General features: G+C 40.0%; 1 long non-coding RNA gene across 1 annotated transcript; it reads left to right on the top strand.

The window, feature by feature from the left end:
• The first annotated feature begins 32,984 nt into the window (after window positions 1-32,984).
• On the top strand, window positions 32,985-57,876 carry LOC118707382. Its single transcript, XR_004984251.1, has 3 exons — window positions 32,985-33,087; window positions 44,624-44,630; window positions 57,865-57,876. It is a non-coding gene; the product is annotated as an uncharacterized LOC118707382 (long non-coding RNA).
• Window positions 57,877-62,471: the final 4,595 nt, after the last annotated feature.

Genomic DNA, 62,471 nt, shown 5'->3' on the forward strand with positions numbered 1-62,471 from the left:
CAGAGCCCTGACTTTACTTAAGGAACTCCAGAGGGCATCTTGATTTATTTTTAAGTCAATAAATGCATTGCATTTCCTGATGACTGTTATTGGTCAGTGGTAGGAATGTAACCGAAGTTGGTGCAATCATGCTGAAGAAAACAGCTCGTATGTTTGAAGGGGGCGGGGGGGGGGGGGGGAAGAGTGTCCCTTTCTCTTTATTTTGTTAAGCATGAATCAAAAAAATACATGGCTCTGATTGACTCTGGCAGCACATTAAATTGCCTGGGGAACGTTTTAAAAATATGAATGTCCAGACTTCACCCTAGATCAATTAGGTCAGAATATCTGTGGTGGTTTTTTTTAAAAGCTCCCCAAGGTGTTCTAATTTGAATCAAGAAAAGATGGTCTCTAAAGTCCCTTTCAATCTGACATTCATTTCAGAAATACATTGCATATTTTCCTATTTGCCTACTCACCTTAAAAGTAAAAATTGAGAAAAAATATTTCATTCTCAGTAACTCTGCATACCAGTATATGCATTTGTTATGCTTTGACTAAACGCCTGTTCCTTTCAGCAGAGTTTCCTGTAAACAAAATGCACTTAGCCAAGGCAAACTTAAGGGATAAATGAAAGAAGCCACACCCTATGTTTTATTTTCTGAAACCAGAAAGCACAACTCACCCTCATTCCTTTTTCCCTACATTGCTGCATCCCATCCTCCTACTTTCTGAATTCTGAATCCCTGCCCCCAACTTCCTTTCTGGGATCCTCGGGGCCCCTATGACTCTTCCAACCTCAAAAGAAAAACAAACTACAATCGAACTGCTTCCACCCTCAGCTCCTGTCCTACAGACAAAAATGTTTAAGCTCAAACTATGAAATGTTAGAACAGGAAATCCTAAACTCAAGCACTATATTCCAATAATTTTCACCTTGAACAGATTTTCCTAACACTTTTCAGATATCAAGAATATACTGAAGGAAAGAAGTGGCCTGTTGGGGGGGAGTGAGGGGTTGGGGGGGAAGGAAATGCCAGCAACATACTTTAAGATGCATCAAACCTGAATTGATGGGTGGGTAAATAGTGTGGCAAAGTGATAACAATGTATACAGATTCTGAGGGTTAGTATGTGTGTTCTCAATTGCACATTTTTTTCAATGACTTAGTATGTTTAAATTTTTTAATGAAATATTAGGGGGGAATTTATTGGGGGAATTTGAATGATTCTCATCTATATAATGATAAATGAAATAAGTCATACAGCAAAAGAGTAGATATCTTATTACTCCAATTACATAAAGGTCAGGATTAGACCTATGGGGACAAAAGTTCAAATAGTGGAAAACTTGGAGTAGGGAAATATTGGTTGGGAAAGGTCATGAGGTAGCTTTCTACAGCACCAGAAATGTTCTGTCTTGATTTATTTTTTGTTCTGTTTCTTCATATCTGGAGATAATAGATGATAGATAGATGATAGATAGATAGATAATAGGTAGATAGATAGATGATAGATGATAGCTAGCTAGCTAGCTAGATACAGACAGATAGATAGATAGATAGATAGATAGATAGATAGATAGATAGATAGATTATAGATACTAACTGAGCTCAAGAAAGACTTTTAAGAATTTACTAAGGAAAAGTAGTCATATGAGTTTGCTATGTTACTTTTAATAGCTCCGTGTTATTCATGTGGTATTAACTTGCACTCCAGAGCAAAGAACCACTTAACCATATATACAATTTTAACTCCTACAGATTCTGCCCAGAATCCTTCTTTTCTGCTCTCATGGCCTAGATGGGAGAAACCTTTTTAAAGACTGCTGATCTGCCTCTCTTGAGACCCCAAATTTTTTTTATTACAACTATTTCTTCTCCTCTTAGCTCTTTAAAATAAAGAGGACCCCAAAGCTAAAGGTAATCCAGTTTAAAACATCTAAATGCAGGATAGGAAAGAAAAGATGAAAGGAGCAACAAATACTAGCCAAAGCCATAGTTCTGGTTTGTGACTCTTCTTTCCATTACATTACTCTGTTTTGCCTTTGTGCAGAGAGTACCACAAACAGAGTCAGTGTTTTCCTCTGTTTTTCACCTCAATGCTTGCCCCGCTCCTCCCTAGTGAAGCGATGGAACAAAATGAAACAGCTCTCGGTTCATAAGGCAAGTCTCTGAACAGCTGCAGAAGTGGGTAGCAAAAGCAGAGCACTCTTTTCCATCAGAATGTCTTCACCTAAATCTTTTAGTGATTCTCTATGAAATCCTGAATAATAGACTAACCAGATCATTTTTTACTGAGCTATTTACCACTCTGAGACTTTATGATGATAAATCAAAGATAAAAACAAAACAAAAGGGTAGCAGAAAAGTATACATGAGGTTCATAACCATCAATTTAGAGATATATGTCTTGAAAAATCTAAGACCAGTTATACTATACAAAACATCTGAAACATATAAACACTGTAAAGGAGAGTAATCAAATATTTCTCTTGATATCTTCAAAACTCTGGTGGCCTCAAACTTATTTCAAGTAAATCTTAAGCAGTTTGATAACGAAGACATTATTCCATTTAAAGCAAAACTCCAAAGCAATATGCAGGGGGGAATTTTTTTTTTTTTTTTTTTTTTTACTTTCCCATTCCTTAGAGGAAAGGGAAAGTTAATGAAAACTCTTAATCCTTTGTCTGAAAGCTAAAGAATTCTGAGAATATTTTGATTCAAAGGGAAAAATACTCTGGAGGAAAATTTGAGGTTTGCACCAAAGAAATAAGATGAATGTTGTCAATCTCCACCAAATTCTTCTTTATTCAGCTTCTTACTTTTCAACAAGCAAAGTATGATATCTCCCACACCTTCTACCTTTCCCCCTCCTTCCTGCTCTCTCAAAAAAGCAATGGAAAAAAAATATCCTTAAGTGAGAATTAACAACAGCAAAACAAAAATATACAAAAGATCAATGAACCAAAGAACTGATAATCAAGATTGAAAAGATAATCAAGAGTGACAAACCTTGAACCAAACTCATCAAGAAAAAAAGAGAGAGGACCCAAATGAATAAAAGCAGAAAAGAAAGAGAAGTAACACCAAGGAAATAGAAAGGATTGTAAGAAAATACTATGGAAAATTATTTGCTAACAAGTTGAATAATCTGGAAGAAATTGATAAATTCCTGGAAACAGTCACTCTTCTAAAACTGAATCAGGAAGAATCAGAGCATCTGAATAGACAGACTACAACTAGTGTATTTGAAGGAGTAATAAAAATATTTCCAACAAATAAATGTGTTGGATTGGATGGCTTCAGAGACAAATTTTATCAAACAGTCAAAGAAGAACTAACATCTATCCTTTTCAAACTATTCCAAAAGAAATATTAGCAAAGTGGATCCAGTAATACATTAAAAAGATCACACACAATGATGAAGTGGGATTTATTCCAGGGATGCAAGATTGGTACAATATCTGCAAATCAATAAATGTGATATACAACATAAACAAAATGAGGAATACAAACCTCATATCAATAGATGCAGAAAAAACATTTAATAAAATCTATTTCCCATTTATAATGAAAACTCTCAGCAAAGTAGAAAAGAGGGAATATACCTCAACATAATAAAGCCCATACATGAAAAACCCACAGCTAACATCTCGTTCAAAGGGTAAAAATTACAATCATTTCCCATAAACAAGCTATTTTCACCACTGTTATTCAGCAAAGTGATGGAAGTCCTAGCCACAGCAATCAGATAGGAAGAAGAAATAAATTAAAAAGGAAGAAGTACAACTATCATTATTTGCAGATGATGTGATGCTGTATATAGAGAACCCTAAGAATATCACCAAAAAAACCTACTAGAACTGATAAATGAATTCAGTAAAGTAGCAGGACACAAAATAAATATCCAGAAATCAGTTGCATTTTATACACTAAAAATGAACTATTAGAAAGGGAAACTAATGAAGCAATCCCATTCATAATTGCTTCAAAAACAATAAGCTACCTGGAATAAAGTTAACCAAGGATATAAAAGATTTAACTCATAAAATTATAAGACTGAAGAAAGAAATTAAAGAAGATAAAAATAAGTGGGAGCATATACTATGTTCGTGGATAGAAAGAATTAACATCATTAAAATTTTTATACTACCCAATACAATTCCCATAAAGATACCAAAGGAATATTTCTCAGAACTAGAAAAAAAAATATTCTAAAAATGTGTATAAAGCCACAAAAGACTTCAAATAGCCACAGCAATCTTGAGAAAGAAAAAGTTGGAGGAATCACACTACCTGATATCAAAATGTACTACAAGGCCATAATAATGAAAACATTGTGTTACTAGCATAAAAATAGACATACAGATCAATTGAACAGAATAGGAAGCCCAGAAATAAATCCATGCTTTTATGGTCAATTAATATTTGACAAAGAAGGCAAAACCATACAATGGGGTAAGATAGCCTATTCAATACATGGTGTTGGAAAAATTGGACAAATACATGGGAAAAATGAAACTAGATCACCCACTTACACCATACACAAGAATAAACTCAAAATGGATTAAAAATTTAAATGCTATACTCGAGACCACTAAAATCCAAGAAGAAAACAGTAAAATTTCATACACTTCTCATAGCAATATTTTTTCTGATATAATATATCTCCTCGGACAAAGGAAACAAATGAAAAAAAAAAAAAAAACAAATGAGACCACATCCAACTAAAATGTTTTGCACAGCAAATGAAACTATCAACAAAATGAAAAGACACCCACTGAACAGAACATATTCACCAATTAAGGGATCCAAAATGTACAAAGAACTTACAACACTCAGCACCAAAAAAGAAAAAAAAATCCAATTAATAAATGAGCAAAGGACCTGAACTGATACTTTTCCAAAGAGGTCATATAGACAGATAGCCAATAGATCTATGAAAAGATGTCCAACGTCAATAATCATTAGAGAAATTGCTAACTAAAGCCACAAAAGAGATATCACCTCACACCGGTCAGAATGGCTATCATCAATAAGTCAACCAACAAGTGTTGATGAGGATGTGCAGAAAAGGGAACCCTCATGCACTGTTGGTGGGAATGCAGATTGGTGCAGCCACTGTGGAGAACAGTATGCAGTTACCTCAAAAAAATTAAAAATAAGCCCTGGCCAATGTGGCCCAGTGTCTGCCCACACACCAAAGGGTCTTGGGTTTGATTCCCTGTCAAGGGCACAAACTTGGTTGCAGGCCTGTGCAGGAGGCAACCAATGAATGTGTCTCTCTCATATCAATGTTTCTCTCTATGTCTCTCCCCCTCCCTTTCTCTCTTTCACTCTCTCTAAACATCAATGAGGGGAAAGAAAATACTTGGGTGAGGATTAACCAAAAAAATGTAAAATGAAACTATCTTATGACCCAGAAATTCCACTTTTGGAAATATATTTGAGAAACCCAAAACACTAATTTGAAAGAATATATGTACCCCCATGTTCATGGCAGTGTTAGTTACAATAGCCAAGATTTGGAAACAGCCCAAGTATTTATCAGTAGATGAGTGGATAAAAAAGCTGTGGTACATTTACACAATGGAATACTATTTGGCCATGAAGTAAAAAATGATCTGGCCCTTTGTTACAGCATGGATGAACCTGGATAGCATTATGCTAAATGAAATAAACCAGTCAGATAAGTACCATACGATTTCACTAATATATGGAATCTAATGAACAAAATAAATGAACAAAATAGAAACAGACTCACAGAGAACAGACTGACAACTGTTAGAGGGGAAGACAGTTGTGGAGCTGGATTAAAAAGGTGAAAGAATTCAGGGGGGAAGAAATACTCATAAACTCGGAAAATATCATGATGATTATCAAAGAGGAAGAATGGTGGGGGGCAGTAGAAGAGGGTATAGGGGGGTAAATGTGATGAAAGGAAACTTGATTTGGGGGTGGTAAACACACAATACAATATATAGATGATGTATTATAGAACTGTACACCTGAAACATATAATTTTAATATTGGAAACAATTTGAATGCACACCAATACATAAATGGGTAAACAAATTGTATTATTATATCCATACAATGGAATAGTGCTCAACAATAGAAAGGGACAGACTTCTACTGGTATTCACTGTAATGTGAATTAATCTCAAAAACATTGAGTGAAAAAAAAATTAAAAATACACCATCTTATTCTATAACAGATAAAACTAATCTGTATTAACAGAAATCAAATTCAAAGTTACCTAATGCTGGGGATGGGGCTAACTGCAAAGGAGCAAGAGGAAACTTTTGAAGTGATTAAAATCTATGTCTTGGCCCAGCTGACATGGCTCAGTGGTTGAGCATCTACCTATGAACCAGGAGGTCACAATTCAATTCCCAGTCAGGGCATATGCCCAGGTTGCAGGCTCAATCCCCAGCGTTGGGGCATGCAGGAGGCAGCTGATCAATGATTCTCTCTCATCTTTAATATTCCTCTCTTTCTCTCTCTCTCTCTCTCTCTCTCTCTCTCTCTCTCTCTCTCTCTCTCTCTCTCTCTTTATTCCTCTTTGAAATCAATAAAAATATATTTCTAAAAAATAGTAATAGTTGTCTTGATTATGTTGACAGTTACATATAGAAACAAATAAGGGAGGAAATGTTTCAACTGTCATGGGTATAACATTTTGAAAGCTTGACATTTGGGAAATATAGCATTTTTCATATATCTTCTGAATTTACCCATTACCCAACTGCTTATTTTGGCTAGGCATATTTATGAAGGTAGGTCATGCTAGGTTATTATTCCAAATTAAGAAATTAATTTAAACCCTGACAAACTGAAATATTAATGTAAGCACAGATAAGCTGAAAAAGGCAATCTGCTTGTTCTGACCATTCAAGTGTCTTAACCACAAGATTGAAAGTAGTGGAGAAAGGAATACATTTACCCAACATTTTATTACCTAACATTACTTTTGGTGAAATACAGAGTAAGGTCCAAATTAAAGGCCTAATGAGAAGTTTCCAAATAAGAAACAGAATGTAGACTTAAAAATAAAACTGCTGCTCTAACAAGTTTTTGGCAGAGATTTTTTTTATATTGTGTGTTCAGTCTTGTGAATGATGCACAGAACATAACATTCTGAAGGACACATTGCACGCAACAATAAGAGAATATACTCCTAGCCTAATGTGTCTATCTTTATCACAGCAATCAGCTCACTCTTCTCTAGACAACCTCACCCATCAGGCTGTGAGTGTTTTGAGCCAGATGTCTTGTTCATTATTAGATTGCAAATATATTGAGTGCCAATGTGGAGTAGACATTCAATATATTTGCTAAATGAGCATTCCATGAATGAAATGAAATCAATGAGTGACAGATCCTTCCAGCTCTAACTTGAAAAGCCTTTGGTGTGAGTCTCTATGCAATCTTATCCTAATGAAGACTTGTTTCCAGAAAGTTAGTTTGTTTACCATTCTCCAATTAGGGCAATAAGGTTGATTATGCACATGGCAAGCCAGTTAATTGTGCCAAGTCCCATGGTCAAAGATTGCAACCTCTGCTGACACCGGTTTGGCTCAGTGGAAAGAGCGTCGGCCTGCAGACTGAAAGGTCCCGGGTTCGATTCCTGTCAAAGGCATGTACCTTGGTTGTGGGCACATCCCCAGTAGGGGGTGTGCAGGAGGCAGCTGATCGATGACTCTCTCTCATCGATGTTTCTAACTCTCTATTCCTCTCCCTTCCTCTTTGTAAAAGATCAATAAAATATATATTTTTTTTAAAACAAAAGATTGCAACCTCAATTGACCAGTTCAACACAGATGCACATTTAGGATCATTAAGTTGCCCTAACTTACTAAAATAAAATAAGCATCTGTTGTGAAAATTCACAATTGAGTGTAGATTTTTGAGTGCATGAATCAGGTCCAGGACAAGAGAATGTTTAAAAATAAGACAACAGACCCAAAATGGAGTCACTTATGTTAAGCCCCAGGCCACCAAAATAAGACTTACTTACAGTTTAGGCTCTCCCAGCAAAGAAATGTTAAACCAGTCACTTAGGAATCACCTACGCAGCACTAGTTAGGCAACCTGCCTGATAAACCTCTGCCATTCCCTAGGGGAAGTGATTTTGCATTAACCAACCTGCTTTTTTCCAGTGTAATTGCCATGCTCCCACGCTCTTCTGCCTATAAAAGTCTTCCATGTTGTACAGCTCCTCGGAGCTAGATTAGATGCTGTACAATTCAAATCAATCTTTGCTCAAACTCTTAAAATTTTTAATAAAGCTCTGTTTGTCTTTTAACAAGTGCAAGGGCAGGCCCATAATATTTTTAACAATCTGCTGTAGGTCAGTGACCAAGAAAATGTATGATGAAAAAATGCATTTGTTTATAAAAACTATCTTCATTATCTGTTACTTCCTAATTTTCTTTTTTTTAATTTTTTTTAATATATTTTATTGATTTTGTACAGAGAGGAAGGGAGAGAGATAGAGAGTTAGAAACATCGATGAGAGAGAGTCATTGATCAGCTGCCTCTTGCACACCCCCTACTGGGGATATGCCCGCAACCAAGGTACATGCCCTTGACCGGAATCGGACCTGGGACCCTTCAGTCCCCAAGCCGACGCTCTATCCATTGAGCCAAACCAGTTTCAGCGACTTCCTAATTTTCCATGGACCTTTTGAACATTCCATCTTCTAAAAATGTAAGAATGCAATAAGCTTCGAGTTTAATATGTAAATGTTATGCTAAAAGTTAACTCTGGAAAAAAAGTCAGAGGGAGACAAATACTGTATGATCTCACTTATATGTGAAATCTAAAAAGAAGTATGATTTGTGGTTGTTAGAGGCAGGGAGTGCATTGGGGTGTGAGAGAATTAGATGAGGGTAGTCAAAAGGTACAAACTTTCAGTTATAAAGTGAATAATTCCTGGGGATTTAATATACAAAATGATGACTATATTTTAAAATCCCATATGATATATTTGAAAATTGCTAAGATAGTAGGCACTAAAAGTTTTCATCACAAGAAAAAAATGTTTTGTAATTATATGAGGTAATAGATGTTAACTAAACGTATTATGTTACTATTTTACAATGTGTATGTATATCAAGTTATGCTATATACCTTAAATGTATACAAATGTTGTATGTCAATTATATCTCAATAAAACTAGAAGGAAAATAAGTAAATAAACACTTCCAGTTTGACTCTGATCCAAATCAAAATAAACCCTTAAAATTTTTAAAAAGTTAATTCATTTTCCAATGTCTCATTTTATAGGATTTTCAAGGAGCAGCTAGCAATTTTCTTCAAGAATATCAATTCTGTCATTTATTAAGAGCACATTACAAAATAAAAGTGGAAATACTTATTTAAGACTATCAAATACATTCTAAAAGAAAAATAGCAACTATACCAGATAAAATAGAGAAGTAGATTCCAAGTCAGTTCATCTCAAGGACTCTGCAATTACTGGGACAATTATCATATATGGAACATCGGTTCAAAGATGCCCCCTACTAGCTTGACAATTGTTTTTCAGACCAAGTGCCAATTTACAATGTGTAACAGGACAGCTTCCTTCCTACATGGTACATTTCCATATTTTACTCCTGTAACCAAAGCTGCTTTTAGGATTCCTGAGTTCAATAAGAAAAAATAGAACCAACACCGGATCCAGCCGGCATCACAGGTCCTGGAGGTAGGGCTAGGAGATTTTAAGAGAAATAAAGACAAGAGAAAGTGGGACTTCAGGAGGACTGCTAGTCCATGATGAGACTGCAGCAACTTTATTAGTTGCAAGCGTACATTTATGAGGCTTTTCTGGGCATTTCTACAAGTGCCCCTTTCCCAGGACAAGGCCGCTCGTCAGCTCCTCAAGACATTCTTGGAAAAGATACATAGAGCAAGCGTCTGGTTAGATATCATTGAGAACAGCCTAGCTGAGAACATCCAGATAAGTCGTGCACCACGCGCACTCTCTAACAATGGGGCTATGGTCTGCCCTGTCCTTGATTGACCCTGAAGGCTTAGGGGAGAGCAAGTACGCGACCCTACCCTGCGCTCAATCCCCTGTAGGAGAGCAGGTAGGCGTCCCTACCCTATGCTCCATCCTTGCCCTCGGGCCCCACGGAACATGGCTTCCCACAACCAACTCTTTTAAAGCTTCAGATTGAAATATAAAATCACATACAGGTAATGCACAGGCCATAAGTGTAAAGTGCAATGAATTTACACAAACTACCTTGCACCCAGATTTAAAAAAACAAACAAGTAAATAATCATCATCCCAGGAATGCCACCCTGTGCTCCCTTCTAAGAATTGGTCCCAGAAAGAGTAGTCATTATCCTGACTCCTAACACATAGTTGGTTTCGCCTGTTATGTATTTTATCCACAGTGAAAGTCATCCCATATTATAGTTTGTTGTAAATTATTCTCGTTGCTCTATAGTATTTCAGTGTATGAATACAACACAAACTTATCAAGTCTACTATTGATGGTCATTTGGGTAGTTTCCAATTTGGAGCTACAACAAATAATGCAGCTATGAAAATTCTCATGCATATCTTTTGGTGAACATACGGACACACTTCTGTTAGGTGTATAGCTAAATATGAAAATGCAGCATCATAAAAATGCAAATGCTCAAATTTAGTAGGCAATTCCAGTTTTCAAGAAAGTTGTACCAATTTATATTGGGTCGGCAGCTAAGTAATTGCGGATTTTTAAAAGAAAATCAAAGACAATTTTTTCATGGAACTAAATAACTTTATTCTGTAATGTATTGCCCATTTTGATCAATGACCTTTTGCCATCTTTCAGGCAGCATCATAATCCCACGTTCAAAAAACTTCTGGTTTTTATTAGCAAAAAACTGAATCAGGTACGATTTGACATCATCATCATTATTGAAATTTTTACCATTCAAGGAGTTTTGTAAAGATCGAAACAAAAAGTAATCAGATGGTGCAAGGTCAGGACTATATGGTGGATGTGGCAAAACATCCCAACCAAGCTCCATTAATTTTTGCCGAGTGACCAAAGATGTGTGTGGCCTTGCATTGTCATGATGGAATACAACACCTTTTCGATTTGTCAATTCGGGCCGCTTTTCTTCAACTGCATTGTTTAATTTCGTTAGTTGTTCAATGTAGACATCAGAATTGATCGTTCGGTTGGGTGGTAAGAGTTCAAAGTAGACAATTCCTTTGTAATCCCACCAAACTGATAACAAAACCTTCTTTTGATGAATATCAGCTTTTGATGTTGTTTGAGTTGGTTCACCTGGCCTGCTCCACGATCTTTTCCGCTTGATATTGTTGTAAACAACCCATTTTTCATCGCCAGTTATCAGTCGTTTTAAAAATGGATCATTTTCATTACGTTTCTTTAGCAAATCGCAGCTGCTAATGCGTTGCGTTAACTGTGATTCTTTCAGTTCGTGAGGAACCCATGTATCGAGTTTTTGAACATAGCCAAGTTGTTTTAAGTGATTTTCAATGCATGTATGTGATACATGAAGCTTCTCTGCAATCTCACGTGTTGTACTGTGACAGTCCGAATTGATTATTGCTTTGATTAGGGCGTCATCAACTTCAACTGGACAACCAGAGCGTTTTTAATCTTTGAGTGAAAAATCACCAGAACGAAATTTGGCAAACCAATTTTGACACTGCCGTTCTTTTAAGGCTTCGTCACCATAAACAGCACATAACTTTTTATGAGCTTGCGATGCGTTTTTCCCTTTGCGGAAATAAAAAAGCAAAATATGACGAAAATGTTCCTTTTGATTTTCCATTTTTCAACGAACGCCAAACAAAAACTACAAAACAGATCAAAAAACTTTTTTTACTGATTAACAGCTGAATAGCCAACTATCAAATAACAAAATGTGTTTTACATTTGTACTACGTCTGCAAACCTAAAAATTCAACTGAAGCCATATATGTGTGAAACCCGCAACTACTTCGTTGCCGACCCAATATTTCTATTGCAGCACATGCAAGTTCCCCATTATATTACTTATCTCATATATTGAAATGATTAAAGTATGTGTGCATCTCCTTATGTGGTTGATGCAAAAAATAAGGGAATAATAGGAAGATACCATCAGACACAGTTAAAGGATAAAAATTAGTCTAGTCCTGTCCATATAGCTCAGTGGTTGGGTATCGACCCATGAACCAAGAGGTCACAGTTTGATTCCTAATTGAGACACACGCCCAGGTTGTGGGCTTGATCCCCAGTAGGTAGCATGCAGGAGGCAGCCAATTGCTGATTCTCTGTCATCACTGATGTCTCTATCTCTCTCTCTTTCTCTCCCTTCCTCTCTCTGAAATCAATAAAAACATTTTTTTTTAAATTAGTCCAATTATGTGAAGGAAAGCAATCATGTGCACATAGACTACATAGGACAGGAGCACAGTTCTGTTCTAGGTGGGGGGAGAGAAGGAAGCAAACAGGTTTCTATGCCCATGAGTTCCCAAACAAAGACTCCTGGGGCCAATGATACAACTTGGGATTCTTCCAAGAATTTCATCCACCAACCCTATCATCAGGGGAACTTTATACTTTTCTGGGTCACAACTATCCTGGAAGCTCTGGCTACATCCCTGTCTCTTTACCTGGGTCAAGAAACTAGAAATAATCTGAATCCCAATGCATTCCTGAATGTTTATTATTACTATGATAATGGGAAAAATCAAGTCAGTTCCTTAGAAAACCATATTCCTAACCAAAATTCCACCTAAGATATTTTCTTGTACTTCTCTAATAAACTATAAACTCCTCAAGTATAGTATATGTTATTCATCTTTTAGCCCAAATATTAATGCGCTGTAAGGAACACAATTTGTGCTAAACAAATACTTTTTAAATTGAATAGGGTAAAGCAATTGTTATTCCTACTTTACATACAAGCTTGGTGTCAAGCACAAAGTAAGTCCCCAATTATGGTAGCTTCAACTAAATCTTACTCCAAAGCAATGCTCTCTCTACTACACTAGTCTACATTTCACAACACCACACTGGAAATCAATTTACTTTGTATAACCCCAAGGAACAAAAGTAGGAAAAGATATTTCACTTCAATATAAAGAAACATTTCTAATAGTTGGAGATGAATAAAAATAATTTGCTTCAGGAGTTATTACTAATAAAAGTTACTACTTATGGCCGAAACCAGTTTAGCTAAGTAGATAGAGCGTCAGCCTGCGGACTGAAAGGTCCAGGGTTCGATTCCGGTCAAGGGCATGTACCTTGGTTGCAGGCACATCCCCAGTAGGGGGTGTGCGAGAGGCAGCTGATCGATGATTCTCTTTCATCATCTATGTTTCTAACTCTCTATCCCTCTCTCTTCCTCTCTGTAAAAAATCAATAAAATATATATTTTTTTAAAAGTTACTACTTATGAATTATTTATTATGCTTACTCCATTGATGATATTTATTGAACACAACACAGTTGTTGAGTACAGAGGAAAAAACAGAAACACTTCTAGTCTGTGTTTTCATCCAAATGTCAGCAAATGTATAACCACAAAAATGAATGTAAAATTTTAACTCTGATAGAGATGCATAATCTCTTATTCTAGAAGGATGAGGAGACTTAATCTAAGTACCATTTAAAGTGATACTTAAATTGCAATCTATTGACCAGTTAAAATTAACTCAGAGAAAAATAAAGGCCCCTAACCAAGGGGAAGAGTGATGTGTTTGATCAACTACAAGAAGGCCATCATGACTGAAACAGAAGCCTAAGAGCAGGGTAAAGGGACACTACACTGAGCCAGCTCACAAAAGGTCCTGTAGACCTTATCAGGGATTTGGGTCTTTCTCCTAATGTAAATAAGTGTAGATTTTTCTCACTGTAACATTCTGACTTTCTCTGGCAATTTTCGTAAGCATCAAGAAAAAACAAGGACACAGAGGTTGGTAAAGTGAGCTGAGGAATTTTAAGAGTCTGATGAGGACTTGGTTTTAATGATTAACCACAGGATCAAGGCCAGTGGGAAAACAAAGTCTGAAGGAATAGTTAATGAGGGGTAGATAAAAACATTGGACTGTTATAATGAGCAGAAATAACTCAATCAATAGGAGTAAGCAAAGGTTAGTGCAAAAGTAAGGAAACTATTACCATAAAAAAAATTTCAAACTTTACCCACGTTCAGAGTAATTCTTATCAAGAAGCTCAAAGTGGTTATAAAGGTGACTAGACTTCAGATCATCAAGAAAGTAGTATGAAGCCATAGTCAGAGGAGAACTGACACCATAAAAGATGGAAGAAGACCAAGGAAAAAATGAAGTGGATCATTTTCAAGCAGATGGTGAAATCACAAAGTAAAGTGATGAGATATCTTGAAGAACAGAAGATTTGAATGGTAAAGGATGGAAAGGGAAATGAGATTTATCAAACATCATCTATGATATTGATCACACTGTCAAATCAAGTGTTAGCCAATCTAGTCACAATGGCAAACAACCCCTCCTACTAGAAGAATTTTTAAATATTAATTTTAAAAGATTATGATTGTGTTACCAATGGGGAGAGATCCGTCCCACCTGTGGCTCCTAGGGGTGGATTTCTTGTGATATTCTGAGAAAAAGAATTTTCTGAGACTCGCAGGGGAAAACAAATGATTTTTATTTGCATGAAATTAAATCCCTGAGTTTCTGAAGTTCCATTTCCTTTTGTCTCTTAGTACCATTTTCCTTTAGCAGGGATAAAATTAAAGCCAGTGTTCAAAAGTTTCCACTCCACATTAGGGCCTAGTCCAATCCAGCATCAGACTAGTTCAGTGTGTGTTTCTAGCTATAGTCCATCAGTCCATTGCATGTGGCGCCTGTAGGGCCACATGGTTATGGGGAAACACAGGCAAATTGCTAAAGAGAAAAATGCAAGGAAGCAGAGAAAAATCCAAGGGAACTGGAGAGTCAAAAGAGAGAGAGCTCCTTTGTTTAGATTGAGAATCGCTGCTGTAAAGCCTACGACCATCGGAAAACACAGATATTTACGTTACGATTCATTAACAGGAGCAAAATTACAGTTATGAAGTAGCAATGAAAATAGTTTTACAGTTGAGGGTCACCACAACCTAAGGAACTGTATTAAAGGGTCAAGGTATTAGGAAGGTTGAGAACCACTGGCTTAGGGGATTATGTATTCCCAAATTTTGACAGGCTTGCAGTGGCTTTGCTCACTCTGGCCAGTCCATGGTTCCCCAAACTAGATTGACAGATAAGTACATATCCTACTCATCCCAATTTCTCTACACATATATCCAGCCTCCCCTTTGTTGGATCCCTTCCCCTAGTGTTTTACAGGGAATGGGCGGGTGGTTCCTGAGGCAGTGTGAAGTTGCATCTTCCTGGTGAAGCTGCCCAAATGACATCCTATAATGTCTACTTCCCCCTTTGCTCCTTTCCTATCATATAAAACTTTAATATGCAAATCAACTGACTAGTGCTGTGATGCGCACTGACCCCCAGGGGGCAGACGCTCAACACAGAAGCTGCCCCCAGGCCTCAGTCCCTGACTGTGGTGGTGGGGAGTGCGGCCAACAAGCTGGTCAAGGCAGTTGCCAGCAGAGGCCCCAATCACCCTGCCCGTCACCCCACAGATCAGAGCTGATTGTCTGCCAAGCCTAGGGACCCTACCATGCATTAATTTCATGCACCAGGTCTCTGGTTATTAATAACTAGCTAATTACAACAGTATCAACTGTAATTTGGGGAGCTTTGTTTTCTTCAAATTCTTATTCAAGGTCATAGAAATACAAGATCAACAAGCTTTTTATTTCTTTTTGTCCTGGGTAGGGTGAAAATATCTAACTTTAAAATTTTATGGAGATTAAAATACACAACCCTCAAGTGACCCAAAGAAACTCCACTGAGTATACTTCAAGAAAACTCTACCTCTTGTGCATTACAGGCCACTACAACTTTTAGGCCAGAGGAATTGTGACATTTTCTCTACAATATATTGCAACATTACTAAGAATGAAGGGAGAGATGAAGGTGAAAACTCCATTTTAAAATGAGACCATTTTAATACATCAGTTTGATAAGTAAAATTTTAAGAAATTACATCAAAATATGAAATTTTTTTAAAGGAGATTTTTTTAAAAAAATAATCAGATGCATATATGCTTTCTTGGCCAAGAAAGAAAGGGTATGTCTATGTAACTCCAAAATAGAAGTCTATAATGGAAAGTAAATGTCGTAGTCAGGCTGTCAAGTAAATGATCATCTGCCCATGACTTAAACATGGACACATTCCAAAACACATCTTGGAAACTGCTCAAAATGCAGGAAGTGTCTGCTTCCAGCCTGGCACATTTGATCCGTAGCTTCAACTATAAACATTCCGTATTTCCTCTGAGGCCACGACTTAGAAATTAGATGAGATTGGTCATCTTGCAACAAGATGGATTTTTAAAATGTTATTTTTTTTAAGAGATTGGAAAGTATAATACAACAGGTTTTTCAGTTGGCAGTGCTCAGGAATGATTATTTTATTGACAACTCTATTGAGAATGTGATACTCCTCCAGAAGGATGTAAACCTATAGAATTTCCAGGAGCCATATCATTAGGTTTTATTCCAGGGACTAAATGGTCAGATACCAATTACGTGCTTTATTTCAAAGGATAAAATAACCATGACTTTAGGGCTCTAGTCATTGCTTTTATTCCTGAGTTAATCATGTTTGAGAAATCCGCAAAGGAAAGCCTTAATGATGAATTCCAGTGGAATTTTAAATATTCCAAGATAGGCATATGGTTAATTACAGTATAGATGTGCGGTTCACACTTTTAATATCTCAAATGCTAAAGGGAAAAATACAAATAAATACGTTTCAAAATGGTTGTATGTTTGCATTTATAAAAACAATATTGTTTAGCCTTCAAAATACACAAGATAAGGAATATTTTAAAGTCAATAGCGTGCTTAATTAATTCATTACTGCCTCTCTGAATATCCAAGCTCTGGATGGCTTTTCACCTCCCCCCCCCCCCTTCCACTGCAGAGAATACCCATCCTCCCCACATCCCCTCACCCCTTGGCTTGCATTTAATGACCAGAATTCATGCAAACTGGCTGCTCTCGCAGGATCATAAGGAGATGGTAAAATCTGGAACCAGGTGGATGATGGCCAGTTAATTGGCTATTTCTTCTCCAAACACCAGGGGACAGCTGCTTTGCATTGTTGTTCTAATGAGCTCCTCTGAAACTAAAGGCGGGGACATTAGTTGGAGCTCTTTCTGGTGTGATGTAGTCTTGGAAATCATGCTTCTCACTGCCAGGAGCTTTTATAGTGAAAAAGAATAAAGTTTCTATACTTCAAAAATATGCGATCTGATATTAGGGGAAAGCTGCAGTGTTTCTGGGTTGCCCATTTCAGCCCTCACATTTCTAAACGGTCATTTGTTCCTAGGCCTGGGCATATATATCTAATGTGAGTGCATGTGTCTGTGCACACATGCACAGACTTCGCTGGGAGAAGGGGCGGCATGGGTTTCATGGAGGCAGAATGAGTTTAAGTTTGTAGGCCTGGTAGCCAGACCCAAAGGCCAAAAGCTATTTTAAAAATAAAGTACAACGTGAAATAGGTTTGTATATCATACTCTTTTGGGGGGCATTACCAACATCTTTCTTAAACATTTTGGAATAAAAAAAAGAGGAATGGGGAATTTCCCACTTCAACTGTAAGATCTAGGAATGTTACAGTAAATTGACAAAATCCAGAATCATGGGATTCTTTCTCCTCCCAACAATCAAGACCCTGAGGTCATTCACTGGTGACATAGGTATAGGCCTGTATTGTGAGGCTCCCAAATGTCCCTCATTTGGCTAAAACCAGAGTAATTGTGTCTCTGTTTTCATTTTAATTTTGCAGAGAGACATGGGATGCCCTTTCTTTTTCAACATAAAGTATTAAGATGAGTCCAAAATGGTGTCAAAATATAAAGGATTTGATAAAACATTTCATCTTTGAAGGCTTTTCTTTTTCCATCAGGACAGTCGGAAGGCACACAAAGAATGATGAAGGCTTAGCAACCATGAAAACATTGATGAAACTGAAAGTTTTCTGGCGATAAATTATACCAGATCTCTGGCTCTCGTTTTCACAAATTTTCTCTTTTACTGTGAAATTGAAGATCTTTACACTTTCACCTGGAGCATTTAAGTCTTCCTGTAAGCTCCTGAGAACTATGAGGTGTTATCCAGCATTGAAATGTGTCATGCTGTAACCATTCCTTTATAGGAGACTAATCTAAATGATAATGAGCATGAAAAATTTATTACCTCCTAGATTGAACTGGTCTTTGTGTTTTTCATCTGGTGAATCCAATAGTGCTGGAATAGGTCTCACACATACACATGCCAGCAGTTCTAGTAACAGAATAATTAGAGGCAAATCTACCGGATGTTACCTATCTTGGGCAAAACGCTTCTCAGATAGTGATTAATATTATTGGTTTCAACAGAAAAAAAAAAAGTCAAAGTGTTTTTTTAATTTCCAATTTAAACTTCTGTGTGGATGGTTTGTTTTCAAATCCTCTAATCCAGATAGATTATAGACTTTCCAGGCACACCTGGAAAGAATATTAATTGCAATGCCCTAATCCTCTAATAAATAAATAACCAGTCAAAAATATTTTATTAGAAATCAGTTCTTATATGAGTTTGTATGTCAGGACTTTCTGGATCTGTGTCTTTATCTAATTTTCTGTCCTCAATTTATTATATTCTCCCCTTTAAGAAATGTATCCCCTCCAAGATTTCAACTTTTTTCTCTCTATGGCATCTCCCAAACTATAGGTCTATCCTTAGTCTTTCTACAGATCTGTAGGTCCAAGTGTCCATAGGAAGTATCTACCTGTGTGGAATACTACCTCTAGGATGTTAGGTCAAACTCCTTTTTGAAATGGTTTCATTTATATTATTTTTTTTTTTTACATCTAAATCAGATATATATCCTTCCAAGTTCTCAAGTAAACGATGGTGAGGATTTGAGGGGAAAATATATAAAATTTACTTCAAGATGCAAAGTTATTGTTGTCTGTAGATTTTTTTTTTTTTACCTTCAATGGAGTTTTCAGGTTTAGATCATAATTTTTGAGGTTGAATTTGTCAACTTGCAGGTTTTAACACAGCATATTTGACAATAGTCCTGGCTGTCAAATCAGGCACATATTCAAAAAATATGTAAGATGTAAGGTATAGATGGTATAAGCAAGCCATCTTTTTGTTTTATTATTGCATTTAACCATTCAAATACCCTCTGGAATCCTGACTGTTTGGGGGTTTGGATTCTCAGGTATTTACTCTATTAGAATAGAAATCACACAGCCCTTCCCACAGTGCGTACCTCCCCTCACACACACAGCCTCCTGGTGACTGGTCTTTGATCATTACTGCATTACAACCACTGGGTTTTTATTACATAGACTAGAGGCCCAGTGCACGAATTCATGCACCAGTGGGGTCCTTTGGTCTGTCCTGGGGGATCAAGCTGAAACTAACTCTCTGACACCCCCAGAAGGGTCCTGGATTGTGAGGTGGTGCAGACTGCCAAGGGACCCCACTGGTGCAAGGAGTACTCAAGGAGAGTGCCCTCGGCTGCCATCCCTGACACTGGCCTGGAACTCATGTTCATATACAGAAACATTGGAAAGAAACAGGAGGGATTCCTAAATCACTGCTTGAGATTGAGCTGCCACACAGAGTATCAGGGCCTGCAAAATACTATGCATGGTCAAGAATAATTCTCAGTTCGTGAAGCCATGAGGTGGCAATGTTAATGCATTAGCCTGTTCTGACTCATTTCCTCCTCTATGCTATCTACCTAGAGATAGTTGAAAATTTTTAAGACACGAAGACTCCTTTAACTTAATCTGTGGGTCAAATAAAATATAGAATATAAAAGAGACAAAGGTCCTGGTGAAATCCCAACATTAATATTCTGGATTCAGGATCTGAAGCAAGAATGACCGTCAAAAGAAATGCATAGTTCACACACAGAGTAGAGGCTTCAGGCTGCTCCAAATCAGCCCAGGTCCTCAGGTCTTTTCAAAATCCTTAATTTTATAGCAGGTACATAACTAATATCAGCTAAGTCTCTCCCTTCTGAGGATGAACGACTTCCAGCTACTTCCCTGTGCAAAGGTAAACTGCCAGACCCATGCAACCACAGAAGTGGCCTTCACGGGAATTAGAAAATAGGCATTAGATATGTTGATCTCCTTATAAAGCTATCCCAAAAGGTGACCTTCTGGGCAGCCTACGGCACGTGCTATTTAACAGAACCTGAAAAAAAATGTGGATAACATGCCTGCAATAGCTGTACAGCCAAGTGAAGGTTGATATGAGCAAGAAAAACATGCTGAGCGGAGCTCTAAGCACCCCAACATAACTGTGACCTGACAAAAACAGCCAAAGCAGTGGTCCCACCTAGAGGGGGCCCAAGACGTGTGTAGGAAAGACCTTGGTGAAGGTTGAATCACAAGCAGTGGCAAATCTCAGGGAAAGAGGTCACATCGGGGGTTTTTGCCACTCACAGACAACATGGATGCCAACCATGACTCTGACATGTTGCTGACTGTTGTTGGGAAACAACCAGGAACTGGTTTGTTCTGCCTTGCAATGTGATCTGTGTTATTAAAATGCTAACCAAAATGCCACTGCAGGGGAAAGAAGGCAGCAACTCAGAATGCCAAGTGGGGGCCCAGGCATCACATCAGGTCTCAAATCAAGCCTAGAGGGTGCATTGCCTGGTGGACAGTCCATTCTCATGTGACAAAGATTTTGGCCCTAAGGCCAGGTTCAGCCACAGTCCCTATGCCCAGGAACATCCCTGTAATTTCTTTCTCTTCAAGGAAGCTCAAAGCTTAATGCAATAACTAACATCTCAACTACCCCTAAGCAAAGGGGGTAGAGAGGACTCTGGGGTCCACTTCTAAAATTTGAAACCTATTGTCCTATGACAAGAGCTAAATGGCACTTTATACTACTTTTCACTATTTTAAGAATCATTTTCTGCACCTAATTCTACCCACAGTTAAATACACACACTAAATCTGCTCTGATTTCTGCTCAGTCATGATGAAATTCAAGTCTCAACCTCATGATGAGGGATCATATATTACTTGAGTCTTCTGATGTCAAAGCCCCTTTGCCAGGCCAACTCTGAAAACATTGTTTTAGTCGAATAATTATTTAAATGTGTGCTCATAGGAAATATTATCAAATTATAGTAAATGAACAAATGCAATTAAATAAAACTATGGCTCCTCATGAGCACATAATGACCTGAGATGTTTGGCCCCAGGAAATGTATATAGAGTGGGCATTAATCTCTGTACACTGACTCGGATGAGCAAAATAACCCATTTTTTTAATAGATAAACTTAGTGTCTGGGTTGGTCCCAATCCTGCAGCTTGTGAGAGATGCCCCTCTCTCCAGGGTCATGTTGAGGTCATCTGTGTTTATAAATTATTGCTGTGATATTTACTTTCCCAGATTACATGGTCTCCTCAGATCTAGGAACTTCTGTGATTTCTGTGCTCCGACAGTAGAGATATGTATTAGGCTCGAAACCCCAAGCCTGAGACTAGGCCCTCTTCTATGCATCATGAAGCCATTCTTTTTGAGACTTCGAAGCCTCAATAGTTACCACCATGAAGATGAGTCTGTGTCCTCAGTGTTTCTGGACCCACAGGGCCCAACTGAGAGAATCATGTCTTCAGTTGGGTAGAAGCCCATAGTTCCTCCTGCTTCTTCTATATCACTCTGAATCTTCCCATAAATCTTCTCCTCTCCATTATATTACCTCTGCAAACCATCTTATCCCTATGGACTTAGATTTTTAGCAACAAACATGATGATGCATCACAGGCTATTTCTGTGTTCAGTGATCCAACTCAAAGAACAAAATATCTTAACCCTTGGTTTAAAAACATAAAAGCAAATGCTAGTACACAGAACATTCTCTAACCTATTGTGTTGTGCTTCAATGAATACTAAACTATTTTTAGAATCTATGCCCAGAGCACAAAGGAAGAAGGATAAAACACCAGAGGTAAATTACAAGAAAAATTCAATTCAAGAAAAATATGAACTTTGAATAACTGAACAGCTTATGTGATTGTCTTCTCTTCACCAATTAGTGTCACTCAATTAAATCAGATGAATTTTCACTTAATTCACTGGATTAGAGACTAATTAAAATAACTGAACAACTTCCATTGAGGATTTTTTTTCCTTCTACTCATACACACCCCATCAGGTTGGCTCACAGCCCCACTGAGAGGCTGTTGACAGCTCCACGTAAATTCTATTGAAGTTACTCTCATATTTGTTAATTTCATTTTTGGGTTTTGTTTTTTTTTTTTTTTTTTGGCTTAAAGATGGTATCTCCAAATGTTCATAAATATGTATTTAAGAGAACTTTTAAAAATTAGATTTTGTTTTTTCTTTTTGCCTTCCAGGAATTTTTGAAGTTGTAGATTTCTGAGCTAAGAAGAAATATAAGTAGCTAATTAGCATGTCTAATTTACTAGGACTCAAAGAATTGCATGAACAAACAACAATGAAATACCCACCATTTACCAGCTATGACAATGGCATTTTTAAGCACTATAGAAGAGTTGATAAGCCTGAGGGAACAAGAAGGGACATTCTTATACACAGTTGGTAGAAGAACAAGCTTTCTAGAGGACAAGCTAGCAGTATTAGATAAGGAAGCACTAGGCATGGTAACCCTAGTGCTTCCTTATCTAATGAACCCCTCAAGTCAGTGGCTTTACACAGTGAGTAGTTCTTACTTGCCTGGAGTCTGAAATGGGTAATCCTGATTGATGGCAGGAGTCTCTCATCCTCTCTCTGATACAGAAAATAACAGAGTGCAATCTACAGGGCCTCCATCATCCTCAATGTGGCTTCCAGGGTCATCTGTGCATCAACACTCAGGTAAGAGACAGGAAAAAAAGAAGGCTATAGAGAAAGCATGCCAGGAAGTGACATATTACTTCTGCTCAGAATCATGGATAAGAATTAGGCTCGTGGGCCCTCTGAGATGCAAACCTGCTCCCCAGCAATGATTGGATAAAGGGCATTAGACTGTCTCTGCCAGGTAACTATATAAATAAATAATATATAGAATATATATATGTATATACAGATACATATGTACAATAATTTTAAGTTATACTTTTTAACCAAGTAATTTCACTCTCAAAATTTATCTAAAGTGAATAATTAGATTTGTGGGCAAAGATATATTTATTAAAATGTTCTCTGAATTTTGTCTATGATGGCAAAAAAAAAATTAGAAAAACCTAATAAATACTTTTAGATAGATTGGTTTGATAAATACTGGCACATCCATATAATTAAATGTTATTCACAAGTCAAAAATGATACTATCAATATTTATTCATTGATTGATATGGAATTTACAAACCGGAATATACAGAACCAGCCCATTTTTGTATTAAAATATCTGGTAAATATATAGATTGGTGACTCACCATGTGGAATCCAGATTCTCTTTTTATTACACCTTCTATAATTCAATTTTATCCATTAATTTAGAAACATTCAAGATCGGAGGGGTTGAGTCTGGATAAAATATTCTTTTTTTCTTTCTTTTTTTAAATCCTCACAAGAGGATATTCCTCCATTGATTTCTTACAGAGAGAGGAAGAAATAGGGAAAGAAAGAAATATTGAATGTGAGAGAAACACAATCGGTGACCTTTCATATGCACACCAACCCAGGGCCCCAGGCCAGGAAGGATCCTGCAACCAAGGAGTGCCCTAGACCAGAAAAAAACCAGGTCTGTAGGCCGATGCTCCGTTCACTGAGCCGAACTGGCTAAGGCTGGATAAAATATTTGTAGGAGTACTATTGACAAACTAGAAAGCTGATTTATTCTTTTGTAGTGAAAATATACCATGTAAATTTGCTACTAGGAATGCCTCTTCCTTTTCTCTAAGAATATCACCCTGTTATTGAGAAACTGGGAAATCAAGATTTTTTTCAGAAGTTGCTTCGTGAGCCCTCTTTTCAAAAGAAAGAAAATTTGGTGCTCTAGAGACTTTTTTCCAGACTGCTGAATCTTCAACCAATATTTAAAGCACTCCCATTCTATGATACACACTGTTAGAGCCTGAGGATACAAAGGTGAATAACACAGACTCTGCCCTTTCAGAACTCAAAGAGGAGCAAGGGAGACAGCAGTACACACAGCAACTGAAGATCTGTGAGCAAAGCTCAGTGAGGGATGCCCTCAAGTGCTGTGAGAAGCATCCAGCCCTTTTACAGGCACAAGAAGAACTTCAAGGATACTATTTAGAAGAGGTTGATCAGCAAAATATTTGAGGATAGACCCAAACAAATGTGAAGATCTATAGAAAGAGAATTCAGGAGATGGGGGCGGGGGAAGGGGCACTCCAAGATAAGACTTAAATAAAATAAAACTTTTTTTTAATATATTTTATTGATTTTTCACAGAGAGGAAGGGAGAGAAATAGAGAGCTAGAAATGTCGATGAGAGAGAAACATCGACCAGCTGCCTCCTGCACACCCCCCACTGGGGATGTGCCCATAACCCAGGTACATGCCCTTGACCGGAATCGAACCTGGGGACCTTTCAGTCCACAGACCGACGCTCTACCACTGAGCCAAACTGGTTTCGGCTAAATAAAATGAAACTTTAAAAAAAAGAGGAACTCTTCCATAAACAAGCAAAGTGAGGAAGGACCTTCTGGGCAAAAGAACCAGAATATGCAAAGAAGATACTGAGAAATCAAAGATTTCATTGAAGACATGAAAACAAGTTTCCCCAAATTAAAATAATATAATCCCTACAAAATATTGACTATGATGCTTGGTATAGAATAGGCATTCAAATGTCAGTTTCCTTTCTCTTTTCCTTCCCAAACTCAGAGTAACTGAAGCAGAATCGGGTGAAGATTCAAGTGAAGTGTCTGTATTCTGAGGACTCTTTCCAAGAAAAAAAAAAAATACAAAATTAGCTTTTAGGTCATAGAAGAGGCCCAGGCAAGTAAGGGGCCCTAAGGCTTATGCTTCACTAGCTTCAGTCAGTACACCTCTGGCAGAATACAGGGGTGAGTGTGGGAATCAGGGAGGAGCAGGTATAGTAGGAGATGGGCACTGTTGTGAGTATTGTAATGCACTCCTGGGCAGTAAGGAACGTACTGCCCAGCTGCTAGGGGTACTACTCAAGGAGAGTGCCCTCAGCTGCCAGCCCCTCCAGGGACTGCTCCACTGAAGAAAGCTCCTCATCCAAGGCACACGCCTCTTTCCTGGGGCATACTACGGGGTGGAAAGATCCACTCCTGCAGATACTGATCTCAAGGGTACTTCCTAATAAACCCCTGAATGTTCACCTTCATCTCACCGTCTGCTTCCCAGGGAACTCAACCAATAATACACACCAAAAATACTGGTGTCTGCCAGGTAAGTTCTCTGCTTTTGAGTGGTACTTAATAAACACCAATACGTTTACCATCTATCGTGCCTGCATCATTATCTGCCAATAGACAAGCAAAAATAAAACTGAGTGGATCATAGTTTCTTTTTATTAAATATAAATATTGATGAGACACTACTTACTGTAAGTGGTCAGAATCCCATCTTCCAATGTGGCCCCAGACGTCTAAATTTTGATTAAACTTTTTCTTCGAAGATGACTCACTACAAATCTCCGACAAAAATCTCTGATTCACTCTTGTTTTGAAACTAAGTAACTGCCCAAAAGATTTATTACGCTTCTACTGGACTAGCCCTATTACCAGGCTATTCTCTGATTTCAGCAGCAATGCTTGGGGACAAGATCATCCCTTGTGATTTCTTAAAGTTCTTTGCTTTAAGATCTCCTCTCTTGGCTGCACTAGGAAAACACAGAGCAAAGAAATCTCTTCCAGCACCTCTGTTCATTTTTTTCCCCCAGGTACTCTCATTACCTAAGTTGGTCAGCAGCTTACAAAAGTGCTCAGACCCTTTCATTTCTAGGAAAGAACAAGATAACTCTCTTCCTTAACATTTCTCTTCCATGTTCCCCTGACAAGTCACCAAGATGAAAAATATTGCTGTCTTTCCAATTCCAGAATTACATGTATTTATATAATAGATTGATTTCTATCTACATAAATACGGTAAAACGGTAATTCAGCTAGATATGAAACTACAAATCTATACCAAAAAAAACCCAGAAAGTTCCAAATATGACCTAACCTTCTTCATACCAACTTCCCCTATCACTAGAGGGGAAGATAAAATGATGGTTCTGTGTACTATACTACTTATGTCACCCAGGACTTACAAATGTCCCGGTATTGAAGACCCTTTATTAAAAAATATCCCTGTTATTTTATTATAATAAAAAAAATAGTAATAGATGCCTTCTCTGTTTCCCAAGATCTTACCCTTCCATTTGAAAGAGTTGCCTAGGTTAAAAACAATATATGATCACAGTGTAAAATAACCATACTGAAAAGTACAGGGTTGTAGGCCCAGATCTACTCCTGAAGATGAGCTACTTTCATCTCCTAAGGTTTCTTTTCATCATCTGTTTAAAAATGGGGAAGGGAGAGGGAGAGCTAGCTTGTCTAAAAATCTACACTAATAAAAGAGAAAAATGTGCCGAAACCAGTTTGGCTCAGTGGATAAAGCATCGGCCTGCGGACTGAAGGGTTCCGGGTTCTATTCCGGTCGAGGGCATGTACATTGGTTGCGGGCACATCCCCGGTGGGGGGTGTGCAGGAGGCAGTTGGTTGATGTCTCTCTCATCGATGTTTCTAGCTCCCTATCTCTCTCCCTTCCTCTCTGTAAAAAATCAATAAAATATATTTTTAAAATAAATAAATAAATAAATAAAAGAGAAAAATGCTAATTGAGTGTCCCTTTGCTACACCCACAGCCAAACAGAGTGAGTATGCAAATTAACCCAACAAAATGGCGGTTGATTTGCATACACTGAGGGAGGGAGGAGTGAAAACTGAAGACAGCATAGAAGGAAGAGGGAAGGAAAGTGGAAAGCAAGGTGGCTACTGGAGGGAAAGCCCGTGGCTCCTGTGGCCACAGAGGCGGGCAGTAGCAGCCGGCGGCAGTGACGACAGGCACGGTGGGTCAGGGTGCGCGGCTGCTGAGGCAGTGGCAGTGACCACAGGCTCGGCAGGATGGGTGAGCGGGGCAGGGCACCTCAAATGATTCCCTAAAATGCAAAGCAAGAACCATGACTTTTTGCCCTAAAATCTAATTATCTTCCAATGATCTTTATCACAGTGACTAGAGGCATAGTGCACAAAATTCTTGCATTTGGGGGGGGGGAGGGTGTCCCTCAGCCTGGCTTACACTCTCTCGCAGTCTGGGAGCCTACAGGGAGTGGGCCTAAGCCGTCAGTCGAACATCCTTAGCACTGCCACAGAGGTGGGAGAGGCTCCCACCACTGCTGCTGTACTAACCAGCTGTGAGCCCAGCTTCTGGCTGAGCAGTGTTCCCCTAGTGGGACCACACTGTGCACCATGGGGCAGCTCCTGAATTGAGGGGGATCCGGCTGAAACCAGCTCTCTGACATCCCCCAAGGGGTCCTGGACTGTGAGAGGGTGCAGGCCAGGCCAAGGGGTCCCATTGGTGCACAATCAAGGCCAGAAAGGGATGCAGGAGGTTGGCCAACTGGGGAAAGTCCACAGGAGGGCTCCAGGGTGTGCCTGGCCTATCTCGCTCAGTCCCGATCAGCGAGATCCCAGCAACAAACTAACCTACCATTCCGAGCATCTGCCCCCTGGTGCTCATTGAACATCATAGCAACGCCCTAGCCTAGATGATCTAGCCCTCACCTATCTCACCAGCCTCATAGTTTAGCCCTCTACTCTGCTCTTGGAACTCCAGAGGCACTGGCCTCTCAAAGTTCCTCAAATGCACCTGCACCCTCCCACCTCAGGACCTTTGTATATATTGTCCCAAAGCTGCATAAATCTGTTATAGAATGTTTGTGTGTCCGTCAAAAAAAAGTCTTACGTTGAAATTCAAACTCCAAATGCGATGGTATCAGGAGGTAGGATGCTCATGAATGGGCCTCGTGTCCTTATAAGAAGAAACATGAGAGTGTGATCTCTCTCTTTCTTTCTTTCTGTGTGTGTGTGTGTGTGTGTGTGTGTGTGTGTGTGTGTCTGCTCTCTTTCATATGGGAACACAGCAAGAAGACAGATATCTACCATCTGGAAAGTAGACCCCAATCACACCCAAATCTGATACCACTTTCATCTTAGACTTCCCAGCTCTAGAAATGTGAGAAATAACTTGCGTAAGCCACCCAGTCTGTAGTATTTATTATAGGAGCCCCAGTTGACTAAGACACACTCCATTTTCTTTGTGTCTTTAACTCCTTTTTTTCCCACAGATCTTATCTCAAAAACCACTTTCTCAAGGAATCCTTCTCTGACTCGCAGGCTAAATCAAGTCTTGTGTTTATAAGTTTTCCAGTACTTTATACACTTTCTTTATAGCATTTATTATTTTGTAATAATGAATGTAGATATTTATTTATTCAATATCTGTCTTTTCTATCAGGTAAGTTTTATAGGGCAAAGATTTCTGTTTGTTCATCATTTTACCCCTAATACTTCACTCAGTGCTTAACACATAATAGCTACCCAATAAATATTTATTTAATGGATGAATTAATTAATTAATTAATTAGGAAAAACTAATTAAACCGTTTTCTCATTGCTTTTGCTCAAATACTTTTTTCCTCTTAACATTATTGCACTTTGACTGTGAAGGTATAATTCGGGACTGCTGAACAAATTTCATCAATTGTATGTGAGAAAAGGTACCTACTCATCAAATTAAGTTGTTAAGAATAATCACCTGTTATTTCCCTAACAGCTACAAAATGTCAAGTATAATCGATAGTCTTTATGGGAAGACTGGGAAATTATTAGTAGGTAAAGAAAAATAGAAGCTAATAAATGTTTGGAATACTTTCCAGGAATAAAATATCGGCCCTGACTATTATGCAGTGGAAAAGTTTTAAATTACTATCAACTTTACTTGTCCATAACTATTCTAGTCAAGTGTCTCACAAACTTCAATCTTAGACACTTAATGAGGTCCCAAAACACTGTCTAACCTGGGGACTGCTGGAAAGGGGATAAGAAATATTTCCAGTGGTAGGAGGGTAGACAAATACACCAGTCTAATGAAAATCATAAAAATACACAAATAGTGTTAGGGGAGCAGGAGTGGGTATTTTCTGATTCCGTCTCTGAGCAATTCCTTCCTGTCTCTGCCCTCTTGAGAGCGAGCTTTGTAATGTAATCCCCAATTACAAAAATGTGTAGGATATTCATTCAGTTCTTCGGATCGTAGGCCCAGGGCACTCATCCTATTTAACCACCCCTCACTGCGGTCCTTTGGTCAGCTCTGCCTCTAGGGAATAAATGTGACACCAAGATTCTAAGTCAGTTCTTTCATCACCATCAAATGCCGTCTATAAAAACCCCAAGTGTTACCTCTTCTAGTGAACATGCTCCAGACAATGTTTTGGACTCATGTCCAAATTGTATAATAGGTCTAACTGAATCCATAAACTGATGTCCCCTTCCTTCCCCCACTACCACGCCCCTGTATTTTTGAGTAAAAGGAGGAAAAATAGAAACAGGGCCAGGCAGGAATCAATCACTGAGGCTCATACAGGCTCTTCACACAACCCAGGATAGCAGTTACTGTCAGCTTGGACTTGAATAAAGCCTTCCTCCTTAAGCTAAAGCATCCATTGGTCCTGGGCTGAAGAGAAATTTACAAAAGGGTGCTTCTAAAAAGAAGCCTCAGAGGCATGCAAACAGGTTTGTGAACACAAGACCAGCCACCTGTGCTATTTAAAATCTCCACCCATTGCCGGGACCTGTTTGGCTCAGTGGATAGAGCGTCGGCCTGCGGACTGAAAGGTCCCGGGTTCGATTCCAGTCGAGGGCATGTACCTTGGTTGTGGGCACATCCCCACTTGGGGGTGTGCAAGAGGCAGCTGATCGATGACTCTCATCGATGTTTCTAGCTCTCTATCTCTCTCCCTTCCTCTCTGTGAAAAATCAATAAAATATATTTTAAAAATAAAAATAAAAATAAAAATAAAAATAAAAATAAAATAAATAAAAAAATAAAATCTCCAACCATCAATAATTGGGGCCTCAAGATAAAGAGTTCCCATAAGATCCCAATGCAGAGCATAAGGCTCACAGGGAGCATACTTTTGATATAATTAAGGAAAAGAGATGTTTTGAGTCTCTTGCTTAAGTCATCCAAGGCTGCCTTCACATACTTAGCTATGGTATATGTGCACACAGACACTCAAAAACACACACACTTTTAGCTACCGTAGCACATTTTTTATATCTATTGTATCATTGGACATAATATCACATAATTATTTTTTTAATATTTGTTTACCCCATCCCTGGGAGATCTGATGGGGCCTTAATCCACATTATTTTCCTTTACAGCTCCATCACATAGTACAGTAAATGTTCAGTGTTTGTTGAATGAGTAAGTGGATAAAAGAAGGCAGGAGTCTGTCAGGATAAACCAATTAAAGCCATACCTATTAATATAATAACTGAGATTGTTTAGCCAATATACTTTTTTATTTTTAATGTTTTCCTGTTTACAAGTAACCATTTTTAATTATGCAGTGTTAAATATACACAAAACTAAATAAAGACTGGCACAATAAACAGTAGGGTGCCTCCTTTTCTTTTTTAATGCAGCTGGGAAGTTCCTTGCACCCTCTTTCCTTAACCCCACCCTCTCCACCCACAGGTAAGACTATCAAAATCTGTAAAGGAATCATCTCAAGGGGAAAGTCAGGTGCTTTAAAATAAAAGCAAGCATGACCGTGTCATCTCTTTAACTGAGCATGAACAGAGATTTGCCTCACACAAAAATTGAAGATATGATTGCATTTATTATTTAAAATCGCATAAATAAAAACAGACAATAACGATTTGAAATAAAAACCAAGAGGAATATTTCTAGCCAGTCTCCATGCAATCCTCATCATAAGGGGAGAATTTTTTCTTTAATTATTTTTTTTTACTGTATCTCTATTTTAAAAATGGGCATTAGCTAAGCCTCCTGTGGTAATCATTTCACAATATATATATATAAGTCAAGCTGTCATGCTGTATGCCTTAAACTTATACAGTGGTGTATGGCAATTATTTCCCAATAAAAATGAAAAACATACTGTCAGTGTTCTCTGCTTGCCTTCAGAGGAGCCAATATTCTTAACCTCTCATCATTTGGCCCATGCCCAATATTTCTACCTTAATCACATTACTTTTCCACAAGTTCCCCAAGCTTTTACCAGACTACGTGCAGGCTCTTTAAGACATGCCAAACTGTTTCAAGCGTCTATGCCTTTCTGCTTTCTAATTCCACTTCCCTGGGGGGAAAGAAACAACATTTCCTTCAAAATTCTTCCCAAGTCTCCTCTATCCTTAAAGTTCCTAAAGCCCTCCTTACCCAAACAGGGGTTGGGGGTTGTGGGGAGAGAGAAAGTATTCAAGTTTTCAATACCCTGCGTCAAGCAAAACAGCACAGGCATGGGCTGCAGGAGAAAAGGCCACTCAGGGGGCTGGGTTTAGAGGAAATATTAATATGTCAATGAGACTTCACTCTCATGGAACTAGACAAAAAGGTAGAATTAGGTAAAACTCCACATGGAAGTGGGAGGAGCCAGCAGATAACAAATATCTGAAATGAAAATAGGAGCCAAGTCTGAATTAAGTAGATGAGGCAACCTGGGGGGTGACTTTTGAACTGATGTATTGCTATTTGCTTGTCTGAGGAAGAGACCACATCTTATTTATCTGTAACCTCTACTTCCCCCACGGGAGTGTCGGAGGAAAAGTAGGTGAAATTAACAGTCACAACTAGTATTTCTGAGATCTCGGGAAGATGGCGGCGTAGGTACATGCCTGTACTCGCCGCCTCCCACAACCACATCAAAATTACAACTAAAGGCAGTGTCCTCGGTGGTCTCGGATCTGTCTCTTGCTTCAACAGTGTTTGGACGGAACAGACCCAGGGACGCCTCTTCTTGCAGCCGCCGGCCACTCTCCTGCATCTTATCCAGTCATCACCTTCAGAGCCACCACCTGGACCAGCCAACACATGGTTTTTTTCTCTACCTTAACTCCTTATTGCTGAACAACCATGAGCTCCCAAATTTGTCAGAATTATTCCACCAAGTTACAGGCTGCGGTTAACCGCCTTGGCCAACCTGCATCTGCGGCTCCGACACCTACCTCTCTCCGGGCTTCTATTTCCACCGCGACAACGTGGCTCTCAGAGACCGCTACCTCCTCTGCAAGTTGGCAGAGAGGCTAAGGGCGCTGAGCGGCTCCTAAGCACTGAAGCCTCCCCAAGATGAGGGGGCAAAACTCAGGAGCCACGGAAGCCGCCACCAGGCCCTTGTGGAGCTGCAGGCCCTGAGTTCCACCCGCGCAGCCCCTCAGCTCTGTGACTTCCTGGAGAACCACTTCCTGGGTGAGGCGGTGAAACTCACCAAAAAGATGGGCGACCCCCTTACTAACATCCACAGGCTGCCGGCCCCAGGCTGGACCGGGCAGCATCTCTTCAAAAGGTTCACCCTCGCCAAAACCAGTTTGGCTCAGTGGATAGAACGTCCGCCTGTGGACTGAAGGGTCCCAAGTTCAATTCCGGTCAAGGGCATGTACCTGGTTGTGGGCACATTCCCAGTAAGGGGTGTTCAAGAGGCAGCTGATTGGTGACTCTCTCTCATCGATGTTTCTAACTCTCTATCCATCTCTCTTTCTCTCTGTAAAAAATCAATAAAATATATATTTTTTTAAAATTCACCCTCAAGCACAACGAGGAACCTTTGAGAGCCCCCTCTGCATTCCTCTGGTGTCTGGCTTTTACCTGAGCCTCTTCCTGAAACTCTAGTCATTCTTTTAACACATTAAGCGCCCAGCCTGTTTTGTCTTCTGGATGGAAAGTATAGCGTCAGACACCGGTGACTGACTGGGCACTTAACGTGTTAACCACCTTGAAGTCCTCTCCCATTCATTGGACCAAATGAAACAATAAAGCTTTTTGCAGGAAAAAAAAAAATGCAACCAAACTATAAAACAAACATCATCCAGAACCACTGGAAAGCTGGCTGGATGGAAGTCCTCCAGCCAGAAAAGTAAAGAAGAAAGCACACTGTGACCGGTAGAAGGTGCAAGGCACAGAACGTGTAGCTTTTTTAATCGGGAGGGAGATTGTATCTGCAGAGGCCACCCAGAAGAGCAAAAGGTCCCAGCCCCACACCAGACCCCCAGCCCAGGGTTCCAGAGCTGGAAAAGAAGTCTGTATGGACAATAAGAACTACAGGCTGTGAAAAACAGTGCAGATTGGGGATCAGTCACACAGAGGTCATTGGAGACCCAGCTGTTCCCCCTAAAAGGCCAACACTATAAACTGAACTTACAAGAGCCTGCTTCCTCTGACCTCCAGCATGAGAGCAAGGCTCTGGGGGACACAGACACATATAAAGAAACACTGGATTGTCTGGCATTGGGGCAGGAACACTGGGGTGGCTTTCTCCCAGATGGAAGTTCTCAGAGGAATCATTGTTCCTATGATGGGACCTTTCCAACCTGCCACAGGGCTAACTGGCAGCCGTTTCTGTTTGCTCCACCCTGGTGATTCCCTGAGACCCTGCCTCATCTCATTTAAACGCCCCCACTCCCCATCCCACCCCACCCCCTCACCTCCTCATCCCCCCACCCTACCCCTGCTGCTCAAACTGTGTGCAGTGGCTTTTGCATGTGAATTACCTGTCCTTATTCAGAGTAAAAATCTCTCAAAACAAGCTGCAGCTAAGTTAGGGAGTGCAAAGTCTATCAATACTAGTAAAAGGCCCAAGACCCAGCACCAGCATCAGCTGCCTTGCTTCATAGCTGAGCCTCTTCTGGGCACTTCTAAACCCAACAAAAAGAGGAGGAATCTGCAGATCTCTCTGTAGCTACTGTTGGGTAGCCCCAAGCAATGGCTGACTTTGCATCTCCCTGGAGACCCAAGAGCTAGTGTACCCAGTGGTCAGTGTGAGACCGTACCAGATTACAACTCTACACACCCACAAGCATCACACTCAAGGGACAGACTTAGTGAGCACCAAAGCCCCACTCAAACAAGTCCTGCTGCATAGGAATGTCTCCTGCACAGCAGCTCTCCTACTATAGTCGCAGCTGGTCCTCACAGCCAATTCCTCCTAGTGACACCAACAGCAATCAAGTCTCAACTACATCAAGATTGTGCACACAGTCCACAAAGGGGTGCACCCCAGCTCAGGCGACTGGGGATCCTGAGCCACTGAGCCTACAGAACACGCACTACACAAGACTACTCTACCAGTAGCATTACCTATGGACACAGACAACAGGGTGGTGAAGGCCTGGGGCAGGGCAATTATGGGATGGAGGAGGACAATTGGAGGGGGAGAGGGACATCTGCAATAATCTCAACAATAAAGATTAAAATAAAATTAAAAACTAGTAGTTCTTTAGCTCTTGTCCCTACATACTCTTTGGGGATCCTCCAATCCCTTTAAATTCCTTCTAACTCAGGAACCCCCTAGGGCACCCAGATAGCCCTGGCTGTCACCCTATATTTTCCATCATTTCCCCTCTCTTTTGAACCTGCCTAGATTAAGAAATGGTGCTTTCTGTGGCTGTTGCATCCCTTCCATGAAAGCTGTTGACAGCACCACAGTGTTCAGTGACACTATCACACAGATTATCTCTGGAAGCCACCCGAGAGGACAACACCAATGTTCTTGCCCAATGCTTCAATCCGGTTATAGCTTCCTGCTGGCCCAACCCTCTGCTCAAGCCTCAGCATTTGCTTTGGGCTTTATCCAGTCAGCTCCAAAAATGAAAAGACCTGAATTATTCATTGTCATTTGCTTTACAGAGGCAGTATTTCTGGTGTTCATCACTGAAATGTTGGTAAAAATTATTCTAAGTCTTATTTGTGACTCCCTGCCCTCTGTGTGAGAACTCAAACCTAGCAAGAGTTAGAGGCCAAATGAGTCTCAGACACCGCTTTTCCTCAGAATAGACTTTCTCACGTGAGGCTTCGTGGGCCTTGATAATGTGTCTTTAGGATAAATTCCTCAGGCAAACACTGCCTGAGTACCCCACTGTTCACTACGAAGTTTCTTCCATCTTCTTTGTGTCCCTATTATTTAGCACATGCTTAGTACATAAATGTGTGCTCAATAAATGTTTACTAAATGAATGAATAAGAATTTTTTTCAAAATGAAAAGATAGTTGCATTTGAGATTCTTCCAACTCTTACAAATTCCATAACAGCCGAGACTGGTTTGGCTCAATGGATAGAGCGTCGGCTTGGGGACTGAAAGGTCCTGAGTTCGATTCCGGTCAAGGGCATGTACCTTGGTTGTGGGCATATCCCCGGTAGGGGGTGTGCAAGAGGCGGCTGATCGATGACTCTCTCTCATCGATGTTTCTGGCTCTCTAGCTCTCTCCCTTCCTCTCTGTACAAAATCAATAAAATATATTTTTTTTAAAATTCCATAACAAGTGATGTACTCCCCAGTGCCTTATGCAAAGCAGGCACTCAATTATTAATTAATTAATTAATTAATTAATACAGCATTTATTAAGCATATCTTTGCACATGATGCTATGCTAATCCAGCAAATGCCAACATTGTCACTGAAAGCTTACTGTGGATAAAAGCCAACCTGTCCCTGATAGAGGAATGAACTTCACATATTCTATGTTGGATTTCATCAACTGTTAGAGAAGTTATTTAGAAAAATACCAATAATGGCTTATTGGGCAACCTGCTCATGCATCATGAATTACATCATCTCATGTGGTTGAATTATACCCTTCCAAAAAAGCTATGTTGGAATCTTAAGCCCAGTATGTCAGAATGTGACTTTATTTGGAGACAGATCTTTACAGAAGTAATCAAGTTAAAATGAGGACACAAAGGTGGGCTTCTAATACAATATTACTGGTATTTTTTTTAATATATTTTATTGATTAACCACATAGAGGAAGGAAGAGGGATAGACGATGAGAGAGAAACATCGACCAGCTGCCTCCTGCACACACCCCCACTGGGGATGTGCCCACAACCAATGTTCATGCCCTTGACCGGAATCGAACCTGGGATCCTTCAGTCCGCAGACTGACGCTCTATCCACTGAGCCAAACCAGTTTCATCATGACTGGTATCTTATAAAATTTGGAAATTTGTGCACAGACACATATATCCACATGGAGAATGCCATGTGGCTATGTTGGCAGAGTGATGCAGCAGAAGTCAACAAACACCAAAGATTGCTAACAAGCCACCAGAAGCCAGGAGAGAGGTATAAACAGATTCTCTACCACAGCCCTCAGAAGGAACCAACCATGATGATACCTTCATATCAGACTTCTGCTCTCCAGAACTGGGGGCAATCAATTTCTGTTGTCTAAGGCATCCAGTCAGCGGTAGCTGACCAATACACCCTGCCAGCCACCAGCAGTGGCAACAGTATGCTCCACCTTGTTACTCTTGTAATTTTCTGCTCCTGATTTCTTCTTACCAGAGGTTAAGTTTAAAGTCCACATTGAAAGTCCAGCTAATCAGTAGAGACTACACAAGCTCACAAGTGTCCAAGGCCATTTCTCCCTGTAAGTGGAGTCCATGTCCTCTAATCACCTGCAGCAAATGAAAGGGGCAAAAAAGTCACAATCTCTCCCACCCTAAGCTGTTCTATTTTCTTACATAATAGAGGCTCGATGCACGAATATTCAGGCAAGAATGGGCCTTCCTTCCCCTGGCTGCTGGCACCGCCTTCACTAGGACGGGAGCAGCCTTTTCGCTCTGGCCCAGAGCTGCCTTTCTGCCTTCCCATGCTGCCCAGAGGCCAAAGTGACTGGGGTGGTATGGAACACCTGCATCATCGCCATGGTGACAATGCAAGCATCCTGCCTTGCCCTCAGCCACTTGGCACCTGCATATGCAAATTAACCCACCATCTTTGTTGGGATAATTTGCATAATCACTCCTGATTGGCTGGTGGGTGTCACAAATGTAAGATCATTCATTTTTAGCAGTGGCAAAAAAAAAAAAATGTGTCCTTACAAATGGCAATTTCATGAAGTTAAGCATGGTTTTGGATGTGAGCCCCAAGGACTCTATAAACAAATATGAACAGCTGCTTCAAAGTGTGGAAGAAATGCAACAACAGAAGAAGAGGGAATAATATTGCCAGACTGACATTTCATACCTAAGGCCCTGACTGAGCTCCCAGTCAGCAGTACACCTGCTACAGGAACAGCATTTCGATATGATTCAATCTACTCAGTAATGAGTTCAAAAGTGCATCAAGCACATAACTTCATTCTAAGGCCTGTAAATTACAGTGATCTTCTAATGAGGGATAATAAGTCGCATTTCCCAGCCTGCACTTAGGAAGCCCAAGCGGAACAAACTCTGGCTCAGGGAAAGGGGCCTGTCCGTTCTCTCCTAGCATGCCAGAACCTCTGAGGAGGTCAGTTCTCCAGAGAATGGCACCCCTACCCGAGCTACAGCCAAGCTCCTGGTTTTCTGCAGAGCCAGGCATTGGTGGGTCTACAAAGCTGGGGTACTCCAGCCTGCACTGCCCTCCCTAAGCCTATAGTCAGCCTCATGGCTTGTTAAAAGCAGAGGCAGATGAAAAAGCTCAACAGAGAAAGCAGAACTACATGCTTTATGAAGACAAAAAAAAGTCTTGCATCCAAACACATAAAGGCTACTTCAGAGAAAACAGATTTAGTTCAATGGCAAGCTTACAGCTTCAGAACAGGATAGTTATTTTGTGTGCTTTAGCAGTGGTCAGTCATCCTTGAGAACTTACTACATGCCAACATTGTCCAAAGTGCTGGAGGAGACAGACACTGTTACTGCCTATGGAGATGTAATTGTGGGCAAGAAGGCAGGCATTGCAGTCCGCCCCAGCTAGATTCCTCAGTTGAGTTCATCATTTATTAGGTGGGTGTTCCTGGGTTGCTCATATGACCTCTCTGAGCCTCAGCTTCCTCATCTGTAAAACAGAGATAGTAATACTCCTATAGAATGTTTTGTAAAGTTTCTGGTACATAATAACCACTTGAAAATAAGAGCTATAATTGTTCTATGCTAAATTATAGATGCTATTGAACACCTTTTTTGTGGATTTGTCTTTAAATGCTCCTCATGGGCCGAAACCGGTTTGGCTCAGTGATAGAGCGTCTGTCTGCGGACTGAAGGGTCCCAGGTTCAATTCTGTTCAGGGGCATGTATGTTAGTTGCGGGCACATCCCCGGTGGGGGGTGTGCAAGAGGCAGCTGGTCGATGTTTCTCTCTCATTGATGTTTCTAGCTCTCTATCTCTCTCCCTTCCTCTCTGTAAAAAATCAATAAAATATATTTTTAAAATAAATAAAATAAATAAATGTTCCTCCTGGGCATATATTCTGCCTTCCCAGCTAAAGGTGAACATTCCAATGGACAGAAAGCATGTCTTCTTTTTCTTTTGTAGCCTACACTATTTGTAGGACATATAGGAACACTGAGTTCTCACACCAGTGACCTAGACCACCTATAAGGAAAATGCCAGAAAGCCCTGTAAGTGGAAGGGCTATTTACTCCCTTCATCAAAGAGACAGAGCCCACTGCTTTTAACATAGGTACATCTAACCTAAAATGGTTCAAGAATGTTTTTATTCATTGCTTGGATATTTCAAGAGATTATCAAAAGAATGCATTTTAAATATAATTAAATCATTGTATGAAATATGGTGTTCTATGTTTTATCCCCTCAAAAGTTACATTGATATCTTCTTAGGGAAGAATAAGAATAAATTGTTATAAAATTCAATAAATTCTTCCTCTTCTTAAAAATGAGGTGCCATAGTCCTCCTTTATTTGTGGGAATATGTTCTGAAACTCCCAAGTGGATGCCCTGAATCCAGGGATAGTATCAAGTGCTGTGTTTCTTAGCCATACTATGTTTTCTCATGTATATACATACATTCATAACTCTCCACTTAATGGAAACACCTATGGCTCCTCTTTGGTATATCTGCATTGCCAGCATCACTACTTTGCACTTTGGGGCCAGTCTTAAGTAAAATAAAGGTTACCTGACCACAACCACAGTTGATCTGATAACCAAGATGGCAGCTACTATGTGACTAACGGGCAAGGAGCATCTTCAGTGTGGAGACATGGGACAATGGGGTATCATGTCCAGGATAGGATGGCCCAGGAGTGGGGAGATTTTATCACACTACTCAGAATCCCACGCAATTTAAAACCTATGAATTTTTTTTTCTGGAATGTTCCGTGTGATATTTTCAGACCACCAATGACCAAAGGTAGAAAACTAAATCATAAAAGAGGATCACTGTATTTAATGATAAAGGGGAGTTATAATTGAAAAGGGAAACAAATGTCATTAAATGTTCCAAGAAAATCATTGAATATATAAGAGGCTGTCACATCCATATAGCCTTCTAAGGCGCTCACAGCTTCCCTAGACGCTGCTTAAAGAATTGAGGAGGTATAGACTGTGGCTTTATGGGTAGTAGATTCTCCATGCCTAACTCTTGCTTCATTCTGCAGCCTTTGCTGCTCTGCTCGCTCATCTTGGCTTGTACTCATAATGCTCTCAAAAGGCCAAGCTTCCCAGACTTCAGCCAGCTTGCCCCTCCCATGAACTGCTGCTAGTGGACCCCCACTGGCTTGTCCCAGCCTCCCCACACCTGAGCCTGCCTGTGGGGGCAGCCCTGACAAGGTTTGGCTGTGACCCAAAAGGGCTAATTCTGACAACCAACCGCTTGTTTTGAATAATTTAATCTGCTCGAGACTAGCAGCTGGAATGGAAGGTATCTTGAGACTTCCAGTTGCACTCTAACAATATGTGAATAAATCTTCCCAGTAGAGCTGGATAGAGAAATGTCCTAAACTTAAACACAAACAAAGAAAATATGACTGGTGGTAAAGTAATTTAAACCCAGTCCAGAATCATGAGCAGCAGCAGACCGATTTAGAGCTTTCCAAACTGCAGGCTTTGCTGTGTCACGGATGTGTGATAAATTAAGGGAGGGGGGGGACCTGCCGGGGGAGTGAGATGAGCATCTTTATTTTAGTGTAACTGAGAGCAGATTATCCCTCACCTCTGAGATTTAAATTTAAAAAAAAAAAAAAAAAAAAAAAAGCTGAGGAAAGCAATTAAAAAATTAAAACAGTTTAATAAGGGTTTGAGACGATTTTGCTGCAAGCAATAATACAGCTTGGCCAGGGGAAAGCAGGAAGAATGCTTCAATCCTATTTAGAACATCTGAAGCCAGAGCTGCATGCGGCCTGAATGAACGCTGGTCATTTGTATTTGGATAATTCACCGGTTGCCACCAAGAAATTACCCTAGGGGATGCTTTCTGGGAAGGATATGGGGGGAGGGGAGCAAAGGACAGGCTGTGTCCTTTCGCCTTATTGTTTGGAGCCTGGACTCATTTGCATAGCCCTTCGAGGATGAAGTCTCTTCTGCCATTTGGTAGATTGCCATCAAATTTCAAGTGACAAGATGCGAGGTAGATTTATGCACCGTGAAGCAGATACGGCGGGGGTTTGGTGTATTTGTGTTTCATTTCCAGTTAAACAATACACAGGGGGCTGTCACACTAACAAGGTTTATAATGATTGACTTGTTCAGCCCTATCGAGACCTTTACTTCGATAGAGCAGAAGCCTCAATAGACAGGAAATTTATATTTGAACAGATGTCTGTCTAGAAGGGTGGTACCATATTTTCTCCTGACTTGTTTCAGAGTGCAATTCCCCCACCCCCAACCCCCAAGCACACAGCACAGCTACATTATGGATCATTTGCAGGATTTCTGGATCACTAGCATCTTATTCTTAGGAAATAGGATCCCTAAAAATGTGTACTTAAGAACTCTGAAAGACTTAGCAGGCATAATTCAACATTTGGCTGTGCTCGTTTTTGTTTTTGTTTTTTAATAATTCGTGATTTTGAAAATGCAAGCACCATATGAGAACAAAAAGAAAGCCTTTTCATCTTTGTGATGTGCAACAGATTAATTCCCTGAGACTCGATTTTCTCACCTATGAAGTAGAAATAGCAAAATCCCCTTCAGAGATTGTTGTGAGAATTAAAGGAGAAAAAGTCTATGAAAGCCTAGCACAGATGATATAAGCAACCCTCCGCACACACCTGATCTCACCTTTGACAGATGAATCCAGATTGTCTGTGGCAGAATTAAGAAGAGTCATGGACAACGAGGGTTGGGGCGGGGGGAGGGGAGGGCTTATCTAGGGAGGGGTTTGGGATGGGAATGGGGGAATAAGGACAATTATGTGAGACCATAATCAATCAATCAATAAATAAATAAATAACAATGTAAAAAAAAGAATATAAATAAAATTGTATACCCAAAGAAAAAAAAGAAGAAGAAGAGTCAAGATATTTAGGAACAGGCATTTAAAAAATGCTCTCCCAGAACATGACATATCCAGTGAGATAGGTAGATATGGCAAATGTGACCACTGCCAGGGACTGGGTTCCTGAGTAGATACATGAAACTTATTAAAGAATACTGACATATGAAACAGTGAAGGGAAAGTTAAAGAGAGATTTCTTCCTTTGGATTTAAAAATACTAGGTACTTGTTGAATGAAAAAATAATGAATGAACAAACACATCCTGACATAATCTCCTTTAATTGATACAGGGTTTCTTATGAGTCATTTGTTGATTCAGGATATATTATTAGGCCCGTACCATGTGCCAGGTGCTGATGATTCTGGTGGGAAAAGAGAATAGTCTTTGCCTTCCTAGAATTCACGGGCCAGCAGGGAGACAGATAAATAATCACATAACTAAAGTGTGATAAGTGCTATGATGGAAAAGTACAAAATGTTATAAGAGAGTAGTTAAACCATAGGAACCTAATTTCTGAGACTGAGGTGTGTGACGGAATTCTCCAAAGCACAAAATAAACTGATGAACAAAATAGAGCAAGAGGCATGGAAACATGGGACAGACTAATAGCTATCAGAGGGTCACTTATATCAGGTTGGGGGGCACTGGATGAAAGAGAGTAAAAAGATTAGCCAAAAAACATGAATGCATAACCCAGAGACACAGACAACAGGAAGGTGATGGCCAGAGGGAAAGAGGAACGAGGCTTGGGTGGAGGTGGGCAAAGGGGGCGGAAATGGGGACATCTATAATAGAGTCAACAATAAAAATAAAGTTTTTTAAAAAATAGTAGGGGCCCTGGCTTGTTTAGCTCAGTGGATAGAGCATCAGCCTGCAAACAGAAGGGTCCCGGGTTCAATTCTGATCAGGAGACACATTCCTGGGTTGTGATCTCGATCCCCAGTGAGGGTATACAGGAGGCAGCCGATCAGTATTCTCTCTCATCATTGATGTTTCTGTCTCTCCCTCTTCCTTCCTCTCTGAAATCAATAAAAATACATTTTTTTAAAAAGAGTTCCAGGCATAGGAAACAGCATGTGGGAAGTATATGCGACAAGAGAGGGCTCGAGGCATTCTGAGAACCGGAAAAGACCTCAATAGCTGGAATGTCATAAGCAAATGGAAGAGTGGCAAACGTTGGCAGGAACCAAACTGGGCAGAATCTCACTGGCTGTGTTATTTACTTCATAGTTCATCCTAAATGCAATGGGAAACATTGACTTGATCAAATCTTTGCTTCTAAAAAATCATTTTAATGACTGTATATTAAATAAATCAGAAAAGTAAAAAAGGCTTGAGGATACTTTTAAAAAGCTATTGCAATAATCCTTACAAGAGATGATGCTCCTTACCCCAGGATGTGGGGATGGATTTGATATGTATTTTTAAAGTACAATTTACAAACTTTCAATCCAATTAGCTGTGGCCTGGACAATAGACTATATATTGGTACTATCCACTAAATGGAATATACCAGAAGAAGAGCAGATTGGGAGGAAAGAGCAGTGGGAAAAGATCAAGACTTTAATTTTGGTTGGTTCAAGTGGATGTGTATATAATACAGTTACATATAAATGCCTAGAGCTCAGGAGAAGTCAGAGATGAAGCTATAAATTGGGAAGTCATATGCATATACAAATGGTTATTAAGTCACAGGAGTGGTTGAGATTGCCCACAGAAAATGAGGAGAAGAGGATTCAGCATTTCAAGGTCAGTCAAGAGATTAGGAGGGATAAGCCATGAGGTGGGTGGAAACCAAGAGAGGCTGGGTGCCAGTGATGTCAAGAGAAGCAAGCATTTCAATAAAGGAATGTTGCATGTTGCTGTGAATAATGTAAAATGGGAACTAAACTGAGTCCCTTGGATTTAATGCAAGTAACATTAGGAAGTCCTAATACAGTGAAAATGTGAAGTCAGAAGCCAGGCTGCAGTGGGTTGAAAGACAGATTTGAGGAAATGCACAGGGCATGATTCTACAGGGCTTAAGGCTGCATAAGTACACTAATGCACGAGAGAGCAGGGTCAAAGGGTGGTAGTTATTGTTATTGCTCATCATCACCATATTTGTTGTTGTTGCTGTCATTCAGTTATTTCTGGTGGGAATACTACAGCATGTCTTAATGCTGAACAAATAGATTGAGATAGATGGAAAAGGCCGGAAGGAATGGGATTCAAACCACATATGGAGAAAATAGCCTTGGATAAGAGGAGGGACATGTCCTCCACCATAACTTGTGAGAAGAGAGTGCAGACATAGTCTGTGGTATGGATCATATGAGGCAAGGTCATCTTCTGAGACTGAGGGACAGTGTGGAGTTTTAAAGAGAATAGAAAAGGTATGAAATAGTCCTTGAAGAAAGTAGAAGTGATTTTACTAGACAAAGGAATAATAGATTTGGCATGCAGTGGGAAGAAACCAATTATGTTTGGTAATGGTGAATTCATAGTGTTTTCATCTACCAAGTTGTATGATATTTTCCAACAAAGCCAAGTCATTCAGGAGTGGGCCTAGAGAAGGATGATGGCTGTATTTATCCAGAGCTGGAGTGTTGTCAGGTGGGCAGGACAGAAAAAGAAAGAAACATGATGCTATTTGCAACAAGTGAATGGTGATAATGAAGACTAAGCTGGATAAAAGGAAAGTGAATACAAGAGGTATTGCTGGGGAGAGAGAAACAAAAAGGCCCACATTCAGGAGGAGCAGAAAGGACAGGAACTAGTTAGCAGAGAAGATATAAAAAGTGGTTCTCAGGGAGGGGTGGGGTGGGGTTTAGATTTTGTGCAGATGTGGAAGTCTTTGGTGACATCTTTCAGAATGTAGGAATGGGAGAGGACTGCTGAAAGTTTGAAAGTTTGGAATATTGGATTAATTTAACTGTAGATATTTAAGCTGTGTAGGATGAAGATGGAAGTTGAAATGGACAGAAAGATTGACAGACATGATTCTTCAGTAAAAAAGAGTAGTAAATACCAAAAGGATTTACTCAACAAAGAGTAAGTAAATGACAACAGAGATGAAGGGGAGAAACCATTTATATAGCTGAATGGTTTGAGCCTCAAAGAACCAGGAGTTTCTCTAAAAGGAGAAGGGAGGTATAGTCTAAAAGTGTCACTAGGGAGGAAGGAGACCATGTACCCCACTGCCCAACATAAGCATAAATCAAATATGAGAAAATGGCCTCTACTCAGGAGCATCTCATAGAATATGCAAAAATGGAAACTAAAAATGTTTTCAGTGCCAACCCTGTGCTAAGCATATTTTATACATTGCTTTACCAAAAGCATTCGGTATTATTATTCCCATTCTACAGATTAGGAAACTGAAGCTGAGAGAATTAAAGTAACTTGCATTAGTCATATATATGATAAATGGAAAAACTAAAGCCATAAACTGAAGGAAAAATTACAGTTACTGAAATGTTCTTGAGGTCTTGTTACACTGACAGAATGTAATGCTTCCACACGTGGTCAGCCACAGGAGTCTCCATTTCTCAGGAAGACGACTATGATTCCAATACTTACCTACTTCACTTATTCAATCAGCTATCATTTCATTCCTTTTCAACTAATAAATGCTAGAAACCACCAAGGTGTTCCATGATTGTGACTTCCGTCACAGTCTGCCAACATATCAAGGTCTCCTTGATTGATGCTAATCTTAGAATGGCAGAAGAGCCCGAAGCTTCTGCCTATGCATCAGAGGCAGTGAAATTAAGCTGATGAGTCCATGCATACTTAGAATTAGACCTGACGTTGGCCAGTGTGTGGACATAGGTAAGGCCAAACACCGCTCCAAATTAATCCACTATCATCCTGCAGTGTATATGCAAAGCATGACAACCACTCCATGGCAATTTGCGTCAGAAGTGAAAGGACTCTAGGGCCAATCTCCACCCTTCTAGAAGACTGCAGGCCACAGACTCAAAAATCCTTCTTTTCTCTTTATTTCAGGATTTCAAGAGGGAGGAAGGAGCTTCTTGTGGCAGTGTCCCAGAGTTTGTCAATCCTTCTCTGCATCTGACTGCTTCCCCTATTGTTCTGATGAGTTACAGGTGTGTTCTTTCCTAAAGGCTGCAGGCAGGGTGGTAGTCTGATGCTGGGCCAAAGAGAGAGGCTAAGAAAATTCCAAGGGAATGGCTGGAGCAAGAAGACCAAGTGGTGACTTTCCAGCAGCCACCACGTTGGTTCTTCTTACGTTGGTCTGTTCAGACCCTCCTAAGGGAGATAAATATAAGAACACTGTGATCTACTTTCTAACTTCTAATTAAATCTTCTGAGCTCAGTACTATCACCAGGTAATAATACTCAATGCTCACGACATGCCAGACACCATACTGAGTTCTTTAAATGCTTATCTGTACTATAGAATTCTTACTAAAGTTTTACCAGTAATTCTTACTAAAGTTTTACCATTTCACTACTATCCCCATTTTATACATAAGGAAACGGAGGCAGAGAGATACTGTTAATAAGTGGAAGTGGGATGCAAACCACACCTCTTGGGCTCCACAGCCCTACTGTTTGACTGTTCTGCAATGGTTCTTTCTAGAAGAAAAAAAAAAAACTGCACTGTTTAGATGCAATTTGGCAGTAGAAGTCCTGTTTTCCAAGGGTCAGAGTGATTCCTATTCCTTTCCATTCATATCTCTCATCTACAACTCAATCAACAGAGGAGACAGAAAGATAGCAAGTCTGCCAAGAACATTAACAGGAATGTCAGAAATTAGGTTGTACACTACACCAGAAACATGAGAGTTAATGCCCTTTGGGTGGCTTTCTTTCCAGAATATCCCACATGCTACTGCTCCAGCCTCTTTGTGAACCTGACCATGGAACATAGTGAGAGGCTGAAGTCCATGGTGCCGGCCCCCAAAGAGAAAGCGTTCCTCCTTTTCCCACTGTCTTCCCACCTAGTGTCAGGAGCGTGAAAAGGCGGTGAGTCTGTTTTCTGTCCGTAATCACGACTGCAGACTCCCTTGGGGGCTGTGAGAATCAGATCTCAGGCAGTAAAAGGAGGTGGGTGTCATCGCTTCAACAATGTGAGAGAAAGAAAAACATCTGCAAGAGCCTGGGGAGCAGACTGTAAGAGAACATGAAACGCTCTTGGCTCCAGTCGCATATACAAATTATGAACCAGTTGGGATTCGTGGGGAATTTTTTGTGGTCCAACTTTTCAGCGGAATGCTTTGCTCAGCCTGAGGAAGTGTGAAGAACTGGCAGCTGACTTACAATGGCTTGTTTTGAATGTGAGTCTGGGCTCATCCCAGTTTACATTTCCAGGGCCCTCTGACACCCAGCTAACTCAGCAACTGCCAACACAAGGCTCTCAGAAAGAAATCTGTCACCGGAGGCTTCACACTCAAATAAGCCATATTTTGGTTTCCAAATCAAAATCCTGAATAGTGTGCTCCTCTCTAAACACCTACAAAGCACTTCAAAAAACCACTGGAACCAGCTGCAGCTATCTTCCCTTCCTGGACTCCTAGAAGTACCCTGGACACTCAGTGAGGGCACCCAGTCCTGGGAGTCAGGAAATCTGTCACCAGCATTCCCAAGACCATCTCATTACCCTTCCTCAGTAACACAGCAAAGGTAGGAAGATGAGTAAACCGGGCACAGACTTCGTGGCAGACTTGTCCATATAGAAGATGCAAGTTAACAGAGCAAAGATCCAAGGCACTTCACAGAATAGACGTGGGCCTGTTCTGCACCAGGAGCTGTATTTCTCCAAGATGACTAAGATATTGGCTCATCCTCCAGAATTGACAGTCTACAGGGGATGTGCCTCATCTCATGCACTTCAAATCCAGACATTTGTCCACTTTTTTAAAAATAAATTTTATTGATTTTTTTTACAGAGGAAGGGAGAGGGACAGAGAGAAACATTGATGAGCGAGAAACATTGATCAGCTACCTCCTGCAGACCTCCTAATGGATGTGCCTGCAACCAAGGTACATGCCCTTAGCGGGAATCAAACCTTCAGTCCGTGGGCCGACGATCTATCCACTGAACCAAACCAGTTAGGGCTATTTGTCCACATTTTAAAAACGCTTTAACTACTCCAAAATATTTATTGTCTGTATTATTCATTTGGGACATAGCACAGACTATCTGGAATTATATTTATCTTCTATAGGTCATATTTCTTAACTGGAGTTTAAGCTACTTGAAGGCAAAGGCTATGTATCATGGACCCTTTTGTTTCCCTGTGTTGAGCACTCTATCCTGCAGTTAAATGTCTGGCTCAATAGACGTGTGGTGGTGGTGGTGGTGGTGACTGGTGGTGGTGGAAGTGAGAGTGAGAGTGATTGGTACTAAGTAAGGAAGCAAAAGGGTCAGAGATGATTTGTCCCCTCAATACCAACAAAAAGAAGTGTTTATAGAAACATATATGATTTAAACTCATTTAAGAAAAGTACTACAAATAGTAACCTATAATTCAGAGTCCAGGCCCTTGAGCCAGACTACCTACATTTAAAAACCATTCCAGGAGGGATCCAAGATGGCTGCACAGGTAAACACCTAACCTCAGCCACACACAACATTTCAATAAAATACAACTAAAATATAAAATGGACATTACCCAGAACTACAGGAAAGTCGACTGACTGGAAATTCTACAACGAGAAGCAAAGTGAAAACCAGAAGGAAGAGTGGAGGGGAGAGGACGGAGCCAGAGAGGAGGAGCGGCTGAGTGTCTGGCTGGCATTCCCTAGCGGGAAGGAGATAAAAGCTCCGGATTGTTCTGAACCCCAGACCTGACAGCGCTGAACCCCAGTTCTAGGCCAGACCCTGGGGACTCAAACTCAAACAGAGGGAGCCTGGGCTGTGAGGCGGAATCTGAGGAGAGCGGCAAAAGGCAGAGCCCCGGAGTCGTGCACATTGCGTGCAGAGGACGGACTGTTGACTCTGCTGCCAGATTGCCCTACCGGGAAGGAGATAAAAGCTCCAGACTGTGCTGAGCCCCAGTTCTGACTGCTCTAAACCCCAGTTCTAGGCCAGACCCCGGGGACCCAGGCTCATATAGAGGGAAACTGGGCTGTAAGGCAGAAACCCGGGGGAGCGGCGAAAGGCAGAGCCCCCGAAGGTATGCACATTGCCTGCAGAGAAGGGACGGTTGGCTGTGCCACGGGATTGCCCTGGCGGGAAGGAGACAAAAGCTCCAGACTGCTCTGAACCCCACTTCCAATCCCACTTCCAACTAAACTGAACCCCAGTTCCGGGCTCATTGCGGGAGAGACTAGAATGTTTGGTAGCAGGTGAAACTCGAGGGCACCTCACTCTAAGAGGTGCTTGCAGCGAGTACTGAAGGACCCTGAGGAACACTGAGACTCAGGAGCCGCATAGGGGGTGGCTGACGGAAGCCAAGGCTGTAGGATCCACCCTGAAACTCCGCCCCATCCAGGCAGAACACAGAGACTTTTAAGGCTATGCGAAAATGCTGAGACAAGGAAATAGATCACAAACAAAAGAAATGGAGGACAAAAAGTGACTGGATATAGAGTTCAAAACCACACTTATAAGGTTGTTCAAGAATCTCTTAGAAATAGCCAGTAAAATAAACGAGACCTATGAGGATATGAAAAGGGATCAACTAGAAATAATAAGGGATCAACAAGAAATAAAAAATACATTGTCTGAAATAAAAAATATACAGAGTCCTAAAAACAGAATGGAAGATCACAAGAATCAAGTCAAAGATTTGAAACATAAAGAGCCAGAAGACACTCCTCCACAGAAGCAAGAAGGCAAGAGAATCCAAAAAGTTGAAGATAATGTAAGAAAACTCTGGAACAACTTCAAGCAAACCAACATCAGAATTATGGGGGTCCCAGAAGATGACAGAAAGCAAGATATCGAAAACATACTGAAAGAAATAGTAACAGAAAACTTCCCCCACCTGGTGAAAGAATTAGACTTACAAGTCCAGGAAGTGCACAGAATTCCAAACAAAAGGAATCCAAAGAAGACCACAACAAGACAAATCATAATTAAAATTCCAAGAGCAAAAGACAAAGAGAGAATATTAAAAGCAGCAAGAGCAAAGCAGGTAGTTACCTATAAAGGAGCACCTATACGATTGTTAGCTGATTTCTCAACAGAAACCATTCAGGCCAGACGGGAATGGCAAGAAATATTCAAGGTGATGAATAGTAAGAACCTACAGCCAAAAATAATCTACCCAGCAAAGCTATCACTCAGAATTGAAGACCCGATAAAGAGCTTCACCAATAAAAAATTTAAAAAAAAGTTCATCACCACCAAACCAGAATTATATGAATTGCTGAAATATGAATTTTGGAAGAGAAAGTAAATAAAGATAAAAACTATGAACAACAAATATGTAACTATCAACAAGTGAATCTAAAAACCAAAAAAATTTTTTAAAAAATCTGATGAACAATATTAACTGTTGAATATAATAGAATCAGAGGTATGGAAGGGGAGTGAACTGACAATTCTCGGGGGGAAAAGGAATGGGGGTGTGGGAAGAGACTGAACATAAACTGTGCACCTATGGATGAGGACAATGATGGGTGGGGAAAGGGCAGAGGGTGGGGTTGGAATCTGGTGGAGGGGAGCAACAGAAGCGGGGGGAGAGGAACATCTGTAATAATATGAACAATGAAGATTTATAATAAATAAATAAATAAATAAATAAATAAATAAATAAAACCATTTCAAACATTTATTAGCTGTGTGACCTTAAGCACATTACTCAATCTCTCTGTGCCTCAGCATCCTTGTCTGTAAAATGGAAATAGCAATAGTGAAACCCATGTTTGTGAAGATTGTGCAAGTTAATACATATGAAGAACTTTAAAACCTTGATTGCTTTTTCCTTTGCACTCTTTCTAGGATATATGCTGCTTGGCTTTAATAGATATATATTATGTTTAGAGAAAACTGATTTAATACTTATCTCCCTTGGATAAAGAATCTAAATTATTTCCAAAAATAACATGACTCATTTTCACTAAGGTCTCTACATGAGATAAGTGGCAGTATTCTTATGCAAACCATGACTTACCTGATACATTGAAATAAAAAATAAAAAATAAAAAACAGGAGTAACACAACACTGACAGATAGAAAATGTCTCTCCAAAATAGGGACTGGGAGTGATATGTCTGAGTGTCTCCCACAATTTACATCATTGTGACTTCCTGGTGGATAAGTCAGAAAACTGCAGAGAAAAAATGTTTTCTTCCTAGGTCCTTCCCCAAGAGAGATTTTAAATGTTGATCACTTTCTCAATGGAGAAGCAGTGTTCATTCAGAAGGGAGAAAATTCTCATTCTCTTCAAAACAACCACCGCACAGCCCAGGAGAGCCAAGCAATGCCATCGTCAAATGGAACCATTTTGGTGGCATCCCTGGTGCCCTGACAAGACATAACACAAAGACAAAATGACAGGACCCCGAGCAGCAGCAGGTAACTGGGGCCTGTACCACAGAGCCTTGTCCCCGGTGCCTCTGGCAAAGAGACAGCCAAAGAGCACTTTCTTTCTTTAACTAAAAAGTCAAAACCATAACAAAGGTATAAGGTGACACTCCATACTCTAGCCTTGAGGGGTCACACTTAAGTATCATAGCTGTTTCTCTAACCAACAAGCCTCTTAGGACCCAAGCTAAAGAGAGCTGAGAATGAGTGAGTCCAAAGAAGTTTGTGTGCAGGCCCTTTAAGAGGAACGCCTGTGACTCCTGCAGCACTCCATCTCACTGGGCCACAGCCAGGAGTTAGAGGGACTCCCCTTTCCAGCACTGGAACCCTGGGCTGGGGAGTCTGGTGTGGTGATGGGAACCCTCCCTCCTCAGGGGGTACCTCTGCAGCCAAAATATCCATCTTGAGTTTTAAATGTCACACGTGGGTATGGGGCCAACCTATTCTGCCCTTCCTATCAGCCTTGATTTCTTGCTTTTGTTTGTTTGTTTGTTTGTTTGTGTTTATATCTTGGTTATGGGACTTCTGTTCAGCTCAACTTCAGGCTCTCAACAATGGTTGTTCTATAATTTAGTTATAATTTTGATGTGGTAATCGTAGGAGGCAAGTAAAGTGTTTACTTACTCCACCATCTTGACTGAAAGCCCTTAAGAATTTTTAAATGCTATATAGAAATATATCATTTTGGTCTTAATTTTGAAATTTCTTTTTGGGATACTATGAGAATCTATGTCAACATATATTATCATTTAAGTTTTTATATTTCATTTTTCATTTATCATGTTCTAGTGCCATAAAAATGTATACTCATATACTAAGTTTTATCATTTTCACACAAAAGTAATATTTTCTATTTCTAAAAAAAAAAAAGTTCAAAGTGTACTGCAAGCATTTTGTAATTCATTTTCATAACACTACTGTGACACAGGTGGAGATTAATTGTTCCAGAGAAAAGGCATTTCAGAGAGAGTGAATCACAAGCAAAGTTGGAAATAAAGCTCACTTATTGAGCTTTCAAAATATAATCTTTCATCCAGATAGCAATGTTCTTCTACAAATTAAAAGTATAATTCCCTCTCTGTGTGGCCATCTCCTTGGGGGGAGAGGGAGAGAATGAAATAAAAACAAGCAAAAAGTGCTATCGATAGAATCTTCTCCACAACAGAAGTGCTTGATCTAAGCTCTCTCCTGCAAGGATTCTGAATAACAAGCGAAGGGAGCAACCCCACCAGGAGGGAGGGGAAAGCACTTGGTGACATAATTCTAATGGTGAGCCAAAGAGCTTAGTAGCACTCATCCATTCGCAGTGATTTACTGTCTTTTCGAGAGCTACCACCAGGGCTCTCGCATAGTCATTTGCCCTAAGCCACATAATGAAATCCACAGCATCCAAATCAGTCGAAATAATTTTAAATCTCTTAAAATAACTGAATTTTCTGTATTCGTTGGATATGCTTTAAAAGATGATGATTATTAAATCAAAGTCATTGTTCTTTTTCTCACTTTCCAATGGCTTGGAGTCTATCGTTTAAGGAAAAGCTTCCTAGGAGCTTTCCCAGTTCCTTACATCCTCCTACACACACACTTAATTATCGCCAGGCCTCACCGGGGCATTGCTATTCCTTTCAAAAATAATAAAAACAAAGACTTTGGGGTTTTTCCTTTTGCAACATTTTCATTTTTAAGATTGAACTTCACCTCCTGGTGGATTTTGCCCAACAGAAATACTTATTTTGATAAGTCATTTTGTTCTCCATTTATAACATAATGACAACCTATCGATAGCAGCACACTACCCCTAGAGGTCTCATTTCCATAGCTAACCCCTTATGCTGATGCTTGGCCAATTCTTTTACTATTCAAAAGGAATTTTGAGATCTCTAGGCTGAAGTTTCAAGCTGGAATAATGCTCAATTACCTACTATTTGTGTTCCCCTGTCTTTTAAGGCTTCCTATAAACTAAGGTCTAGTCCCAGAATTGCAGGCTAAGGCTGGGCTTGGCTTTTGGCTACTCAACCCTCCCAGATGCCACCCACTGTTGTCATCATTTCAATGGATTTCCATCACCTGTCACCCACCACTTCTGCCCTGAACTCTGTCAGATCATCCAGACCATTTTCCATTTCCAGCCACCAGCATATTCCTCCAAGACCTGGCACCTTAAATGCCATGTCTGTTCTCCAATACCTTCCTTGGCTACCTAAACAGTCTGTCAATGTACTAAGCTGCAAGCACTTAAGTATAAACATCTAGAATGTTTGACTATTCTAAAGACAATGAGTGTCTGGAAGAACCAGAGCCTGAAAGTTTCAGTAGCCTAACAGTAGACACCCACAGTACCAAGTACAGAGATGATGCCCAGTACATCCATATTGAAAGAACAAGTGAGTGCCAGTCACTACACAGATACCTCCCACCCCAGTCTCTGTCCCCTCCCTGCAAAACTGACCACCAGTTAGCAATAAAGAAAAGCTGAATTATGAGCTTCTGTGATGGTTCATGGCAAACTTTGGATTCAGATTTCCTTGGTTCCATCCATGCCCATTACTTACTGGCCTTATAATATTTGGAAGGTTATGTGGCCTTCCTAATTTCAACGTTCACGTTAGTAAAATGGGAAGACAATCGCTTTCTTCACTAAGTTTCTGTATGGACTAGAGGAGATGATACACACAAGCCACTGAATAAGTACCTATGCTAAAACCAACACCAGATAAAGCCATTTCCCATCAGTCACACCCAAAAGGGGGAATAAGAAGTCAAATAAAACACCAAGTGGTGCCTGACAATGTCAAAGTAGACAGATTCTGCCTAGCTGTTATATTTTTCCCCTCACTTTTACTTTTACTCCTCACTGTCATCGTATTTGCTAGTGCCAGCCACCCATGGCACCAGGGCGACCAGCAAGCCAACACTGTAAGATTTCTGACACCAAGTGCACCCTGGCTGACTTCACAGGCCACTCAGTGTGCTCCCCAATGTCCGGTGGAATGGTGAAAGCTGTGTTTCTGTTTGAGGAATTATTAAAAATCCAAGATTACTCCCATCCTTGAATACTCTCGAAGAACCTTGGCCCCAAGCCAGTCAGGATTTTAAGTCTTTATTCGTTGACTGGCTGGAGTTCATGCTGTGCTGGGTATTATCCTGCTGGGACCCAGCTTCTAAGGTTGCTCCATTTTCAGCCAGAGCTTTCCAAACATTGGGTGTGGGTTTGGCATGTGGGCTTAATATCATATTTTGTTGTGTACTAATGGCCAGTGTGGGTTCAAAAATAAATATAAATACTATATCTATTGATAATTGGTCACCTATGAGGAAAAGTTTGCCTTTTAATCATTTTTTCATAGAATACCAAAAGGAGTTTCAAAGTGCTCTCAATTATTTCACATACTTAAAAGCATTCTCAAAGGTTGGCCTGAAGTTTTTTGTTTTGTTTTTTAAATAGAAAAAAAATGTGATTTCTCTTATCTGCTTTAGCATTTTCAGGACTTTTTCTGTGGCTCAGCAAGAACACACAGTGAAGGAGGGTGAGGAGCAGGGGTGGGTGTCTGGGCAGGTGGCAGAACTGGGATGCGAGATCCTAACTACACCTATACTTTGATAAGAATAGTGTTTTCCTGCTCTGATTTTCTTTGGTCTACTCCCACTCAACACTGTGTTCCACTTCATAGCAGCAAGGAAGATTAATGTCCCTTCAGGGTGGACTGAACATGGAAGTCTTTCTTAAAGAGGAGGTTTCTACAAGCCCCGGATTGCTTGAGCGGTCTATACATGAAATTAGGGTGACTTAGGTGTGGACATTTTTACAACCCCATCTTCCTGCTGGGCCATCTTCATTCTAGCATGCAAGGCCACTGGTCCCAGGTCCTCTCAGTGGCAGAGCCACAGAGAGCCAGCTAGTCACATTCTTCAAACTAACATTGAGCTGAAGGTTAGTTTAACCACGTGGAAAACAAATTTCTTAGAGCTGTGATCCTGTCTCCAATTAGAATGCCAGATTATAGAAATAAAGTGATGTGCAAAAGAAACTATGTGCTGAGCACTGACTGTGTAGGTGCTTATATACATTACCTCACCTAATCTCCAGCGTAGGAAGTATATATATTTATTCCCATTTTACAGATGATAAAACTGAGGATAAGAAAAGCTATGTAGCCGAAACTGGTTTGGCTCAGTGGATAGAGCATCGGCCTGCAGACTGAAAGGTCCCAGGTTCGATTCTGGTCAAGGGCATGTACCTTGGTTGCGGGCACATCCCCAGTAGGGGCTGTGCAAGAGGCAGCTGTGATCGATGTTTCTCTCTCATCAATGTTTCTAACTCTTTATCCCTCTCTCCTCCTCTCTGTAAAAAATCAATAAAAAAAATTTTTTTTTAAAAAAAAGCTATGTAATTTGTGATTTCCTAATTACCTCCCATACACAAACATACCCAAAGATCGGGGTCTATGGTGAAATCAGTAAGAGGTTGAATTCACATCTCAGCCTGGGAAAATGTGTCCAAGCGTAGTTTAGCACTAAGCAAAGTGAGGACAGCAGAGGGTAGAACAGACTCCTCTTGGGGGTTGTGTGACACAGGAGACAGCCTGGGCATTGTCAGCAGACAGGAAGCTTCACTAGATTTAAAAGAAATAACACTGCAAATGACAGCTCACATTTTTTTTTAATACTCTCAATTTGTCAGTGTCTCCATAAATAACACCTCTATTTGAAATAACAGGCTGAAGATACCATGATATCTAGTTAATTTTTCTAATGCCAGATATTAGTATTACTATGTTCTAGCCACGTTTGTGCTAGAAAACAATGCAATACATTTTTAATGGGGAAAAAATCCTTTAAAGCCGTATGAAACTTCCTCATTGAAAAATGAATCCACTATATTCCCTAAGAAAAATGCAGGATGCAGACCACAGTTATTGTTTTAAGATGAAGACAATCCATATGAATATATTGTCTCAAGAATTCTGTTTTCAGCCGAGACCGGTTTGGCTCAATGGATAGAGCATCGGCTTGGGGACTGAAGGGTCCCCGGTTCGATTCCGGTCGGGGCCATGTGCCTTGGTTGTGGGCATATCCCCAGTAGGGTAGGGGGTGTGCAAGAGGCAGCTGATCGATGACTCTCTCTCATCGATGTTTCTATCGATAACTCTCTATCTCTCTCCCTTCCTCTCTGTACAAAATCAATAAAATATATTTTTTTAAAAATATTCTGTTTTCAGTTAAGCACGTGCCATATTCAGGAAAAATATTTGCATAACAGCATCGTTCAAAACCCAAATGCATATATAACCCAATCAGAGATCATTTTCAAAGCCCTGCCCCTATCAAATGTTCAGACAGGTGAAGAAATTGCATAAAAAAGCCTCTATTCTTATTGATCAAAGATTTACCAGACCTTTAAACTCAGTTACACATACTGGCCATGGGACACTTTAAAATAATAATAACAAAATATGTAATGACATAGATCTTTTTTTTTAAAATGCTGTTTAGAACAAATGGGACTACATCAAAATAAAAAGAAATCATCAACAAAACAACAAGAAAGCCCACTGCATGGAAGAACATATTTGACAACAGTTATCTCTGATAAGGGTTTAATCTCCAAAATTTACAGGGAACTTATACAACTCAACAAAAGGAAGATAAACAACCCAATCAAAAAAATGGACAAAGAACCTAAATAGACACTTTTTGAAAGAGGACATACAGAAGGACAAGGGACATATGAAAACATGCTCAAAGTCACTAACCATCCAAGAGATGCAAATCAAAACAACAGTGAGGTACCATCTCACACCTGTCAGAATGGTTATCATCAACAAATCAACAAACAACAAGTGCTGGCGAGGATGCGGAGAAAAAGGAACTCTTGTGCACTGCTGGTGGGAATGCAGACTGGTGCAGCCACTATGGAAAACAGTATGGAGTTTCCTCAGAAAATTAAAAATGGAATTCCCATTTGATCCAGTGATCCCACTTCTAGGAATATACCCCAAGAAATCAGAAACACCAATCAGAAAGAATATATGCACCCCTACATTCATGGCAGCACAATTTACAATAGCTAAGATTTGGAAACAGCCTAAGTGCCCATCAGCAGATAGTCTATTAGAAAACTGTGGTACATCTACACAATGGAATACTACGCTTCGGTAATTCTTTTTTCTTTTCATATATATATATATATATATATATATATATATATATATATAAAATTAAAATTTTTTTTTACAGAGAGGAAGAGAGAGGTACAGAGAGTTAGAAACATTGATGAGAGAGAATCATCAATCAGCTGCCTCTTGCACACCCCTCACTGGGGATGAGCCCGCAACCAAGGTACATGCCCTTGACCGGAATCAAACCTGGGACCCTTCAGGCCGCAGGCCGACACTATCCACTGAGCTAAACTGGTTTCAGCAAAAGAAGGAATTCTTATCATTTGCATTATGCTAAGTAAAAAAAGCCAGTCAGAGAAAGATAAATATCACATTATCTCACGCATTTGTGGAATATAATGAATAACATAAACTGATGAACAAAAATAGAACCAGAGTCATAGAAGCATTGAAAACTGTCTAACCTATGAGGGAAGGCGGGTGGGGGGATGGGTTGGGAAGAGTGAGGGGGTAAAGATCAACCAACGGACTTGTATGCATGCATATGAGCATAGCCAATGAGTGGGGGATTGAAATGGTGGTGACAAAACATAGTAGGGGCTGTTATGTGTCCTCTCTTAGAAATTTATTTTTTTTACTATACTGGTTTATAAAACCCAAGTCTGGGAGACTCTGCTTTGTACAATAACCTCTTACACGAAATTAGCAGGTAAAGAGGTCTAAAAACATCACAAAAGCAATGGCAGGAAGCCCTCAACTGGGATGTCAGTCATGGTGGGTTGGGTTTGGTAGCTTGTCTGGAACTTAAACTTGGGAAAGTGTGTTGATAACGTTAATGAAGTGTGTCCTTGGCTCTATGACTGTTATTGAGACTAGAGACTTGGGCTGCCAAAATTGACCCAGAAAAACCTATTCTTTTATGAAATAAACTAGAGGCCTGATGCACAAAAATTCATGCAAGAGCAGGCCTTCCTTCCCCGGCTGCCAGCATCGGCTCCCCTCTGGCACCTGGAATCTGGGCTGCTTCGCTCCGGCCGCCACTGGCAGGCACTGGGGACCCAGTCTTGGCTCCAGCCCTGGCTTCATCCAGAAGGATGTACGGAATGACGTCCAGAAGGATATTCAGTCTAATTAGCATATTGCCCTTTTATTATTATAGGTTAATTAGTTAATATTTGTGGAGTGCTTGAAAGTGGTAAAGAGTTATGCTCATGCTGCGTACCATCAAGATTACAGAAATGTGATTAGAAGAGGAGGGTATGTCTGCGTAGGAAGCATTTCCAGAAATCTCTACAGGTTACATCAATAGCCTAAACATAAGTGAGCAAAGCCTCTTGTAATTTCCTGGGAGCATTTCCTCCTGAGCAAAATGATCAGGAGCTCACAGAGTAGCTTCTCTTCCCTCTGGATCCAGGAACAGCAGAGGCCTTGTTCCTGTTGGCTTTTTCAATCTGTCCCAATTCTGGGGCCTTCTGCCAGAGCGAGGGCAAGACTAGGAGAAGTGAAAGGCCTTATCCGTGAGGATTGGAGCACAGCTCTTTTTTATATTCTGTTGCCCAAAACTGTCATTCAACTCTACAGTGCTCCCGGTGGGAAATTCTCATACCCAAAATTTGTGTTTTATAAAAACTCCTAGAACGGTAACAATAGCAACCATTTATTAAGTGTTTACCAAGCATCGGGCCTTGTGCTAAGTGCTTTCACACATCGTGTTATTCTTTTCCCACAGCTATCCTTACAAATAGGTAGCATTATTTCCATTTCTAGTCAAAAAAATTGACAAAGGAAACTAGGTAACTCATGCAAGGTCACTGAGCACAGGACTCAAACCAACTGCAAAGCCCTGCTTTTAACCACGATTTTGTTCTGCCTTTTGCAAAAGCCCTACAGCTGAAGAAAAGCAGGCAAGTTTTCTTTCCAAATGAAAACTAAAATCTATTGTAATGGATGCTGTGATACATACAGCTGAGGTGTTCATTTCCCCAGCTGCTGAGAGGGAGGTCTACTCTGGCCGGTTTGGCTCCTTCCCAGAGCTTGCTTCCCAGGAAGCTAGAAAACACTTACATTAACACATGATTTTATGGAGCACACCTACTATTATAACAAATGCTATTCTGAAGATTTCTCTATAACAAGAAATTTGTTTTATCTGACAGTCTATATTGAAAGATTTAAATGCCGCTGATGCTCTAGATAGAGCATCAGCCTGCGGATCGAAAGGTCCCAGGTTCAATTCGGTCAAGGGCATGTACCTTGGTTGTGGGCACATCTCCAGTAGGGGGTGTGCAAGAGGCAGCTGGTCGATGTCTCTCTCTCATAGATGTTTCTAACTCTCTATCCCTCTCTCTTCCTCTCTGTAAAAAAAAAATCAATAAAATATATTTTTTTAAAAAGAAAAGAAAGATTTAAATGCTCCCAACTAGCCCATATTACTGAAGCATTATATGCTATTAGAAACCTTCTGTCTCTCTTATTGAATATCAATAGATTATTGATATTCTATTATTGAAACTCAGACCATAAAAAATCTCAAGGACAATGTTCTTGCTTTGAATGTGGAAGCTGCTCCTTGGAGGACAGGACCATGGAGAGGAGAAATGTAAGCCCAATGGGTAGAGACAAGACTTGGGGAAATATAGGACATTTCTTGGAGAAAGATCTCAACTGGCATCATTATCTTGATGATCACCCATTATCCTTTCAATCAACAGTTCACATATTCACAAAATAGACATCTAGAATCTAGTAGTCACTAATTTTAATTAAATTGCAAAACTTAACAACTCAGTTACTCAGTTACACTAATCTTATTTCAAATTATCAATAGCCATGTGTGCTTAGTGACTATTATATTAGATAGCACAGAAGGTGAATATTTCCATCACTGCTACTCTTCATTTGAGTAGCACTAGTCTCAAATGAAAAACTTGTTGCCCTATATAAATATTAAATATTGCTGCTTTTAAAACTAAGAAGTTTTTGCACAGCAAAAGAAACCACCAACAAAACAAAAAGACAACCTACTAAGTGGGAGAACATATTCACAATACATCTGGGGTTAAATATCCAAAATTCAACACCAAGAAAACAATCAATCCAATTAAAAAGTATGCAAAGGACCTGCATAGATATTTCTCCAAAGAAGACCTACAAATGGTCAATAGATATATGAAGAAATGCTCAATGTGCAAATGAAATATTGCTTCATTCCTGTGAGAAAGGCTATCATCAATAAATCAACAAACATAAGTGTTAGTGAGGATATAGAGAAAAGGGGAGCCTGGGCACTGCTGGTGGTAATGCAAATTGGTGCAGTCACTGTAGTAAACACTATGGAGTTTCCTCAAAAAATTAAAAATGGGAAGATAAGATATCAACCAAAGGACTTGTATATTAATACATGCATATAAGTACAGCCAATGGACACAAAACTCTGGGGAGGGAAGGCATCTATGGGAGGGGGGCAGGCAATGGTATATGTACACAGATAATAATTTAATAAAAAAATAAAATAAAAAAAAAATTTTAATAAAAAAAAGAACTTCCGGATGACCCAGCAATTCCACTTCTTGGTATATATCCAAAGAAACCAAAACACTAATTAGACAGAATATATGCACTGCTATGTTCATTGTAGCCTTATTTACAATAGCCAAACAACCCAAGTGCCCATAAATAGACAAGTGGTACACATGCACAATGGAATATTATTTGGTCATAAAAAAATAATGAAATCTAACCATTTGTGACAACATGGATGGACATAGAGGAAATTATGCTGGGTGAAATAAGTCAGACAGAGAAAGACAAATACCATCTAATTTCACTAAAGAACAATATGAGTGAACAAATAAAACGGAAACAGACTCATAGGTATAGAGAACAGATAGGTGGTTGCCAGAGGGGAAGAGACTTGGGGGACTGCGTGAAAAAGGTTAAGGGATTGAGAAGTACAGATTGGTAGTTACAGATAGTCATGGGGATGTAGAGTACAGGATAGGAAAAATAGATGATTATATTGCAATAACAACGGGTGGTGCCAGTCGGGTGCTGGAATTTTCAGGTGGAACACTTGACTGTATGTGACTGTCTAATCACTACGTTGTACACCTGAAACCAATACAAAATAATACTGAAAATTAACTGTAATTGAAAAAAATTGAATAAATTCATTGTAAAAAGCCCACTACTTTCAAAGTAATCACTATTTAATGGTCTCTATGCTTCTGAATAATACAGTCTCTTTGATGATAATTCACCTGAGATTCCTCTTCACCATTGGACTACTGGTATGGGAGTCACCAGCCCACTTTTATAGCACTCAGCCCAGAATTCATATGCATGACAATGAGACAGTATGTGAATTTTGTGGGGAGAATAACACAGCAAAACTATTGCTTTCACGTTAAAGAAAATGGTTGTCCAAATGTAGCAGCCTTTGGAATACCCCACAAAAAAACAGCACAGCAGTCCTGATGCTAACCTTTGAAAGACCTTTGGCTAGTGTCTAGAAACTTGAATTTCACAAAACTCCCGCCATTTCCAGAACTGATAAGAGAGGCTTATTGTGCCTAAATTGTTTATACAAACAAATGCTTTATCTGAGCACCTACTTTCCTTCTGGAGTCTGCAATTTTGGTATGTGACAAGCAGAGGTTGCCTACATGACCCAACAAAAACTCTGGGTGCTGAGTCTCTAATGAGCCTCCCTGGTTGGCATTTTTCACATATTTTGTCAAAACTCATCACTGGGGGGATTCAAACATCCCAGGTTACTTCATTACAGAGGACCCTTGAAAGCTTGCACCTGGTTTCCCCAGGACTCTTTTCCCCATCCAACTTTTCTCTTTGCTGATTTGGCTTTGTTTCCTTTCACTATGATAAATGTCAAACAAAAGCCTTCATCGTCAAAAGCTTATCTGAAAGAAAGGGTTTATTGAGCCTTATGCGAGCCAGGAAAGGACCAGGTCTGGGCATGCATCCTGAACCACAGCAGCATGGCTATGTGGAAAAGACAAGCATGCCTACTGTCCCGGAGTTGACATGCTCTTTTATGCATTATGTTTCGGGGAAGAAAGATGGAGATTGTTTTCAAAGAATTTACACTTCCTATAGATAAGGTGGTGCAGGAAAAGATGTAGTAAAGGCAGTTCTAGGATAGCGCATAGTCTGTAAAGAAGAAATATGTCCTACCTTTTTTATTTTTTTTAATAAGGTTTATTTTTTAACTTTGCTTGTCCTAGGTTATGGACAGTAAATGACCTTAATTAAATTTTGGCAATTAGTCTTAGAGTAACTTTACATAAACTTTGTCAGGGAGGCAA

The sequence above is a fragment of the Pipistrellus kuhlii genome, unplaced genomic scaffold (assembly GCF_014108245.1).
Source record: "Pipistrellus kuhlii isolate mPipKuh1 unplaced genomic scaffold, mPipKuh1.p scaffold_m20_p_6, whole genome shotgun sequence".
Taxonomy (NCBI): domain Eukaryota; kingdom Metazoa; phylum Chordata; class Mammalia; order Chiroptera; family Vespertilionidae; genus Pipistrellus; species Pipistrellus kuhlii.